General features: G+C 48.8%; 3 protein-coding genes across 5 annotated transcripts; all 3 read left to right on the top strand.

Annotated features, from left to right (window-relative positions):
• The first annotated feature begins 9,757 nt into the window (after nt 1–9,757).
• Nucleotides 9,758–27,837, top strand: SOX12 (SRY-box transcription factor 12). 2 transcript variants are annotated; one of them, XM_074317298.1, is made up of 2 exons: nt 9,758–11,265; nt 27,744–27,837. In XM_074317298.1, exon 1 carries the CDS (start codon nt 10,260–10,262, stop codon nt 11,205–11,207), a length of 948 nt encoding a protein of 315 aa, XP_074173399.1. In that variant the 5' UTR covers nt 9,758–10,259; the 3' UTR covers nt 11,208–11,265; nt 27,744–27,837. The 2 variants fall into 2 exon arrangements, with proteins under 2 accessions (XP_074173399.1, XP_074173400.1); XM_074317299.1 differs by lacking the exon at nt 27,744–27,837 and adding an exon at nt 25,032–25,051.
• On the top strand, nt 24,429–31,278 carry NRSN2 (neurensin 2). The gene is made up of 4 exons (XM_074317300.1): nt 24,429–24,472; nt 25,032–25,068; nt 27,744–27,938; nt 29,638–31,278. The coding sequence occupies exons 1-4, from the start codon at nt 24,453–24,455 to the stop codon at nt 30,061–30,063; spliced, it is 678 nt and encodes a 225-aa protein (XP_074173401.1). The 5' UTR covers nt 24,429–24,452; the 3' UTR covers nt 30,064–31,278.
• Nucleotides 31,279–49,170: 17,892 nt separating this feature from the next.
• TRIB3 (tribbles pseudokinase 3) lies at nt 49,171–60,004 on the top strand. 2 transcript variants are annotated; one of them, XM_019718698.2, is made up of 4 exons: nt 49,171–49,453; nt 52,768–53,055; nt 55,207–55,499; nt 58,742–60,004. In XM_019718698.2, exons 2-4 carry the CDS (start codon nt 52,768–52,770, stop codon nt 59,232–59,234), a joined length of 1,074 nt encoding a protein of 357 aa, XP_019574257.2. In that variant the 5' UTR covers nt 49,171–49,453; the 3' UTR covers nt 59,235–60,004. The 2 variants fall into 2 exon arrangements, with proteins under 2 accessions (XP_019574257.2, XP_019574256.2); XM_019718697.2 differs by having other exon boundaries at nt 49,379–49,482.
• The last annotated feature ends 944 nt before the right edge of the window (nt 60,005–60,948 follow it).

The raw sequence follows: 60,948 nt of genomic DNA on the forward strand, positions 1-60,948 counted from the left end.
CCGGCCTCCTTCGGTGCACCAGGCGACCCCGCTCTCCTTCAAGCCCCCATAGCCAAGGCTGTCATACTGGGCCAGCTGTAGGGTTCTCTCCGTGGACTTTCCGCCCAACAGGGCGGGCACTTTGTCTCACGCCACGTTGCCCACATCCTGGATCCTCCTCCCTCTCCGACTCTTCCTTCCTCCCTTCCTTTCTTTCTCCCTCCCATTAGGTATTCAGTTCCTACTCTGTGCCAGGCTTTGTGTTCGTTCACATGCGATGTTACCAGTGGGGAGGTCAGGGGAGGATGGAATTATATATCGTTTTTCTCTTTCTTCTTTATGCCTTTCTGTTTGGCTGATTTTTTCCAGTGAGCACGCAGGTCAGGTTCCTCCAACCCAGTTCAAACATTGCTTTGCTAGGTTGGTTGGTTGGTAGGAAGAAGGACCTGTCCCCTTAACTCCCAGCCCCCACGCCTCCTGCACCGGCCCTCAAATCCAGGCCACCCTGCCCCCTCCGGAAGGGGGAGTTGGGGGCGAACACCGAAATCTGAGTGGCTCTTTCAAGCCTCCGTTGCCGTAGAAACCGGCTGCACAGGCCTTGGCGGTCCATTACACCATCCTTCAGCGACGCAACCAATGGGCTCCGAGCTCCATCCCAGGCGCCTTACCCCCACAGCTGCCAGGAAGCCCACCAATGAATGGTGAGGTCCCTTGGCTTAGAGCCTGCCCTCGGCCGTAGGACACCACCAATGAGGTACGACCCTGCTCTCCCTTTAGCTTCAGTGTAGCAACAGACTTGATTTTTCAAAAAAAGGAATTCTCCAAATTAGAAGGAAGTAGCAGTAACGCCTCTGTCAGTTGGAGCTTGAATAATCTTTGGCTGGTATTTTATTTAAGGAGAACAAAACTGTCCCAATTACACAGTATGTGTCATTCTTTACTGAAACAATTTCAGGCAATAAAAATTTAGGCAATGGGGTTGATATCTGCTCTACGTGGATTTCTTTTATCAAGGATCTAGTCATCTTTCCTTGTTTGTATTTCAAATACATGCAAATTAAAGACGCTGAGTTTTTTATGCTGAGTTCATGAGACATTGACCTAAGTAATTGGTAGCCAACTTTTATTAGACAATTTAATTCCTGGATTCAAAACATAACAAAACTGTAAGATAAATGAATATTCCTCTTAATCCATTGAAGACATTTTTAAGGCAGGTTGTGTAATGGCTTTGATTGTCTAAAGACTAAATAAACTAAATGTGTTTTTTTTAAAAAAACAACCTTGTGCCATTTTTTTAAAAACAACTTTATTTTTTAAAACATTTTTGGATTTACAGAAACATTGCAAAGATAATACAAATTTATCTCCCATCCAGCCTTGTTTCCTTTGTTATTAACATATTACATTTATATGGCACATATGTTACAATTAGTAAACCAATATTGATACATTGTTCATAGTTTATTCAGATTTCCTTAGTTTTTACTCAATGTCCTTTTTCTATCCTGGGATCCCACCCAGATGCCACACTGCACTTATCTCATGTCTCGTTAGATTCCTCCTTGCTGTGGCAGTTTCTCAAATATCAACATGACATCCCTGTTGGTGCTGACCTTGATCAACTGGCTGAGGTCGTGTTTGTCAGCTTTCTCTTCTGTAGAGTTACCCTTCATTTACCCCTTTTCATGCTGTCCTCTTTGGATTATGTTTAGCCCACACTTAAGGTGTGGGGAGTTATGTTCCACCCCTTTGAGGGTAAAGTATCTAAATAAGTTATTTGGAATTTTTCTGCACTGAAGATTTGTCTCTTTTCCTCTATTTATTTAGTCTTTTATTTATATCACTATGGACTCACAGATATTTATTTCCTACTTTAGGTTATAATCCAATGCTACTTAATTGTTCCAGCTTTGGCCTTTGCGAGTTCTCTTACTTGGCTCCTTTGGGTCCCTTTGACATGCCGCCATTTTTGTGTGTCTTTTCTTTTTGTTGTTGTTCTTAAGCACTTCTTACTTTCTGGCACTATAGGATGCCCCGGGCTCATCTTGTATATTTCCTGCCCCAGTCCTAAAATCAGCCATTTCTCAATGGCATTCAACCTTGATTCCTCCAATTGGAGAATGATATTAGAAAACAAGATCTGGGCACTTAGTGTGCTCATTGTTGGGGTGTTGTTTTTTTTGAAGCCTTCTCAACTAACAGAACAAAGAAATATATGTGTATATACTAACCTGTGTTTATCGTATACCTATACATATTTCTGTATGTAACCATCTGTATTTATATTAAGCTAAACATGAGTTCATATTTATATTTCCAACTCTCATCCATTACTACATGAATCCTTCTAGCCTCCTTCTCTAGGTGTAAATTCTCACTCTGACAGTGAGTGAGCGGGTGGTGGTGCATCCCACTACCCACTATCTGTCTGCTGAATTGTTCAATTCCGTTATACATATATGGCACTATCAGAATTGCTAACCCATACCCCCATGGGAAACTTTATCAACTAGACTGCAGTACTTCTGTACACTGTCTTATGCTTTTAGTTTTACAGACTCCAGTCATTTCTAAAGTTACTTAAGTCAGCACCCTTTCCCCCACCACCTTCCGTGACATTGTTTCACACATCTGTAATACAGTTGATTGTTTTGTCACATGCTGCAGTCCATCTTGGGATTCTTCACATGTCCTAAATGACTTGTAAAAATGTTTCATGCATTAAGCTTCACTCTTCGTGTTGTACAGTTCTGTGGTTTTTGACAAATGCATAAAGTCCTGTACCCACCATTACACTATCATACAGAAGAGTTTCACTGTCCTATGCTTCACCTATTCAATCCTTTCCCCAACGAACCCCGACAACCATAGCTCTTTTTATCTCTATAATTTTGCCTTTTTGTGCTTTTTTTAAAAAAATAGAAGACACACAATAGAGTATTTTTGTTGTTGCTCTTGGTATAGTTACCACTCACTGAACTTTTACCATGTCCCATGTCCTGAACTATTATGCTCTTCCAATTTTGCAGATGAGGAAACTGAAGCAAATGAGTTAAAGTAATTCCCTAAAAACTTATAACATTGAACAAAGTTTGACTTAATATCCTGGATGCTTTGAATGTTTAAAGCCCCAGCACTTCTATGCTTGACTTCTGAGCATTATGGGAATCCACTATAATTAAGCCAATAAGATGAGGATGATTTACTTCTCTGTTTAGCCAGGCAGTCTCCGTTTATTTCTGTTGTTAACAGCATAATTATTAATAGTGCACCTTTTCATGATAAATTATATAGTCACCCCCAAAGGGAAAAGTCTAATGAATTTCAGAGTCAGATTTGGGGAGGGAAAGGATTATAATCCAGGAGATGTAAAGATGGACCAATGGGTGTGATTTCAGAGTCACCAGATGGGACCCACTATCCAGATAAAATCCTCTCTCCCATCTAGTCACCTTCCCCTTCGTTTTCCCAATCTGGTTATTCCTCAATTCCATCAGTTGTGCGGATGCTGCTAACATGACTTTGATGCTGTCCTCTTCTCACTGTGAACACGCCCCCACTTCTGGTCTCTCCTCTCTACCTTGTGCTTCTTTGAGTCTCAACCTACATCTCATGGATTGGCAACCCAGCATTCCATGTGGGATTTTAAGACTTTGGGATTTCACAGAGATGTTAAAAAAAGAATCCTCTCCACCCCAAAGAGAACACGTTTTAAAACTTAGGAACGAGTAAAAAGATTGCCAAGTTTTTATTTTGCCAAATAAAGACAAGAAAAACCTCCATCTTCTACGAGTAGTACTATCTACTAGAAATATAATGCAAGCCATAAATGCAATTTAAAAATTTCCAGAAGCCACATTTAAAAAGGTAAAAAAGAAAAGAAACAAATGAAATTAAAAATTTTTTTTGAGACTGTGAAGAAACAGGCATTCTTTTTTTTGGGGGGGGGACAGTGTGTTTTTCCAGGGCCCATCAGCTCCAAGTCAAGTTGTTGTTTCAATCTAGTTGTGGAGGGTGCAGCTCACAGTGGCCCATGTGGGGATGGAACTGGCAACCTTGTTGTGAAGAGCACCGCACTCTAACCAACTGAGCTAACCAGCCGCCCCCAAATGAAATTAATTTTAACACATTTTATTTAATCCAATATATCCAAAATATTATAATCTCAACATATAATCAATAGAAAAATATTAATGTGATATTTTACATTTTTTATGCTGTCTTTGAAAGTGGTGAGAATTTAGCACTACAGCACATTTCAATTTGTACTAACCATATTTAAGTGCTCAAGAGCTGCATGGGCAGTTCTAGGCTTATTCAGTAAAAAAGCCCTGTAGCACACACACAAATGCATGCACGTGTGCGTACACACGATCATAATCTGTATTTTTTTAAAGAAGACATTTAAATACATCAAAAAACGAATTACCAAAAAAACAAAAACGAATTACCTTATTCTTATTGTTCTAGCTCTTCATTGTGGATGTCTTTGAGGACTATGCCAGTCTGCAGACTGTTGTTTTGGAGCTAGACACAGTTGGGGTGGGTAGAGCTGCATGCTGGTGCCTGGGACAGCTACGTCCACACCTGAGTTGGATCCTTCCTTCCTTCATTGAACAGATATTCTGAGTCTACGTTGTGCCAAGCTCTGCTGGGTGCTGGGATACAATGATGAGAGTGGCAATCGGGTGGATCCTCTGATCTCATGGAGCTTCTATTCTGCTGTGATATAGCAATTGGAGCTGTGCTGGCGGTGAGAGGGTGTATTGTCTGCAGAGAATTTAAAAACAATAATAAAACTGATTGACAGTCAGTCTGCATTTTATTATCACCATGTGCCCACAATTCTCAACCATGTCACTGATAAAATCCCCTCCCCAAAGATCAAGTTGTTGGTTTAATTTGAGTCTTAATATTTGTAAGCTTCAAGTCAGCATGTTTTAAATAAGTATACACTAATAAACATTATATTCTACAAGGAAGTTAATTCAGAGCACTCCCAGTTGTGCAGTCAGCCCCTAACACATGCCAACTCAGACGCAGCTACACGCATTGATTTTGAGAATAAGTCCGTAACAGTCTGGAAATGTTCAAGCTCATTTCCTGAGCACTTGTGTCTCCAGTCGCTTTGGTACAACATATGTCTGTGCTGAAACAATAGATTCAAAATAAACAACGATAGCACAGTGATTATGAAGCCAAAGAACCAGAACTTGAGTTGCTTCAATTGTGTCATTCCTTGGGACGACTTAAAACTTTTGTATTTAAAATTTAGAACAGTGAAACAAAGAGCAAACTACAGTGTGGCAACTTCAAATTTTATTATTTAGTAAAATTGTTTTACTGAATTTAAATAATATATTTAATATTGAAATTGATTCTTATTTTTAAAGTGTTTTCTTGTTTGTTTTTAAACTATAATTAATGTAATCTAAAGTAATTATTTTTGCAACAGACCACTATATAGGTATGTTTTTATTTTCTTTTTTTCAAAGAAATATATAAATGTAATTGAAAATGATTAAGCTAATACTCTTTTCCTTTCTTGTATTTTAATATTTACTTTTACTGACATGATTGCATATATAAAGTTAAATAAAAGAATATTTTCACCATCTCCATTTCTTTTCTGGCCATTATTATTAGAATTATTCATTGTATTTCATGACCGTTATTGAAAATAATGTCATTTAGAGGAGGTGGGTGTTAAAAAATGATCTGTTCCAAGTGTCGAATGAACTAGGTAGGCTGCTGGTGCACTGAAGAAAAGAAACATGGAGGCAGGAGACCTATAAGGAGGCAGATAGCGGTGGGAGTCCTTAAAAGGGTGAGGCAATGTGTGGGGACGCAGCAGTGCTCACTCCACAAACTGAAAAGAGGCCCGTGTCACTGGAAGCTGGCTCAAGACAGAGGAAGTGGGAGAGGAGGTCAGATGGGTGAGCAGGTGCCAGACCAAGCTTGGCCTGTTAGGCCAGGGGAGAGTCTGCTATTTATCTTGAGAATAATGGAGAAACCATTGAAGGGTTTGTTTTTTTGTTTGTTTTGATGGGGTTCTTTTTCCACTGAAGGGTTTTAAGAAAGTAAGAGACCCACACAGTCAGATCTGTGTCTGGAAAATCCCATCACACTGGCTTCAGGGAGGAAAATGGAATGGAAAGAGACCTGGTGGGTGCAGAGAACAGACAGGAGGCTGGGCAATTGCCCAGATGAGAGATGATGGTGGCCTGGACTGGTGGGGTAGTGATGGTCAGCATCTCTCCCAGAACCTCACTGCCTGCCTGCTGCAGCGTGGATTGAACAGCTCAGTGGCAAGCCCAGCCTTGAACTCCTGTGGTCTGAAAGGTTTAGACTCTTGGGCACCAATTTGAAAGGACCCAGGGTCGTCTGTGTGCACTTATAACCACCACATCTCATTGGCAGACTGGAGTTTTGGGTTTTGTTTTCCAAAATTTTACTTCTTTCTCTGGGCTTCCATAGGAATGTGAGTGCACTCATCATAGAGCACTGACTTTGATGCATTCAGTATACTTATTGAGCACCTACTGTGTGCCAGGCACTTTCGTAGGGATTAAGCAGTAAACAAAACAGACAAAAATCTCTGCCCTCTTGGAGATGACATTCTAATGTAAAGGAAATGAGAGAAAAACAAGTGAACAAATAAAATAATTGCAGCTGTGGAAGGTGCTATGAATAGAAAGGGTGAGGAAAGAGAATAATGCAACCAAACTTGAGATATCTTACAGTACCAAACTTTGGACAGGATGTGGATGAAAAGGATCTTTTCTATGTTGCTGGTGGGAAAGTAAATAGGTACAACTTGAAAGTTTGGCCTTACCTCATAAAAGTCAGCAGTCACATGTCCTCAGAGGTGCCATCACACTTTGCACGAGATACTGGGGAGACTTTCCTACACTTGAGCCCCAGAAACACCTCTAGGATTGTTAATAGTTAACACGCTTCGTAAGAGCTAAAACCTGGCAATAATCCAAATGTTTGTGGACAGGCGAATGGGTAGGAAAGTTGTGGTAACCACAGTGGAAAATTAACATACCTCACACGGGTGCAATAATTTAGATGAATCTTAGCACTGTAATATTGAGTGAGAAAGTAAATACCAGAATATTATCTACAGCATGATACCCTTTTGATAAAGCTAAAGGCAAGAGAATACATTTTTAAGAAAATACATTTTAAAAAGGAAAAGGAAAAAATGGAACCTTCATACACTGCTGGTAGGAATGTAAAATGATGCAGCAAATCCATCAAGACAGAAATGTCTTGATTATGAAAAGTCTCGATTAATGATTGCGTCGAGCTGGGGGTTAGAGCAGAGGTAGAGGAGATAGAGAAGTGACTGTTAATGAGCACAGTTTCTTTTGGGGATGATGAAAATATTCTAAACTTGATTACGGTGATTGTTGCCTAACTCTGAATATACCATTGAATTGTACATTTTAAATAAGTGAATAGTATGGTATGTGAATTATATTTCAATAAAGCTGTTAAGATTTTTTTTAATGTAAGGGAAGATTCAGAATAGACATTACTTCAGGTGAGGGAAGGCAGGGGATGGGATGGAAAAGAAGTTCACAGGGGAAGGTAGGTTATTATCAATGTTCCAGTTCTTGTGCTGGGTTGCTGATTTCACTGGTTTTTATTATATTACTTATAAATAAATTCAAACATAAAATGAGCCAGTCATGGACAATGACAAAAATGTGTTGCAAGCAAGCAATTCTGTGCACCTCAAATGTAGGGTGACAGGCGAGGGTGAGCAACAGCAAAGTGGTCAGGGCAAGCAAGCCCCTCTGGACAGTCTGAGCTGAGGCTAGAATGAGATGGGCCAGCCATGTGGGGATGGGAGTGAAGAGCTTTCCAGGCAGAGGAGACAGCATGTACAAAGGTCTTGAGGTAGGACCAAGCCTTCTGTGTTTCAGGAACATCCAGGAGGCCAGTGTGTAAATCATCATAATAATAACAACAGCAGCAGCAGCAGCAGTTAGCTGGCCAGAATTAAGACCTTTGAGAGGCCCCAGCACTGAAAAGATGGCGGTGCTCATGTCATTTAAAATAAAACGAATATTAAATGGAAAAAGTGGAATAGTGTTAGCAAATAACTCAAAAAAGCATTTATTTTTCTCATGATCACTACTTGGATACGTTTTTGAAATATTAAATCCATTCCCGCCAATGTTATGTTAGTGTCTATGTTGTTGGTGCCCTAAGTACCAGATAACTAACATTTATTATTTACTAGACGTCTGGGATGTTTACATCCAAATCCCATTGAATTTGTAAAATAACCATATGAGGGAGGAACTGTTCTTTCCGCATTTTAAGATAAGCAAAGGCGGTATCGGGATATGAATACAGTAATTCTGACTCCAACGAGCACTGAACCGGCCAGACTGCCATTGTGAACGTTCAAACGTGGGTATCGCCAGATTTCAGCGAACTATTTGGTCAGGAGCAGGGCCTTCTCCTTCCGAGTGCCCTGTGCCTTTAAGAGTCGTCCACTCCCGCCGGCGATGCTCCAATTTCTCTCCCGGGGACTCAAGACCATCACCCCGCCCCCCGCATCTTCGGAGCCGCACCTCCACCCTTCTTCCCCGCCCTTCACCCTCCGGCTGGGCTTTCAGCTCCCTACTGCCGAATGGTGGGTGAAGAGGTCTGTGTACCGCCAGAGACACATACCCCTCCTGTCTGAACGGTGCCCACAACGCCCCAGTAGAATGCCACTTTAGCTCCCCTAATGCCGATCTCTCCCAGCTCCTGATTCCGAGGGGCGAGGCCTCAGCGCCCCCTCTCATCGCCTAGGGCCTAGGCGCCGTGAAGGTGACCTCCCCCGGGGGCAGCACACGCCCAGCGGTGCCGAAGCTGGCTCACACGTGGTGAGCGGGTAGTGCGCAGCCCCTCCCCGCCACGCGCCTAGAGCGTGCGTCGCGAACACGCCCCCTGGCCTGGCTCCGCCCCCGTGCCCGCGCACAAGTCACCAGACCCAGGAGGGGCGTCGAGCCCTAGTCCCGCACCCGGCTCGCCGCGGTATAGGGTAGGACTTAAGCTTGGGGCACCCACTCATCCTCGAACCTCGCCCAGGGACTGTGAAAAGCGGACGTCCGCCCTGTTCAGGACCCTCGGCAGGCAGGCGAATGTGCTCCTTGCGCTGAACAGGGAACAGAGCTGGGAGCCTAGCATTCGAGCCCTATTTTGCATTCCCTCGGTGTTTCCTATCAGAAAAGTGAACATCATACTCCCTTCTTTTTCAGGATCCAACTGCGCCTCGAACGAGATAAAAAAATATGAAAGGGTGCATCGGATCCAAAAGCATTTCTTGAGCCCCTATGTGGCTGGACCCCCTGTGTGTACTAGGCAAAGGCTACATCTATGACAGGATGACTCTGTCCCCTTAAGGAGCTCTCCTGCGCCTGAGTCCCCCCACATTCTGAGGCGGTCCAAAAAGACGCCCTCGAAACAGGATGGGTGGACGTCCTACCTGGCGGCAGGTGTCATTGAATAAGCTAAAATTTCAAAGGCAATACAGGGCGGAGACAAGCTTTCGGAGCCAGATGGGAAGTACGCTCGGCGTTCCCCCACCCTCCCTTCAGTCCCTAGCCTAAGAAAAGAAACCGACCTCATCCGACACCCCCAATCCCAGCCGCGAGACCGCCCAGCCCCGCAGCCCGAGCCCCGCCCGTCCCCGGCAGCCAGCGATTGGGAGATGCAAATACCAGGTTCTCTGCCCAGCAACGGGTGACGCGTCTCCCGAACGCGAGGCGTGGCCCGGCCGCAGCCCAAGCAGGCACCTCGGTGTTTACACGGGGCGGCCCCGCGCGCGCCGCAGCGCCCCGCAGACGGCGAGGGGGAGGAGTGGCGCGCGCGCCGGCGGGACCGCGCGGGGAAAAAAGACACTGGAAGGCGGCGGGGCGGGGAGCGGCGCGCGCGGGCCGCGGCAGAGCAGGAGGCTGCAAGGAGAGCCCGCGGGAGCATTGGGGGTGCGATTCCTCAGCCCCTGCAAAACAATGTGTGGCGTGCAGTGGGGCGCAACTTGCCGGAGGCGGCGGGGGCGCGCGGAGCCTGCCTGAGACCGCGCCACTGACCTTCTCCCCCCGCCGTCCGTTGGGCGAGAGCGCCCAGCTCCTCGCTCCCCAGCTCGCGGGGGCCGGGCCGAGCTGCGGGGCGGGGCCGCCCCTCCGTCGCTGCTGCCTCCTCCCCCACCCCCAGCCGCGGAGGATGCGGACGGCCCCCGGCGGCGTCTAGCGGCCCCGGGCCCAGGCGCGATGGTGCAGCAGCGGGGCGCGCGGGCCAAGCGGGACGGCGGGCCGCCGCCCCCGGGGCCCGGGACGGCCGAGGAGGGGGCGCGTGAGCCCGGCTGGTGCAAGACCCCGAGCGGCCACATCAAGAGGCCAATGAACGCGTTCATGGTGTGGTCTCAGCACGAACGGCGGAAGATCATGGACCAGTGGCCCGACATGCACAACGCCGAGATCTCCAAGCGCCTGGGCCGCCGCTGGCAGCTGCTGCAGGACTCGGAGAAGATCCCGTTCGTGCGGGAGGCGGAGCGGCTGCGCCTCAAGCACATGGCGGATTACCCGGACTACAAGTACCGGCCGCGCAAAAAGAGCAAGGGGGCGCCCGCCAAGGCGCGGCCCCGCCCCCCCGGCGGTGGCGGCAGTGGTGGCAGCCGGCTCAAGCCGGGGCCGCAGCTGCCTGGCCGCGGCGGCCGCCGAGCGGCGGGTGGGCCTTTGGGGGGCGGCGCGGCGGCGCCCGAAGACGACGACGAGGACGACGACGAGGAGCTGCTGGAAGTGCGCCTGGTCGAGACCCCCGGGCGGGAGCTGTGGAGGATGGTCCCGGCGGGGCGGGCGGCCCGGGGACCAGCGGAGCGCACCCAGGGGCCGTCGGGCGAGGGGGCAGCTGTCACCACCGCCTCCCCGACTCCGTCGGAGGACGAAGAGCCAGAGGAAGAGGAGGAGGAGGTGGCGGCGGCGGAGGAAGGCGAAGAGGAGACGGTGGCGTCGGGGGAGGAGCCGCTGGGCTTTCTGTCCAGACTGCCCCCCGGCCCCGCCGGCCTGGACTGCAGCGCCCTGGACCGCGACCCGGACCTGCCGCCTCCCTCGGGCACGTCGCACTTCGAGTTCCCGGACTACTGCACCCCCGAGGTTACCGAGATGATCGCGGGGGACTGGCGCCCGTCTAGCATCGCCGACCTGGTTTTCACCTACTGAGCCCACCGTCAGCGGGGCGCGCACGCCCCCAAACCAGCTGTTTACATACAGGAATCAGGTATTGGGGCCCCTCGGAGGCCGAGGCTGGCACCCCATCTTCCGCGCAGCCTCCCCCCTCCCAGACGTGCCCATCCCCCTTGAATCCAGTCATGCCCCTCCCCCGCAGACACACCCCAAAGGCAGCCCAACCCCCACCCTTCCCTGACATCCAAGCCCCTCCCCGTCTTGCCCTCTCCTGCACAGCCACCAGCAGCCAGCCCCCTCCGATACACCTCCCGTCCTCCTACAGACCTGTGCGTCCCTCCCCCCACTATGCACAAGCCCCTCCTCTTGGCCGGAGGACACGCCCCTGCCTTTGCTCCCGAATCCCTCTGCCTTCGCCTAGCTCGCCTCCTTTCTCGTCTAGGGGGGCGCTGCAGCAGGCGGCCCCACGCACTCCTTCCATGCCCCTCCCCTCCCAGGGCGGGGGAGGGGCGCGCTCCTTTCACCCCGGGAGCGCTGGAACCCGCCTCCTTCTCGCGCATGCTTAATTCTTCTTGGGAGGAGAGGGCTGGTCCCTGTCGAACCGCTCGCCTCCGTGGCCCGCTCCTGGGAGAAGCGGAGCGGGTATAGAGCGATCCTGAGAAATCTTTTGATCCGGGAGCCGCGGCTTCCTTTCAACCCGACGGGGCGTCGCTGCCTTAATGGGAGGAGCACTAGGAAGGGGGAGAAAGGGATTAGCTGGCCCGGAAGGGTTGGTTTGGAGCTTGGAACTCTTCCCAAGTCGCATAGCCCCCTTTTGCTTACGGGGTCGCTCAGATCCACGTGGACCCCCCCACACACCGACTGCTTGAATGCCCCTACAGCCTATCTTGGTCCTCAGAAACCTACCTTTCATTCCCCCATCTGGGAATTGGGAATAGGGGTCTTTCTCTGGAAATCCACCACGAGAGGAAGGGGCTGCCCGAGAAAACTCAGAGAGACGACAGATACCAGTCTGTTTGGAGACAAGGTCCCTGCTTGCCCCCCACCCCGGGGGAAGTGCGTTGTCACCTCAGGGCACTCTCCCAACCTGAGCTCCTCCCAAAGCCCACAGCCCCTTCCTATCACCCAAGTCCCTCTGTGCCCACAGTGACAGTATTCAATGGGAGAAACTGAGGCACGTTGCTACTAGCTGGTTGAGACTGAGGCGTGATAGCAGATGGAGTGGCGAGAAGAGCCCCACCTTTAAAGCAGCTGGCTTGAGAGAAACCCATCGACTGGACCAGTGAGACTGAAGGACGGTCAGAGCAGTGAAGGTGTGCCCTGTGCGCCTCAGTTTTTCCATGCGAAAAATAGGGATAGCGCTGCTGTAGGAGGAAGTTGTGTCCAGTTCGGGGTGCCTTCTGGACCCTGCCCCTGATGTTACCCCTCTTACTCCAACTCCCCGCTCAAGTCCCGCCCCTCCGGCCTCCCCCACTCTTGCCCTCACTACCTGTATCTCACCGGCGTGTGTTCACCCTCCCAGGTGTGCACACACTCTCATTCACACACACAAATCTCAGGAACAAACGGTCCCAGAGTCCTCCGGGACCCCTGCCCAGGGTCTCTGCAGGTCTCTGCCCCACGCGTTCCCGTCGCTGACAAAGCCACCAGCTGCCTCCTTTAAGCTTGGTGCTCCGGCTCTGGGCCTTTCTCGCGCGTTCTCTTCTTCTCTTCTCTTCTCTTCTCTTCTCTTCTCTTCTCTTCTCTTCTCTTCTCTTCTCTTCTCTTCTCTTCTCTTCTCTCTCTCTCTCTTTTTTAAGAAAAAAACAACCACAAAAAAAAAAAAAAAAAAGACAATGAAAAAAACCCAGAAAATGTCATGTGAGTGAAGAGATGTCACTGTCTGTGGTCTTGGAGAACTAGTCTCATAGCTGAGGGGAGGGATCCCTCCCATCTGGGGCACTGGCACCCGCCGCAGGATTTCTGCCAGTCTGATGCGAGGACTGAATAAAGTGTATTTGCCCCGACCTTGCCCTGTGGTTCTACATGTCTGTGCCTTTCCTCAACCCTCCCTATTTTGACAAATTCAAGTCCATTGATTTAGCACCATGCAGGAAGAGCTGGAGATCCTAGGCCAAGGCACCTGACCCCTCCAGGCCTCTGTCTCCCTCTATCTCAGGACTCCCTGGTCTACATTACGGATGGTAAACTCATTCCTGCAGTGGCCAGACAGGTAACAAATGAATGAAAGCATCTGGGTGGACACTGGCTTCATGACCCACTTTCAAGGGGGCCACCTGCTTACCTCCTGCCAGTTGTGAATCAGGGAATGCAGTCCACAGTGGCCAGGTGGCTAGATTTTTCAAGAGAAGGTGGAAATTTGGATGTTTCTATGAACATCTCAATTTCAAAATGAAATCTGACTGAAATATTTTTAAATCCTTATGGACCAAACGTAACATGCAGGCCAAGGTGCACGTTAACTCCTGGTCCAAGGTGGCCAATTTGACTGGTCTTAATGGGGATTAAGAAGCAGGGTTGGGCCACATTGGGCTCAAAGCCCAGCCATACCACTGAGAACCCGTGTGACCTTGAGCAAGTTCACTTAACCCTGACTCTGTATGTGTAACTTGGGGATGATAGTACCCCTGCTGCATAGGGTGAAATGAAGTTTGAGGTGAGACCCATTTAACGTGGTGCTCCATAAGTTGTTTTACTCCCTTCTCCAGAGGAGGAAACAGGGTCAGAGTGATGAGCAGCTTGCAGGAGGGCCTGCAAGCAGCCAGAGTCAGGTATGGGGCTCCAAATCTTGGTTTTTGTCTCCTGGTGAAGTATTACTTGAGGGTGCTGCGTCTCCCTTCCTGTTTGAATCTACAGATGGTGTGTTAGGCTGTCAGCTCAGAGCCTGGAGTGGTCCCAGTGCCTGGCACGCAATTGGCCCGAAGTATAGATTTATTGAATGAGTAAAGGAAAGCAACAAGCCACGGTTCCTCTCCTTGAGATTTTTACCAGTGTCTTTGGAAACAGACCAAAGCTGATTTTCAAAACTCTTTTGCCCCCTGACACCCCTCCCCCTAATTCTTCCTCTAACCAGATCCGGTGAATTCCTAAGGTTGGACAAAGCATAGTTCTCCAATAAGAACCAAGGCTCAGTGTGCAGACCTCATTCAGAGAGGGTATTTGGGGACTGGGATACCCATAGATGCTTTAAAGGGGAACTATAGCAGGTTTGGGAGGATTGGGCACTTACAGAAAGGTGACCTGGGGATGGGGGGCAGTGCAGGAATTACAGTGACTGCTTTCTCTCAGCCTGTGCAATTGGAAGCAAGATGGCAAAAAGTGAAAAATATCCTATAAGAAAGAATTGAGGTGTGGAAGACAGATAAGTGTTTGTCACTCAGAACCCCCTTCGAGGAAGGACTTCCCGGCTGTGGAAAATGTGGTCAGCTCTTTGAGGGTCTGCTCCAGCTGCAGAGAGCCACTGCACTCAGGGCAGCCTGCATCTGGTGTCTGTGAGATCAGGTATAACTAACCGCCTGGCCATTTCAGTTCAGTGTGAGACACACTGGCAGGCAGTACTTGAACCTTCCCCCGCCCCATACTCACACCAGGGCCACTCCAGGTTTGTGGAGGTTTTGCCAGGCCTGCAGGGCAGTTTGACTTCCTGTACCCAATCCCGCTTCCTCCCTCTTCTTTTCACAGGTGTTTATCCCTAATAAATATCTTACACTCCAAACTCAGTCTCAGTGTCTGCTTCTGGAGAACCCAGTCTGCAATGGAGAGTACAGAGGTTGGGCAGAGGGCACTGGGTCACTGGCACAGCAACCACAGCAGGCACCTCTGATGTCCCCACCCTCAGGAGTGGGTGTCAGGAGACTTCCTGTCTTTGCCACCAACACCACCAGCCCCAACCTCGGGTCAGCATCACAAAGAGTCTCCAGCCTCAGCCCACAATTCACTCCAGAACCCTCTGCTGATGTCGTTCTCATTCGCAGGCCCTTCCCTGCTCAAAGCTGGAGAGGGAGATTATCAGTCTGCCCTTCAGAAAGCCCTGGGAGGGTGCAGGGCAGGGGGAGGATAAAATGGCCCAAGACAGTGCTAGAGCACTGTGGGACCTTGGGCCCCACTCTTCCCCTTTGCAGGCCTTAGTTTCCCCATATGTAAGGTGGGGGAGGGGAAATGGGAATAGAAAAGAGACCCTTTATTGTTACTTTGGTTCCTTCCATTTCAGGAGGAAATGGATTCTGATCTGTGAAAGGTGGGGGAGACCTGTGTCTGTGGACTCTGGGGACACCTAGTGGCTGAAAGGAGTAGAAAGCTGGGGTTGGGGGTGAGGGTTTGTCCCACTACTATCTCACTCCATTCATGAAGTCATTGACTCATCTGTCAGGTGCCTTGCTTGGGCTATTTGAGCCATTTTGGTTCCAAGACTTTAAAGACACTTACTGTATACACTGATGTGTTGGGTATTGCTGCATAACAAATTGCCAGAAACTTGAAACAGGTATTTATTACTTCATAGTCTCTGTGGGTCAGGAGTCCCGGTGTGCCTTAGCTGGGTTCTCTGCTCAGGGTTTCACAAGGCTGCAGTCAAGCTGTTGGCCAGGTTGTGTTCCTTTCTGGAGCTCAGCGTCCTCTTCCAAATTCACAGGGTGGTGAGCAGAATTCAGTTCCTCGTGGTTAAAAGCCTGAGGTCTCTGTTTTCTTCCTGGTTGTCAGCCGGTGCCATTCTTGATTCCTAAGAGCCACTCACAGTTTCTTTCTTCACAGACCCTCAGTGTGGCAGCTTATTTTGTCAAGGCCAGTGCGTGATCTTTCCCAGCCTCATGTCCCTTGACTTGGAAGTCTCTTTTTAAATTTTTTCTTTTTAAATATGTTGTGTGGATTTTATTTATTTATTTATTTATTTATTTATTTATTTATTTATTTATTTTAGGGACGACGCAGCTCACAGTGGCCCATGCGGGGATCGAACCATCAACCTTGGTATTATTACCACCACGCTCTAACAAACTGAGCTAACCGGCCGCCCCGGAAAGGCTCTTTTTTAAAGAACTTGCTTGATTCGATCAGGCCCACCCAGGAAAACTTCTCTTGATTAAAAATCACCTAATTTGGGACCTACGTCACATCTGCAAAATCCCTTGGCCTTTGCCATATAATGTAACCTAATCACCAGGGTGATACCCATCACACTCGCTGGTCTTGCCCACACTGGGGAAGGGGCTTATGTTAGGCGTGCACACCAAAGAGTGGGAGTCTTGGGAGCCGTCTTAGAATTCTGCTTATCTTAGCTGTGGATTCTTAGGTCTGTGTCTCCATCACATTACCAGACTTCTGTGTCTAGCTGTTTTCTTGTCATCTCCATTGGGATATCTACCATGTTACCTGAAAATAAGACCTAGCCAGACCATCTGCTCTAATGCGACATTTGGAACAAAACTTAAGACCCAGTCTTATTTTACTATAATATAAGACCAGGTCTTTAATATAATAACAATATAATGTAATATAATAATACCAGGTCTTATATTAATTTTTGCTCCAAAAGACGCATTAGAGCTGATTGTCAGGCTAGGTCTTATTTTCAGGGAAAGAGGGTAATTGGCACCTTGAACTTGACATGTCTAAAAAGGAATTCTTGTTTCCACAGTGCTCCCAAGCTTCCTCCCCAACCCCACACCTTCACATCTCATATTTGTAAAAGGCCAGAACCCTCTCCATTGACTTCTGTCTTCCTCATAGATTCATATCCTTTGGCTCTACCTTCCCGTCACTTCTCACCTCTTCCATTACTACCCCCTGGTCCTGGCAACATCTTTTGCCTGGGAGCTCGTACCAACCTCCTCACTGGACTCGTTGCTTTCTCCTTTGCCCTGCTTACAGTCTTATTGTCCGTACAGCAGCCAGAGGGATCTGGTTAAACTATAAATCAGACCATGTCTTGCCTCTGCTCAAAACTCTCCACTGGTCCCCATCTCATTCAGAATAAATGCCAACGTCTTCAGCGTATCCTCCAAAGCCCTGTGTGATCTGCTCTGTCTGGGGCCCACCTTGGGACTCCTCTCTACTACTTTTTCCTTCTCGCACCACACTCCAGCTATACTGGCTTCTTGCTGTTCCTCAAAACTGCCAAGCACACACCCACCTCAAGCCCTTTGCACATGCTGTTCACACTGCTTGAATTGCTCTTCTCTCAGGTACTCACATGACTTACTCCCTCACTTCCTTCAAGTCTCAGCTACAATGTCACTACCTTAAAAAGGTCTTCCCAAACATTCACAGAAAGTATCACCATTCCTCTTATGCTAGCCCCTTACTTTGCTTTATTTTTCTTAATAGCATTTATCACTATCTGGTATTTATCACAGGTAGTTTTTATTTTGCATCTATCTTCCCAGTTAGTATGGCGGCTTCATAAGGAAGGAATGACGTCTACATTGGACTCCATGCCTTGGTTCAGTTAGTTGCTCATTCACTCACCCATTCAACAAACGTTTATTAAGGGTCTGCTTTTGTTAGACTCTGGGCATACAAAGGTGCAAAAGACAGGTGTGGTCCATCCTAGAAAGACATACAAACATGAGGATAGAAATGCACTGATGGAGATGGACAGTGGGGCTAGGGGAACACAAGAGGCACTTAATCCAGACATACAGCAGGGTGTGGTCAGATCACTTCCTGGAGGAGGTAATGTTTAAGCTGTGAGACCTCAGTAAGATGTGGTTTTAGAACATGGCTATAAATTCTTTGACATTCCTTCCATAAACGTCCTTCCCCTTGAATCTGGGCTGGCCTTCGTGATTCACTCGTAACCAACCGGATACAGCAGAATGCTGCTGTAGAGTTCCAAGGCTAGGTACACTGAACCATCATGTAAGAAGCCCAACAACCCTAAAACCATCATGTGGTGAAGAAGCCCAAGATACGTGGCGAGGCCACAGGTAGGTGTTCCAGGAATGTAGACACCTGACCAGGGGCCAAACACATGGGCGAAGAAGCCTCCAAGTGATTCCAGCCCCCAGTCATTCAAGGCATTCCCAGGTGTTGCAGTGTCTTTCCATCTGAGGCTCAGCCATCATGGAGCAGAAACAAGCCATCCCTTCTTGCCTTGTCTGAATTCCTGACCCACAGTGTCTATGAGCATAATGAAATGGCGGTTATTCACACTACTGAGTTTGGGGGCTGCAATTGTAACTAGAACAGTAGGATGAGGTAGATTCAGGGGAAGGAAACACTTTCCAGACGCTAGTTACAGCAACTGGGAAGACTTGGCAAGAGAGGCTGACATGGAAAGAAGTTGGTTATGGCTGGAGATGGTGGTGGGGAGAGAGGAGATAGATTGGCAAGAGCATGAGGGGCTTGAAGGCATTTGGTCTTTCTCCGGAGTCTCCACACTGTGGCCTGAAGAGTCTTGATAACACAAATCTGACCACCGCTGAAAACCTTTTGGTAGCTCATTACCTTCAGGATAAAGTCTAAAGTTCTTGGCCTGGCATTCAAGGCCTTTTGCAATTGACTTCTTTACTGTTTTATAGATTCTTCTTCAGCTACCAGCTCTACCCTACAACTCTGCCTCAGCCATGCCAGACCACTCTCCATGGCAATGCCCTCCCATGTCATTTGTTTTTGCTCTTGTTGAAAAATTGGAGGGACTTGGGGCTAATCACCTCACCTTTTGAGGCCTCAGTTTCCCCATCTGTACAGTTAGGTGGTTGGACTAGAAGTCTTTAAGAGTGTACCCAGCCTGGTATTGTAGGAGCCTGTGAAAAGGTGGGAGAAAAGTGCTTATGGCTCAAACCTGCCTGTCTAGCTTTTTCTAGGTTGCCTGGCAATAGATGTCAACCCTCTCCCAATCCTCAGAGGTTTCTTAGCAACCCAGTTTCTCTGCCTGAGTTGTTTTCAGGATTTCCTGATAGCTAAATGAATGTCAAGTTCTGCTTTTTCTCTTCCCAAAAAGTCTTAGACCAAGAATGTCTTTGGAGACCTGGATATCAACCCAGAATGGAAGGAATCCTGGGTTTGAGGTCAGTGGAAGATTTGCTGTGTGACTTAAAGAAGTTTCCTGGCCTCTCTGGCTTTTATTGCAGATTATGAATACCTGTCAGGCACTCAATAGAGCTTTACTTCTTTTCGGGTGTGTTTGATTCAACAGCTAAATTTGTTGATTCTTTCAACAAATCTTTACTGAGAGTGCCCACTCTGTGCCAGGTACTGCCTCGAGGATTGGGGATTCTTCCGTGAGCAAAACAGACATAGTCCCTTCCTTCATGGAGCTTATACTCTAGTGGATGGAAACATGCATACAACAAATAAACAAACACATATATAATAATGTCGTGGTGAAGGGGATAAAGTGTGAGGAGGGGCCACGACTTCAGATGAGGTGGTTTTATCAGTCAGGATAGGCTAGAGGAGCAGAAGTGGAAGGGCAGAAAAACTGCAGCTTCTCTCTTTCCCCTGCCAACCTCCTGTCTTGCCTTTTCCCCTCGGCAGAGCTCAGCTGGAGGCCAGTTGACCAGGCTGGCTGGGAAATGCAGCCTCCAGGTGTCTGCTCTGCAGAGCAGGGAACAAGCAAGGAATGGACTGGAAGGCAAAAAGGCCCAGAGCTGCCTCATGATCCTTGGGAGGCCCACAGCTTTTTTGGTCCACTTCCTGCCTATAAACTGTTGGGGACCCTAGGATCTTTTTTTTTTTTTTTTTTTAAACATTTTAATACTTAAAAAAAAATGTGGTAAATACACATAACATAAACTATACACTCAACCATTTTTAGGTGTACAGCTCAATAGCATTGAGTATTCTTATTGTTGTATAACCACCACCACCATCCATCTCCAGAACTCTTTTCATCTTGCAAAACTGAAACTCTGTACCCATTGAATAATAACGCCTCATTCCCCACTCTCCCTACCCCCTGGCAAACACCATTCTACTTTGTTTCTATGATTTTGACTACTCTAGGTACCTCATATAAGTGGAATTTACAACATTTGTCTTTTTGTCTTATTTCACTTAACATAATGTCTTCAAGTTTCATTCATGTTACAGCATGTGTCAGAATTTTCTTCCTTTTTAAGGCTAAGTAATATTCCATTGAATGTCTGTACCACATTTTGCTAATCCATTCATCCATCGATGGATACTCGGGCTGCTTCCACATCAGCTATTGTGAGTAATGCTGCAATAAACATAGTGTACAAATACCTCTTCCAGATACCCTGCTTTCAGTTCTTTTAAGTATATACCCAGAAGTGGAATTGCTGGATCATATGGTAATTCTATTTTTAATTTTTCAAGGAATTGCCAGCAGCTGCACCATTTTATTTTCTTACCAACATTGCACAAGGGTTCCAATTGCTCCACATCCTCACCAACACTTGTTGTTCTCTGGTTTTGCTTTTTCTTTTTTTTTTTTAATAGTAGCTATGACAGCGGATATAGGTACCTAGGATCATTTCAAAATTCAAACAATCATGGGCTTTTTATCCCAGACTTGTGATTTCTTTGGCAGAACAGCTGTCTTAAAAACGTAGGCTTCTTATCCATTTGACTCCAGCCAGGTCCATGTACTGAAACCACACCCGCAATATATTTCAATACATAGTGCTTAGTTTGCTTTATTTCTTCGCTTTCCTACCCCCAAAGAGCTCTCTGAATTTAAAGGCAGCTATCAGGAATAATAAAGGGTGAAGCCACACCCCTAATATGATCTTAGCCCTGAATCATTCTATCCGAGAGTATTTTTCATCCAAAGCCTTTTAAAATTCAATCTCTTACTTTAATAGACTTTTGCCTGAGATACTTTAATCAAAGGAGAAGTTTTTAAAACGGGTGTGAAGGCCATACCCTTAATGTAATCTTTGCCCTGGAACATTTTAATGAATTAATTGATTTTACTGTGCTCAGCACATTTAAAAAGCTCATTTCTTTCTATTTGGGGTCTAGAGGCATTGGACTTACCCACTTCTGCAAGGATCTAAATTTCTGAATTCTATTTCCTTTTATTTCTGTTTGCAAACCAGCCAGTTCTTTTCTGAGTCCATCTGTCTCTTGAATATTTGGACAAATGCAGTCAAAGACATCCATATAGTCTGCTTCTCAAGTTATTACAATGAAAGTTTTACCAAATGTTTTCCTTTTGTATGACAAGGACTGTCAACTTTCCTGCCTGCTGTCCCAACCACTAAGGTACTGCCACGTATTTTGGTTTTGATTACATAGGTAACCGAAAAAAACCTACTACTGGTACCAATTTCTTTATCAGTCAAGGTAGGCTAGATTGTGACATAGTAACAAAATAACTCTGAAATATCAGCAAATTGACAGGTTTATTTCTTACTGAAACATATTCTGATATTGTGACTCTCCAGAGCAGCTGTCTAGCTGTCCTCCCCTCAGCAAGTCAGCAATCTAGTCTACTTCCATCTTCTGACACTACCATGTGAATATGTCGTCTCCACAATTGTCATGGCAGGAGAAAAGATACCTGTAGGGTCATGTACCAGCTCCTAAATGCTCTGGCAGTTCTAAAACATGGCCCCCAAATTATTTGATATTTCTCCTACTGAAAGTAGGGGATTAAGTCTCTTCCTCTTGAATCTGACCTCTGTGACCAACAGAATAGAGTAGAAGTGACACTGTACCAGTTTCTAGACTCTGGCCTTGAGAAACTTGCAGCTCTCACCTCCTCTTTCCTGGGGTACTTATTCTTGAAATCCAGCCAGCCACTAGGCTGTGAGGAAGCTTGAGAAACTATGGAGTGCCACGTGAAGAAGTAAGACCCCTGGCCCTCAGCCCCAGCTGAGCTCCCACCTAACAGCCATTACCAACTTGCCTGCCATATGAGCAAGACATCTTGGCAGACGACCTTTCCAATCTACAGTCAACCCACCTGAGCTGATGCTAAGTGGGGCAGACGTGAGCCGGCCCAAATTGCAGATTTGTGAGCAAAATAATGATTGTTGGTGTTTTAAGTAATTACATTTTGGGTTTGTTTGTTATGCAGCAATAGCAACCAGAACAAATACTTTGGCCCAGAAGTGACATGCGTCATTCTACTCGTAGCTCATTGGTCAGAACTGTATTAAAATTACACTGATGGTAACCACTTTGAGCACCTCTTGTAATTGCAGAAGTCACACGTGACTTGTGTTCATCTTTTGTTATCAGTGTATATTATTATAATACAATTTTAATACAGTTTTTTCCTTTCTTAAAATGTGTATACATTTTTTTGGCTTTCTCTCTCTCTCTGCGTATACACACACATATGTATATACACACATGAATATATATATGTATGTATACATATGGAATCATACAATACTTGGCCTTTTGTGTCTCCTTCACCACACTTTTTAAGCCTCCTGTTGAACTAAAGTCTTCCTCTTTCTTTATAGATAATGTCTCTTGTTTTTCTCAAGCGCATTCAATTAATCAGGTGTTTGTCACTGTTTCCTACTCTCCTCACCTATAAATTAATGTAACAAAAATAGTAGTAACAACAACAATACTTTATTGAGTTCTGACTCCATTCCAGGTGCTTTGCTCAATGTCTTATAATCCCTCTGAGAGACAACTACTAATATCTCTATTTTACAGTTAGGGAAACTGAGGCTCAGAACACTTAAATCATGTAATCAATGAGTGGCAGAACCAAGACTCAAACCTGGGTCTGTTTGACTCCAGAGCTCACCTCACAACCACCACACTTTATCTCTTCTTAGTGGCCACCCTCCCCTCCCACTCCAGGATGGGGCTGGTTTGTTATGCAGCAGAGGACACTGGTTTCTTTCAGTGCTGGCTCAAGGCCAGCCCACCCTCTCATGCATTTGACCTCATCCCTTCCCATGGCCTCCAGAACCTTATCCATCCCCTTTCCAACATCATCGGAGCTGAAGCTGATTCTAGCGGCAGTGGGCTGGAATCATCTGGTTGCTTCTTTACTCGATCATCTGATGACTGACCTGGAATGACTCAAAGGCCAAGTTCATCTGGGCCTGTGGTGCCTTCACGTGGGCTCTCCATGATATTGGTTTCCCCACAGCATGGCAGCCTCAAGGGAGACAGACTTCTTGCGTGGCACCTCAGATCTCCAAGCACCAGAGCTCCCAGGGAAGTGCATGTCCCTTTAAGTCCTAGCCTTGGAAGTCAGGGCATCACCACCATTCTCTATGGGTTGGAGCAGTGAGCTGCCAAGAAACACAGAGAGTGTACAGAGAGCCCACCTGATTTATAGCATTTGTAGCCATGTTTAAAACTGCCACAGGTTGTCTCCAATCTTTTGTTATCCTGGTAGTTCGTTTTAGCCCCTAACATCTCTTTAACCCCTCCATTTCTTGGTCAGCCCACTAGGCAAGACATTGTCATCTCTGATCTGGAGCCTGCTCACTGGCCTCTCTGGGGCCACTGGAGTTTTCTATCCTGTTCTCCTGAGTGATTAGCAGCCAAAGGGATCTTTTCAGAGTGCAAATCAGATCACACGCCTCCCCTCTGTACAGCCCTTCCATGGCTCCCCGCTTCTCTTGGGTGGAAGTCCAAACTCCTTACTTTGGCTTCTGAGGCCCTGAAGCGGCTCACATATGCTTTCCTCTCCAGCTGGTCTCCTGTCACCACTAGAGGCCTATAGTTTTGAGCTCCAGGACTTCCTCCCATTCCCCCACTCCCATCCCTCTCTCTCTCACACACACACAGTTAAATGAGTAAGTAGTAAATATAAAGCACTTAGACAAGCCTTTGCACATAATGAGTACCATCTGTTTGCTATTATTATTAGTCTGTGTTCATGAAACATTTATTGAGCTGCCTACTCAATGTCAAGCTCTATGTGCGGCTCAGGGATACAATAGTGAATGAAAAAATGTGGCCCCATCTCACAGTACATTCATCCCTGTGTCCCAGACCCTAGCACAAGGAGAGACAGAATGGATGCATGTTTGTGAAGTGGTGCCTGATGAAGCTCAGAGAGGTGTGGAAACTTTCTCAAGACCACACAGCAAATGTGGGACAAAACCAAGTCTGTGAGCACATGACAAGGAAAGAAACAGATGCAGCTGCCTGGCAAGGCTGGCTTTCCAGGTAGATGGGTCACAGGCACACACTGCCCAAGGCAGAAGTAGTGGTAGGTTGGGAGCGAGAACAAGATAGGCTGTCTCATTGGCTTCTTCCAAGGGAGGAGGAAGCTTCTCTCTCAACACCTCCTGCCCAACCCCAACTCCCTTCTCTAGATGGGGGGGGGGGGGGCAGATCCTTAGCAAGGGAGTAAGAGGAGCTCAAAGAGGAAAAGAGAATGGAGAGAGGATGGGGGACTCGGTGAGAAGGTGAAGTCTTCCGGTGCGAGACAAGGGGCCATGATATAATAAGGAAGGGACTTCCTGCTAGGGACCCATTGAGAGAAAGGTCAGGCTCAACGACGGGTGGGGGCTCAGAGGAGAGGTGAGAGATGGGAGTCTGTGAAGAGGGTTGGGGCTTGGCGAGGAGATGAGCCTTTTTATACTGGGGTCGGGGCTACATGAGGGAAATGCAAACCCGATCGGGGAATGAGGATACAGTGAGGAAACGAAGGCTTCAGCGAGGGCGAGGTCTTCAATAAGAGAGGTGGGACATTGAGGGGGCTATGGGAGGACCCGGATGAGGATTTTGAAGGACTGCGTGAGGCGGGTGGGGTCCAGGGAGGTGGTGGGGTCTCCGCCAGGGGCCTGCAGTCTCAGAAACAGGAAGGAACTCTGGAAGGGAACAGGGGCTCCCGATCTTGCAGGGGTCCGCAATCTGCAGAGCCAGCCCTTGGGGCGGGGGGGCCCCCTCCCACCCGGTATCACCCCCGCCCCCGACTGCGGCGCAGGCGCGACCCAACCTGCTTTTGCTCTGCTCGCTCTCCAGCTCCTGCTCCGGCTCGGCAGAGACAGCAGGCAGAGAGGTGAGCTCAACCCTGCTCCACAGGCGGCCCGACACCCATCCCGTCCCTTCCGGGGTTCCGGAGAGTCCCCATCCTTGCCTGCATCCCCAGTCCCAGCCGTGTCCCGCCTCAGGCGAGACGGCGGTGCCCAAGCCCTGGTGTGCCTCGGGTTTGGGGAGTTGGGGTCCCAGGGAAGTAGCAAGGGGCAGAGATCGCACCAGCCCCATCGCCCCAAGACACCTCAGGGGTGATAGGCTGGGCGGAATCTTCAAAGGACAAGACTCCCACCCACCTCTACCAAAACCCCATTCCTCCCCCTCTGCCTCAGTTTCCCTCGAGGGGAAAGGATGTAGTTAATGGCGACGAGGGAACTGGTGGTCGGGGCAGAAATAGTGGTGTGGTCGGGGGTGGGGGAATTGGCCTGATTTTCCTGTCCTCGCCCTCCAGGAGGTCGCCCCTTCTCCCGGCCTGGGCAGCGCGGGACACTGGAGTGGGCGGGTCTGGGGGTCTGGGAAGGAGAACGGAGTGAGGCTGCTCAAAGGCGAGAGATGCTTTTCATCTTCAGGCCCGCGCGCCTGTCACCTGCCCGCGCGCCTCCTCCACCGCAGTCTTCCCGCTTGGACCCTGGAGCCCCCTCCTCTTCCCGCTCGCTTCCTACCGAGCTCCTCCCCCCTCTCGCCTAGGGACAACTCCCCAGAGGTTCCTATGGCAACCTTCATCCCGGGTACGCGCTCGGCTCCTTAGCATCACCTCCTCCCTCCTCCAGACAGCCATACCTTCTGACCGCCTCCCTGCAACACTAGCATGGGAGGGGGAGGGGCCAGGCCGAAGGGGAGGCAGCGTCAAGGTCACCTTCCTTCACCAGGGCCAGCAGGAGTGAGCGATTCTGTGTTTGGGGGAGGACGACAGAGAGTTGCATGGGAGGAGCTAACTCAGGCCAACCAACCCTGAACCCCCTCCCCCAGGGTCTTTAATGAATGGTCGCTGCACTAACTCAGCCCCACCGGCCCCACCCATTCTCCCACCCGGGCTCCCGAGCTCCTCAGCCTAGGGCGGTTCCTGTACTGGCCACTTCTCCTCACAGCCGCGCCCTGCCCTCCCTCTCCGGACTTCTTGCCCTCTTCTTTCTGCCTTCGCTTTTTTTCTCTGCCTTTTCTCATTCTCTGTCAATTTTTTTTTTCTTTTTTTCCCCCTGAGTTGTGGGTGAGGGCTGTGGAGAGCTACGATTTATGGACAGGCTTCAACTACAGCCCTCCTGTGGCTTGTGTGGGTCCGTGGGGGTACCAGGAATCACCCCCAACACACTGTGGCTATCTGTGTGTGTCTGCGTGTGTCTATGGGTGTGTGTCTGTGCTGTGTGCGTATCTATCTGTGTGTGTCTCTGTGTAGCAGATGTGTATCTGTCGGTATGACTGGTGTTTGTGTGTCTGTGTTGTGTGTTTCACAGGTGTGTGTGTAGGTGCATCTGTGTCTTCTGTTTGGGGTATGTGTGTGTGCTGGTGAGTTTCTCAGTTGAGGGCTATGTCTGATTGGAAATGAGAGGGGGCTGGAAGTTTGTCTTACCCTTCAGTGTAAGCGCATTGCTTTATTTTGTTTGCAGCTGCTCGGAGGGGTTGAGGGTCATCATGGGGTTGAGGAGGGCAGACACCAGTCCTTCCCCAGCACTGCTCCCGTCCCCTGACTGGTTCTAGTCCTACCTGTGTGTGGATACACACGTACCTTCCATTCGCAAGGCCTCAGTGCCTCCATTTGTGAAGAGAGGGGTTCTTAGACAGGTTTTTCTAGAAACCTAACCGCCTTTGAGCCTAAGAGTCCCTAATCCTGAGGGCCCCTGACTTTCACCTCCTGTGGAGTCAGGATTCCTTGGTACTTGGAAGTTGTTGCCTCCTAAGGAGCAGCTCTAAGGAGGAATATTTTAGGGTCTTGCAGCTTGGGGAGCTCTGCCTGATTGGACGAATGTCAGCCAGGGCAGTTACCCCCAAGAATACCCTGAAAGGGGGGAAATTTTTGAGAGAAGATGGGGATGAGGACCTCTCACTCCAGACCTGGGGCTCGAAAAATTCCGGATAAAAAATAATAATGAAAAAATTACAGTAATAATCATAACAGCTACCATTTCTTGGTACCAGACACCATAACTGTACAAAGCAGTTATAACCCTTAACCCTGTGTTACAGGTGATGCAACTGAGGCTTAGAAAGGCGAGAGCACTTGTCTAAGTCACACAGCCAGGAAGTGGTAGCACCAGGATTCCAGTCCAGACAGTGAGGTTCACAGTCCCTGACACCAGTTGGCCTCCCGAGTAAACACGCACATTTATTGACACCTACAATTGCCAGGTGCTGGGCTAAGCACTTCAGTGCGTTGACATTCACAATGTACTAGAGAAAGCCAGGTGGGGTTCCAGAAGGCTAGACTGTGCTGAGTGTGAGGTACCATGTTTTCCCGAAAATAAGACTGGGTCTTGTATTAATTTTTGCTCCAAAAGATGCATTAGGGCTTATGTTCATGGGATGTCCTCCTGAAAAATCATGCTAGGGCTTAATTTCTGGTTAGGTCTTATTTTCAGGGAAACATGGTATCTTAAATCAGAGGAGAAATGTATGGGGCACAAAGATTCAGGGGCCTGGGAGGGTCACCATGGACAGCTCTCACTGACCCCTCCCTCTGTTCATTGCACCTTGCCTACCCCACAGGGATCCACGATGCCGAGCTGTGACCGTTCCTGTGGCTGTAGCCGCGGCCCCAATGTGGAAGATGGCAAGTGGTATGGGGTCCGCTCCTATCTGCACCTCTTCTACGAGGACTGTGCAAGTACCACCCTCAGTGATGACCCTGAGGGGCCCCCAGTTCTGTGCCCCCGCCGGCCCTGGCCCTCACTATGCTGGAAGGTAAGGCCAGAAGAGGAGCAACTCAGGTGATTTCCTGTGGCTTCAGGTAGAAGATGGATCAGCGGATAGAAAGAAAAGGGAGGGTGTCGCAGTTAGGAGTCTTGCACATTCAAGCAACAGAAAATGCAACTCAGATGGGCTCCAACAATAAAGGGAAAATATTGCTCATGTTATAGAAGAGACCAGAGGTTGTGTGCCTTCAGGCAAAGTTCAGTCTAGCAGTTCAAACCATCACACTGAGGACTCAAGATTTCTCTTGGTCTTCAGGCTTCCCATGGTACCCAACCCTTCCAGCTTCTGTAAGCTCAGGTTTTCCCCACATGTTCCCCAAATGGCTGTTACTATGCTGACCGTCAGTCTTCCACTCCACACCATCCAAGGGAAATCAGAATTTCCTCTAGCATTTCATTCAGAAAAGAAACAATGCTTTTTCTTTCTAGAAGTCCTAGAAAGTATTGCTTTGGCTCTGATTGGGTCACTTGCCCAGCCCTGAACTAATTATTGTGGCCAAAAGGACGGTATATGCTGACTGGCAGGAAGCGGGGTTCATCCCGTTTTAATCTTATTGTGCTTCACAATGATATGTTGGGGTACTATTGCCAGGGCAGTGGAAGACGTGAGACAAACAGCTGATGCTCCTACCAGGGAGAGTGGTCAGTTGGGGCACATTGTGTGGGTAAAGGGATGGAGGTGGCAGTGAACGGAGTCCCTACAATGGGCATAGCTCGGATAAACACTGTAGGAAGACTGAGGCAGAGACTCCCTCCCCTCTGCTTTCAAAGGGCTTGACTCTGGTGGGAAGGAGAGGTGACAATCTGCAAAATGAATGTACAATATCAGGCCAGGTGTGTAGAGGATGCTGGGAAAAGAAATGTACTCTGTGCCTAGGGTGACTTCCAGAAAAAAGTCAGTATGTATTTAAACTTTTAAGCATCTTCCTATTGCCAGGCATAGTGCCAGGCTCTTGGGGACACAGAATTGAATTGAAGAACACATGGTCCCTGTCCTAGAGGAGCTTCTAGCTGTGGTTCATTTAGTCATTCTGCAAACATTCACTCAGCTACTACTCTGTACCAGCACCATGCTAGTCATGGAAGACACCTAGTCAGCCAAAACAGACAGTGTCTGCTCTCATGGCTCTCTCGGCTCTCCATCTAGTGGGGCAGGCAGACATCACTTACATAGTAACCAAAGTACATGTCCCAGTGTGCACCAACGTGAGTGCACAGAATGAACGGGCACAGCATTTGCGTGAGTGTAGAGCAGGGGATTTGACCAAGTTCAGGGACATCCTGGAAAGCTTCCCTGAGGAGGTGAGGTCTGAGATGAGATCTGAGGGACGTATAGGAGTTAACCCAACAGTTAACCCAACAGAGAGATAAAGATAGAGGGTAGATGGCACAGGGGGATAAGATGGGACCCATATAATGATGGAGGGGTGACTCAAAGTTGGCAGCAGAAACTCACTGCTAGGTGGGAGCTGGGAGGAAAATTAATCAAGAGGTCTCAAGATTACAAATAGAACATGACAGTGTGTGCCCTTTGTCAGTTAGAGCCTAGCAGGTGTGTGCTATGATTCACATCTCTTAAAGTTGAATGAAGAGGTTACCTTTGAGTCCAGTTTGGATCCAAGGTGACCCCTTGGCTTGGGGCCTCCGGCTAACCCTGACTGCCTCCCAATCTATCTGTCCCTCTCCAGATCAGCCTGTCCTCAGGGACCCTGCTTCTGCTGCTGGGTGTGGCAGCCCTGACCACTGGCTATGCGGTGCCCCCCAAGCTGGAGGGTATTGGAGAGGGCGAGTTCCTCGTTTTGGATCAGCGGGCAGCTGACTACAACCAGGCCCTAGGCACCTGCCGCCTGGCAGGCACAGCACTCTGTGTGGCAGCCGGGGTCTTGCTGACCATCTGCCTGTTCTGGGCCATGACTGGCTGGCTGAGTCAGGACATCAAGGCAGAACCCTTGGACACTGAAGCTGACAGTCATGTGGAGGTCTTCGGGGATGAGTCAGAGCAGCAGCTGTCCCCCATCTTCCACGATATCAGCGGCCAGTCTTGGTTCTCACCGCCTGCCAGCCCCTTTGGGCAATCTTCTGTGCAGACCATCCAGCCCAAGCGGGACTCTTGAGCTGTCCACATGGCCAGAGGAGGCACCAGCCCTGGAGTCTGGAGGCTTCTTCCTCCCCACCACACCCCACCCTCCCACTGTCTCCTTAACTTCGCCCTTTCAACAGGGACCCTTGTGTCACTTCGCCCTTTCAACAGTGACCCCCAGAAGGCTCAACTCCAGGTCAGAAAGTCGGGCTCACATCTGTGTGCTCATTCTCAGGGGGTAAGGCCTCAACTCACCCAAGATGCCAACCTTCCTCAAGTCCACCCAACACTTCCCACCCACCCCTCCATCCCCAGACTCTCCAGGGACAGAAAGCATTTCCCTCAACCTGTCCCCACTCTTTCCAGTGTGTGACCATGGCCAAGCCCCTTACCCTTTTAGATCACCAGTTTCTGCCTCTGTACTATAAAGGACTTGGACCAGATTCTCGAGTTCCATGAGTTTTTTGATTCTCCCTAGGATGTATTATGCTCTATAGGCAAAGATGAAGGCAGTGGGGTAGTGGGGTCATTCTCATCCACTGACCCCTCCCCCTGTCAGCTGTACCAGGATGCGTCAGGATGGGTCAAAGATACTGGAATTTCTGTCCAGGATGGTATGAAAACATTTACCCTCTAGAGTATGTTTTCTGCATGCATTTCGACATCAGAGCTGCTCTGTCCACCCCATCCTGGGCTATTACTAGCCCCAGGGTACAGATGAGGTGGCTGAGGGAGGCTGGCAGTCTACAGGAACTCTGACACATATCCTCAGACTCCTGGGCCAGCTCTTGTTCTACAGCTGGAGCAGGGTCCCCGCACCTTCCTGGCTTCCAGGGGACTTTCAGGTGTTGGGGACAGGCTGCGTCCAGAGAGATTTGCTGGAGTCCTAATGGTTCCAGGTGGCTCAGAAAATACTTTGGACACGCATTTAAATGGTCTCTAAGAGCCAGGGGGCAGGAGAACTGGGATGTCTTTGTTCCTCAAAGTCCCTCCACCTAGAAACCATTACCCACAGGTAACGCATCATTTCCGTTCTCTGCCACTAGGGGGAGTTCCAAGACAGCTGGAGAGAGACGCTTATGGCCCCGCCCCTAACCTCCCTATTCAATCTCACCGCCAGCCTTGAGGGGCCTCCTGGGGGGAGTCCTCGGTCCTCCCCAGGCCCTACTGCCCTTGTGCCCCAGGCCACCTCCCCACCCTGCACCCCTTCCATCCCACCTTCCCTTTCAATAAACAGCTGGGATGGATACCGACTTTGCTTCTTTTCTTCCTGACCCCTGGGGATGAGGAGGGAGGAAAGAGACTGCTACCGGAATGAGTACCTACGGTGTGCTGGGCACTTGAATCCATAAGTTTTCATATGCTTCTCAAAAGAAAGGAGGTTATTATCTTCATTTTACAGAAGAGATAACTAATGGTCAGAGAACTGAAGCTACTTGCCTAGGCTTCCTAGGGGAAGTTAAATGCTAGCCTGACGGGAAGGAAATTTCTCAGCCATCTTGACAATCTGCTGCCCTCATCCCTGAGAAGGAAAGGGGAGGGGGATGGGGGGGGGAGGTTGGGGAGGGAACTGGAGCCAAAGCTGGGATCTTTTCCAGGACAATAAGAACAGTTAAGTCCTATTGGTACTTACCAGGGCCCAGGCCCTGTTCTCAAGGCTTTACAGACCCCATGTTCTGTCCACACGGTAGAGAATGGCAGCTCCACCCTCCTGGCTGGTCTAGCCAAAACCTTGGAATTATCCTTGACTCCTCTCTTTCCTCACAGCCTGAATCCATCAGCAAGTCCTGTCAAAACCTTGGAAATACATCCTGTACCCAACCACTTCTTGCCAACCTCACAGCTAGCTACCAGGCCTGAGCCACTGTCACATCTCATCTGGATAATTGCACCAGCTTCTCCCTGGTCTCCCTGCTTTCCGCTTTTCTACCCCCACCCCCCACCCCCAAGCCTGATCTTTACAGGGCAGTCAGATAGATCCTGTTAAAACATGTTAGCTCGTGTCCCTCTTCTGCTCGGAACCCCTCCCATGGCGTCCACCTCACTCAGAGTAAAAGCCCAAATCCTCCCGACTTCTAGCCTCCAGAACTATGAGAGAAGGAATTGTTGTCGGAAGCCATGTGTTGATGGTGTTTAGTACAGCAGCCTTAGGAAACAGGCTGTAAATTGGTGCCACCCATGAGAGAGGCAATGTGGCAATATCAAAATGGAAAACACACATGCCCTTTGATCCCTTCCTCTTGTGCGGGTATATCTGTAGGTTCAGTTCTGCATGTTGGAACACAGCAGCATTGTTTGTGACAGAAAATATTTGGGAACCTAAATGTTCTCTGATAGGGGACTAGTTAATAAATCATGCATGGTACAGTTACACACTGGAACACTATGTAAATGAATGAGAAAGCTCTTTATGTACTGATTTAGACAGATCTCCAAGTTACATTGTTAGGTGAAAAAGTGCAAGGTGCAGAACACTATGAATACTTTGAAACCATTTGTATGAAAAGAAGATTTCTGCACCTTGCTTGTATGTGTGTAAAACCTCTATTGCTTTTAGTTGCTTTGGGGAGGAGACTGGGGACAGGGTGGCTGGGGACAGGGGTGGGAAGGAGACTTGTACCAAATGTTCTTTCATCCATTTTGAATTGCAAACGGTGTGACTGTATTATATTTGAACATAGACTTAATTTTAAATTTAAAAAATAATACAATTTTAAATTTAAAAAATTTAAATTAATTTTAAATTTAAAAAATAATACAACATTTAATGAATGGGGGAGAAGGGGCAGACCTTCCTTAAAGAGGAATTTCAATTAATACATACTGAAGGATTGAGACAAATAGAAAAATTGCCCTTAGCACACTACAGTAATAATTGCTGCAAGCAAAACGCACCTGTGAACACTAAAATAATTGAGGAAACTTTCAGGTGAAAGAGTGTATTTGCATAGTCTCAAATTATTTCCCCTCCAAATATTTATTAATTTCACTGGTGGCCTTAACATGTGTCCACAATTTCTTTGATGTTCCGCCCTCCGGGAAGTGAGGCTTAGTTCCTGTTTCCTTCATGGTGAGCTAGACTTAGCAACTGGCTCCCAACAAATAGTGTGGAGAGGTCATGTGGAGGTTTTCACAGTGGAGAAATCTGTCAGGTGCTACCTTACCCAATGACCACGGTCAGCGTCACCAGTAGCAAGTCTGGTTGGTAGTGTGGACCCCTGCAATGATATGATGAGAAGCACACTTCACCTGCATGGTGTCTCCCCAACGTCAAATCCATAACTTCAGCCTAACCATGGGACAACCCAATGTGAAAAACACGCTACAAAATATCTGCCCACCACTCTTCAAAAGTGTCAAGGTCATGAAAGACAAGAAAATGCCCAGAAACTGTCACTGATTAAAGGAGACTAAAGAGACAAAGCTGAAGGGTATATAGGAATTCTGTATTTTTGCAACTCTTCCATAAATCTAAATTATTAAAAAAAAAAAACACAAAAAACATTTTTCCTAGAGTAACAGTGTGGGGACAGAGTCCCAGAGAGCAGTTTCCAGGCTCTCGGCCTCATGTGGAAAGGTGCTGGCTCGGTTATTAGATGGCCATCAGCTGTAATCAGATGGCCATCCTCTGTGGCTGGGTGGCCATCAGCTGTTACCGGTTAGGGGTTTGGTTGGTTGGTTGGTTGGCAGAGAAGCGGATGGCATATTGCGCATCGTGTGGCTCCTGCTTCCTGGGTCTCCAACCCAGCCGCCAGCGAGACTATAGTGGTATGAACCCCCTATCTATGGCTCTATGGGTGTTAGTTTTTTGGCCTCACCATATCCTGCGTTCTTGTGTGGGGAACGGGAGCTGGGACCCTGCATGACAAACAGGAATCAGGTTTACTCTCCCATCTGAAAGAACCAAAGAATGGATCAGGAAATCATTGAATGAGAAGAGCCCTACAATTGCCCCAGCTGACTTCCCCCGAGTCTCCAGGCCATGGAATAGACTTCAATACTCTTTCTCAAAAAAAGTAGACAGAAAATCAGTAAAGGCAGGGAAGAGTTGAACAACACTACCAACCAACTTGACCTAATTGACATTAATAGGGTGCTGCACCCAACAACAGCAGAATGCACACCACCTTGGGCCTTGGTAGCTCCTGGAGACCCAAGGCAGGCGTGGTGGCACTAAACATAGAGCCCATAGCTGCCTTAGGGCGCCCTCTAGTGGTCCTTCAAAGTTGTGGCAGCTCAGCAGTTGGACAGTTTCGCCCTACCTCGGAGGGAAGCTGTTTTTCCTCCCGCCAGCATTTCCTCTCCTCTCTGAGGTGGGCAGAACTGGGAGAGGGAGGGAAGCTGAGGAGGGGTGGGTTTCCACCTTCTGTCCACACTTTTTTATCCCAGAGCCTGAGCACCCCACCCCACAATACCCAGAGGCTGCCCCTCCCTCCTGCTGAGTCTTGTATATTTCCCCTCATCCCTGCTGACCCAGGGGCTTAAGTTATTTCTCAAACCCAGCCTCAGAGGAGCGACTCTACCTCGCCCCCAACTGGACCAAAGAAAGGGTGATCTGGGGACACTTCCTGGCCTCTGGAGGTGCTGTGCCTGGGCAGGGAGCTGAGATGCCCCAGGATGAGATGGGGCACGTGTTAGTGGGAAGTGGAGAGAAAGCCAGCTGTGGGGAGTCCAAGAGACAGATGTTCTGGAACATTCGTGCCCCAAGATCTTTGTTCTAAATCTTATGTCCAGAGCAGGCTGAGAATGAGGCAGTCTGTCAGTGTGTGAACCTGAGCAATTTCTTAACCTCTCTGAGTCTCAGTTTCTTTGTCTCTAAAATAGGACCAGGAGGATACCAATCTCTTGGGATTGTTTGAAGATCTAAGGAGCTTAACACAGTACCTGGCACATAGAAGTACCCAATAAATGCCAGCTATTGTTATGAAGGAGGAGAAAGCAGAATTAGCAGGCAATGTGCAGGTTATAATTAAGAATGACTCAGACATAGTCCTGCCCTCTAGGGACTTACAGTCTAGTGGATGGGACAGTTTTATAGACAGACAATGGCGATATGATAGAGTGAGTGCTATAATAGGGCAAGGTAATGTCATATCACAGAAGACAGACACAAGGAGATTCAGAGAGTGATACATGTAGCACTTGTCTGTGCCAGGCCCTGTACTCGGTACTTTACATAAACTAATCCTCATACCACCATAATGTGGTTACCATTATCTCCAATTTATAGAAAAGGAAATTGAGCAGTGTTTAAGCATCCTGCACAAGATTGTACAGGTGAGATGTGAACCGAAATAGTCCAGGTCCAGAATGCCCTATACTTGTGGCATCCATAGCTGCAGAAGTAGCCCCAATCCCCACAGATTCTACCACCTAACCAACCTGATCAAGAATGGGGTCGTATTAATAACCTCTCACCCAGGACCATGCAGACACAGGCAAGTGTGTGCATGTCTACCCAGACAAACACCAATTCGTGCCCAAGAAAAGTGTTCAGAAAACCCTCTGGAAGACAATCCTAAAAATGGTATGCATTATCAGAAAAATAATCAGCCCAAATGACCTCACAGATACATGCATCCATATTAATTCATGGACCCATACACAAGTCCTTGAATAAGCGTGTCACGTGCATGGGTGCACATCAACATATGTCCATGTGCACACCAATAGGAATGTAAATTATTATGAGGATGTATGTCTATAAACATACTGACTCAGTGTGTATTTGTACTTACTCTGATCTTGATTTTTTTAGAAGCAACATCTCTTGAGCATCTACTAGGTATAAGTAAGTAAAGACAGGCTAACAGAAGTGAAGTGGCTTGCCCAAGGTCATACAGCTAGTAAATAGCTGGGCTTCAAATGTTGGTCCTGTGATATTAGGAAGTCGAGCCTGTCTCCACTGCTGTGCACTTGTGGTCATGAGCTAGGCCACGGTTGGATTCCCACATTGACATTCCCTGTGACTTTGGACATATCACGTCCTGTTTCAAACCACATCCTCACATGTCTGTTCACAGGTGTGCCCCACAGATGTGTGGTGATGGGATCAGTGACTGGCCCCACTCCAAGTCAGCCTGGGTTGGCACCACCGAGGGCTGTGAGCTTCCTGTCTCAGGCTCACTGAGCCCGAGCACAGGACTCAAAGCCACGCCCTGGGCACCAGGCCATCAGGAGCCCGGTGACGGAAGAACTCATAGGATTTCCTAAGCATCTGGCCCAGGACACGTGGGCAGGACGGGAGAAGGAGGGAGGAAAGCAGGATGTCCACTGGGGTGTGTACCTGGGAAGGGTCCGTGGACTGGGTTTGGCAGGGAAAGTGCTGCCAAGACTTGGCATCTAATGGGCACCCAGCAGGTGCATGCTTGTGAGGGGGGTTGGGGGGGTGGGGAGGAGGAGAGGGAGGGAGTAGGATTGTCAGCAGCACCGGCCCATCCTGACCCTGGAGGCCCTGAGTGAGTAAGCGAATGAGGGAAAGGGTAATATATTAATGATGAAAAGAGGAAGGGTGTGAATTTATCTTCTCCACAGTTCTTAAGTGCCTGCTGTGGGATGGCACGTGCACGCGCGCACGCACACACACACACACACACACACACACGCACACGCACGCGCGCGCTTGTCCAAACGGCTGGTTGTTCTCGTGAGCACAAACACAGCCTCCTTCTTTCCTTTCCCAGGACTGCTCTATGGCAAAGCTGCTTCTTGCAGTCACAGCACAAAGCCTCCTCAGCCCAGACCTGGACTCCAGCAAAAGTACAGGCAGGTACAGAGGTTTTACTCGCACGGGTAAAAACCTCCCAGCAGAGAGAGCCCGGGTGCCCCTGGGCATAAACCTCTCCACCAGGATCCCCAGACTTATGAGGAACGCATGCAGCCCAAAGCTATGTCCCTAGTGCCCAGGTGTGTGGGGTGTATCCAGACACACACCTTGTATTCCAAGCACCAGAAGTGCCCCAGGGAAGTCCAGACAGATATGCAAATGACACTTTGGCCACTAAGACCCCACGCTGGCGCAGGCACTGTGCTTTGGAGCCACACTGACCAGCTGGGTGACCTTAGGCATGTCAGCCTCTCTGAGTCCCAGTTTCTAATGTAAAAATTGGGGCGATAATACCCACCTTAAGTCTTGTTGTGAGAATAACTCAATGCCTCATGATGTCAATATATCATGATTATTCTGCCATGGTCCTTGTCTTCCCAGCTGGATCGTCTATTTCTCAACAGAATCCACTAAGTCTCATAGCCCTGTTTCTCCCACGACACTTCATCACACAGGACTCAAATATTTGCCGTAAGAATTGCCGAGTAAAGTTGTTCATTTCTTATAAACAACGATGGTCACTAGCATTTATGTCATAATAATAACCAGCAGTTGTGAGCTTTAGTACATGTCAGGCACTGTGCTGAGCACTTTCATTCATTCATTCAACAATTAATCCAACGCCTAGTAGGTGCTGGGCTCCGTGCTGGACCTAGGCATACAGCAACGTAAGAACCCTCAGGGTTCTCACTTTCTAGGTTGGGCAGGAGGGACAGACAATAAGCAATCTAGTCCATAAATGAGATCATTTCAAACCTTGACAAGTGCTGTGAATAAAATAAGAGGGTTATGGATTAGAGACAGACTGCAGGGACGGGGGTGGGGGCATGACTCTTCAGGGAGGGCCTTCGGAGGAGGTGCCATTTGACCTGAGAGCTGGAAGAGGAGAAGGCGTTTGGAAAGATGTGAGAAAAGTTCCAGGCAGATGGAACTGAAAGGGCCACGGCTTGTTCAAGGACTACAGACAGGGGAGTGTGGCCGGAAGGGAGGGAGCGAGTGGGAGTGGAAGGGGAGGACTCAGTTCCTTGATGATCGTTCCAACTTTATAGACAAGAGACCTGACGCTCACAGAAGGTGGCTGACTGGCCCAAGGTCACACTGCTGATTGGAGGCTGGGCAAGGGTTCAAGCCCAGGTCTGTCCTGGCTCCAGAACAGGCCATTTATTCCTTTACTCCAGGCTGCCACCGAGACACATATCCGAGCGTTTACACACCAATATAGCCTTTCCAGGCGGGAATTCTCGCCCGTTCTCAGGAATTTTTTTTGCTTTCCGGTTCCCGAGATATAAACTGTTTTCTGTTCTTCGCGATGAATGGATGAATCGTTTCCACAAAGTGACAGCCGATACTACCAACCACCTGGATTCAAGCAGCCGATTTTTCCGATTTTCCCTACTTCCCGACCAACGTTTCTCGGGATTCCGGAAAAGCGAAAAAAATCTCTGAGAACCGGAGGGAATTCCCTCCTGGAAACCCTACACCAATATATGCACGTAGGCATCCACACTCCGTATATTGACCCAAATGAGGGGGTGTGGCTTCACGATCACTAAGCGCCAGACTAGAGGAAACAGCCGAAGATTCAAACATTTTCCTTGGTGTATTGAGAGGCCAAATAGGAGGCCAGGATGTCACCTTAGCCCAGCCTTGCTGAAGCTCGGGGCCAGGGAAGCTTTAAAAGGCAGGAAGAGAGAAATGGAACGGAAGGGGCGGGAACTCCGGGGTAGTCTATGGGGGTGCAGAAATGGTGGGGTGACAGCCCATGGGCATATCTGAGAGGAGGGGGGAGCCTAGAACAGAGGAAGCAGGGGGAGTTGAGACTGTTCTCAGATGCATAGCCCCTGCCAGGCCCGCACCTGGCCTCCTCTTACCTCCGCTGAATCACCTCCCAAGATGGCACACTCACTGCCCAGCAAGGCAGCCTGGGCGGCGCTGACCTTGAGAAGTTCCTCTTCCTGATATCAGCCTTTGTGGCTGTAAAATAGGAAAAGATTCATCAGTCAGAACAAGAAAAACATATAAAAGCTGCCTGAAGACACTGTCGCTTTTCTGAATCAGATCGATGAAGATCAAAAACCTTGATAACGCGCTGCTGTGGAAGTTGTGGCCCTCATATGCTCTGCTAGCAGGAGGTAGATTGGCACAATATGAACGGAGGACCAGCCAGAAATTTCCATCGAAAGTGCAAATGCACAAATTTTTGACTTAGTAACTCTGTTTCTAGGAAATGAGCTTAAGGTTTCTCTCTACTTCCCATGTATAAACACTGCAGCATTGTTTGTTACAGCAAAAGACTGGAAATAATGAAACGTTCATGGACAAGGGATAGTTTCAACAAACCAGTACATCCTTACAATGGAGTACTACAAAGCTGTAAAAAAAAAAAAAAAAAAAATCAGGACGGTCTTTCTGAATTGATGTGGAATAATCCCCAGAACAAATTATTAAATAGGAAGGGGAGGGCGGAAATCTGAAGAACTGTGTGTATCCTCCCCTCTGTGTGTGAAAAGGGGAAAATAAAGTCATAACATGTCTTAAAGAAAACACAAGAAAATTGGTTGCCCCCAGAAAGATGAATTCGGGGGTTGAAGACAGGTTTGGGAGGGAGATTTTTCAAGTTCCACCCCTGTACCTTTTGAATTTTGAGCCAAAATATAAACAAATAAAAATAGTTTAAAAACCTGTCCTCTTAAAAGTACTATATTCCTACATAGTCCCTATTCCCAGCTAAATTCTGTCCCCCTGGACAGAACATCCTGGAAGAGAAAAAACCTGTCTACCAACACTGAGGCCCAGGTAGGCTTCCTGGCTTCATTGCTAACCTATTGTGTGGCCTCAGGCAAGACACTTCCCTTCTATGGTTAGTACTAGATGACACCCAGACAATGCCCTTAGCTCTGGTATTCTGTGTCCTACTGCTAGACCAAGCACCTGGAGGGCAGATGAGTGTGTTCTTGCTCTTTTATTCATTCAATCCACTTACATTGGGTATCTACTATATTCCAGAATCTTGGTTCTCCATTTCTTGTTCTCCACCCCGACCCCAGTACCTGGTATGGGAATTGGTAAGCTGTAGGAGTTCAGGGCAGATTTCTTAGCTTACAGATGGGGATTAGATATTCAGGTAGATGAATGGTGAATGGTGAACGATGGATGGACAGGTGGATGGTGACTGAATTAATTCATGGATAAATGGTAGATGGATAGCTCTTAAGATAACAGCCTTCGTTTGATGCTACCGCCCTCCCCACAGCTACCACCCATTTATTTTGCTCCCCTTTGCCGCAAAGGTCTTTGCAAAATTGTCTGTACTCACTATCTTTAATTCCTCTTCTCTCTTAAATCCATTCCAATCACAATTCTACCTGCTCACCCAACCCCAGGGAAACTGCTCTTGTCAAAGTCACTGTGTGTCTAAGTCCAATGCTCAGTTCTCAGTCTTCATCTTTGGGACTGGTCAACAGCTTTGACACTGTTGACCACTTCTTGCTTCTTAATCCACCTTCTCTCTTCACTTGGCGTCCAGGCCGCCACACTCTCCTGGCTCTCCTACCTCATGGCCACTCCTTTGCTTCTCCCAACCCTTCCTGTCGGAATGGCCCAGAACTCAGTCCCTGGTGCTGGCATCAGTCTCATGCCCATGACTTCAGATCGATATCTTCAGCCCAGACCTCTCCCCTGAACTCCAGCACATACCACAACTGCCTACCCAGTGTCTCCCCTAGCATGTCTAAAAGTCACCTCAAACTCAGCACCACCAACGCTGAACCTCTGGTCTTCCCCCAAATGCTTTGCTCATCTCATTTGATGGCAGCTTCCTGCCTGGAGTTGTTCAGGCTAAGACACGTTGGAGGCACCCTTGACACCTCCCATTCCCTCACACTCCACATCTGAAACATCAGCAATCCTGTTATTTCCACATTTTAACTGTACCCAGAACCCAGCCCTATCTCACCACCTGCACAACCACTGCCCTGCTCTGAGCCACTGGAATTTCTCAACAGAATTATTGCAACACTTTCTCCCTTCTCCCTAGAGTCCTTTCAAAGGCCTCCAAAGCTGCCGATGGCGAGGACCCCCCCTTACCTCTTTGTCCTCATCTACCACCAACCCCCCTTACTTGCTCCACTCCAGCCACGCTGACCTGCTTGGCCAGCACACCAGTCAAGTTTCCCCTTGGCCTTTGCATAGTCCATTCCCCTTGTCTGAACATGTTGCCCTCCAGAGAATCCCATGGTATCCACCGAAACACCCTACTTGCTATGGCCTCTGCCTGACTCCCCCTGCCCCCCTCCCAGTCTCTTTACTCACCCTTCTACTTTTTTTTACTTTTCCCTCTAGCACCTATCACCCTCTAACATGCTCTATAATTTAAATATTTATTATGTTATTTCCTGCATATTTCCTTTGTAGTGGGATGTAAGCACTGTTTTTGTCTGTTATTTTCACTGCAGTATCCTCAGCCTTTAGAACTGTGCCTGGCAAGTAGCAGGTACCCAATAAATATTTGTTGAATGAGTGAATGAATGAAACATAAATGGTTTGATTGATGCTGGAAAGATATATAGGCGGTGGATGGATGATGGCTGAGTGGAGGGTCGATAAAGAGTGGGGAGATGGTAGGAGGAAACTGAATGGGTAGAAAGTGGGAAATAGGTTTTGGGTGAGTGGTAAATGGATGGATGAGGGGTGAATTAATAGGTGGAGGGATTTAATCCATTCAAGTACTATTTGCTGAGCACTTACACAATGCCCGGAACTATATGAGAAGCTGGAGATATAATGGTGAGCCAAACCGGCAGGCACCTGCCCTAAGGGAGCTTACAGTTTAGTGGGGGAGACAGACATATATATGTATAATATATGTAATTATTACATGTTAGTTAATATATAATAATTACATATAATTAAATACATATATAATTCTAGATTATAGTATGTACTTTGAAGGGAAAGAACAGGATGCTCTGAAAGAGAACATGGATGAATGACGGAAAATGGGTAATAGGTGGGTCGATGCAAGTGGATAGGACTTGGGCTGGGCTGCTTTAGCTTCATGGTCCCGGCTGGCCACAGGCAGCGTCATTTGCCGACCTGTGGCCTCCCCACATCCCACCTGCAGCTCTAACCTCAGAGAGACTGTCCTCTCTTCTCTCTGCCCTGACTCAGCACTGCCTGGTCCATCCCCAGTGGGCCTGCCTGACTCCACATCCAGCCCTCATCTGGCTAAGTCACAGTGTTGGGCTGGTTAGAAGACAGCTCCCAGGGGCCCCCAGTTCAATCTAGCCCCTTAGCCATCCTCAATCTGGGTGAGGGGAAAACGGCCAGAAGGGAGACTAGCAGGCACTAAGCTCTTGATGCCTGTGCCTAAGCACAGCTCTCCTGACTCTTCAGAGAGTATTTCTGACCAGGCTGGAGGCCAGGGTTTACCTGGGGACTGGGGTCAAGGGCAATGGATTAGAGCTAAATCTGTCTGCAGGAGTGTAATTCAGTCAGAAGCTGGACTTTAGGTCAGGGATCAGCATGGGAAAAAGTGGGTGCCCAGTCATGACCAAGACAGTGCTCCGTTTGGGGCCAAGGTCAGGATTTAGCCATGGCTAGGGGCAGTTATCAGGCCTTGATCAGGCTATGTCCAAGGTCTCAGGTCAGAGTTCAGTTGGAGTCCAAAGCCAGGGGATAGGGCTCACTCTATGACCAGAGTCAAGGATCAGGGCTCAGTCAGTGTCCAGGGCACTGACCTAGTCTCTTCAGTCTCCAGGGAAGGACTGAGTGGGTGGGTTGGCTCTGGACTCCTCAAGGACACCTTCCAGTCTAAAGTTCCAACCCCAGGAAGATGAGCAACACTTGCCCCCAAAGCTCCCCTCCATCCCCTGGCCAGGCCTGGGTCGGTGTCCCCAAGACCTAACAGTCCTCACTCTGGCACCCCAGGAGAGCAGTGTGGGGGTGGGGGGATGGGGCAGGGCTCTGTGCCTGACCCAGGAGGGCAGCTTGCGCAAGTCTTCTGATGTAACTGGCTGCTGGCTGAACACCTCGGCACCCCCCTCCTAGTTGCCACCCCACCCTCAAGCTTTTCTCAGAAAAGGAAGGGTTGGGAAGTGGCTTGGGTTGAACACACACAATTCCTTTCCTTCTCTGGCCTCAGTGGCTTCAGGACCTGCAGGAGGCAGGAAGGAAGGCCCGCAGGGATCAGATGACAGCAATTGAGCGCTAACTCCAATATTAGGAAGGGTGGATCTGGGGCCCCCTCCTTCTCCCAGCTGGAAGGTAGTGGAGACAATCAGGAACCCTGGAAATTCAGAAAGCCCCACCCCTGACACACATAGCAATAACCTTGTGGCTGAGGCCAGAGGGCCTGGCGGCTGCCCAACCGTCACAGGCAAGTTCAGAACCAGAAATGAGCTTTCCTCCCATGGTCTCTCTTCCTCTCACCACAGGTTGGGGAGAGGACCCCTCCCTCACCCTTGAGGAGGGCATGGAACCTCTCCAGGAACTTGCAATCAATCTCATGGAGGCTCCTGAAGTAGTGGACTGACATGGGCTTTGGAATCACGCTGACCTGGGTTCACACCCCACTGGCTTGCTGTGTGATCCTGGGCAGGTTACTTTTCCTCTCTGACCCCTGGTTTTCTCACTTGTAAAAAGGGCATAAATTCAGCTCACAGGGATGTGGTCAGGATTACATAAGAAAGCAGATGAAGGACACAGCCCAGACCTGCCACAAGGGGGATCCCTTCACCCTCAGCTCTCAAACAGGTGTGTGTTTGGGGGCCTGGGGGAGAGGTGGCAGCCTGGGCTTCAAGGAAATAATATTAACCACTTAGCATCAAGTGCTTACCATGTGCCAAGAACTCTTTTAAACACTTTACCTGTATTAACTCATTTAACCTCCATTTAACCCAACAACAGCTCCCAATAACAATAAGCAGGTCAATAACCCTATCAAGAGGAGACTATTATCAATTCCATTTTATAGATGAGGGCTCTGGGTCTCAGAGTAGCTAAGTGACTCACTTGGTGTCATACAACTAGTACAGGCCAAGGAGGTGGCATAAAGCAGTGGACAAAGACCACCCGGACTTTGAGCCAGACCAACGGCTTCTAATCCCACTTCCTCCTCATTCCTTAGGCCAGTGATGTCATCTCTCTGAGCCCCAGTTTCCTCAGCTGTCTCTAGGGATAAAAACAGCAACTTGATGGGGAGGATGGAGGATGCAGTGAGATGACGTAAGGGAAGCAGCCGCACGGGGCCAAGCTCCATCCATGGGCACAAGAATCACATTCTTTGTGAAGAAAACCCAGGCTCACAGGGCAGAGCACATCACCCAGCCAGGGCTGTGGCTGCCACTGGGCCACAGCTGGGCTGATGCTACGCAGGGACTGGCCTGCCTACTCTCCTGGGGCCCAGTCTGCACCAGATTCAGACGACAAAGGATTTCTGCAAAGCCCCTGGGAGACCCCAGAGAAGGGGGAGGTGCCCAGACTCCTATTAAGGGCTCCCCAAGAGGAGCACAGGCTGGAGCTGCAACTCTTGAATCACCCACTGTCTTTCCCAAATCAATTGGCCCAAATCCATTTACTCAACTATATTACTAGTTCCATAATGTTTTACTTTCTATTAGCTCATTAAAAAAAAATCTTAGGCAAATTTATTTTAAATGGAAATTTTAAATTTAAATCACTCACCTCAAATGGAAAGTCACTACCATTTGCCATAAAAGGGAAGTAACATTAAATGCCAGGAAAGCAAAAACACTGTTCTTGAATTCTAGTTAGAGCCTATTTCTTGCTGACGGCTCTGAGCTGAGCCCTGCTCTCTCTTCCTTAACAAGTGAAGTGTTAAAGACACAGAAGCTGTTAAATGAGATTTTCTTCCCCAGTAATTGGAGGAACAGAAAGAAAACAAAAAAGAAATACATGTATCATGATGTGATTCAATGTTATGGAATAGAGTCTAGAGACCTAAAACTATCTGGCATCTACCACTGCTGTACATATCATATTTTGGAAAACACTGAGCTAATCCAAATCTCTCTTCCTGTTTTACAGATAAGAAAACTAAGGCTCCAAAAGAGGAGGTGACTTGCCCACGATCTCACAAAGTCTGTGGCTTCAGCCAGACCTAGAATCTAACCGGAAATCTTTCCAAGGCATTGTTTCGCTTTCGTGGGGAGAACATATAGAGATGAAAGTTTTAAGGGCACCAATCGTAGAATTTCAGGCATGTAGCAATCACTAGTGACACCTGCGTGGAATGGCAGGAGGCAGGTGTGGCTCCTGTTGTGGCTCCCATCATAGCAGTCCACAGATTCCCACCTCCTCTCCTCTGTTGGGGCACAGCCCTCTGACTTCCTCCCATCAGCCCTGAGGGCCAGAGACTGGGCTCATCAGAACTACAGCAAATAGTAATGCAGCCTGCTTGGCTCAGACACCTGGTAGAGGATGTTCTGAGCCTGGAGAGAAGGGAATTCATAAAAATAACTCTCTCCAGGAAAGTGCACATTTTTGCATTTAATTTTTGGGGTCTGGTAACCATTTATTTTCTCACTTTTAAAAAATGCTTATATAGCATTTAGATTCCAGGCACCTCACAAATATTGTCATTTAATCCTCACGACAAACCAATGAAATAGGTACTATTATTATCCCCATTTTGCAGGTAAGCAAACTGAGACAGAGAGAGCTTAAATAACTTACCCAAAATTTCACCTTGGAATTGGTAAGATTTGAACCCAGGAAATGTGGTTTGACCATGACACTAGGCTGCCTCAATGCATTTAACCCTTAAGTCTGCAATGCAAGAAAAGTATGATTAATCCCATTTTATAGATGCAGAAAATAGATGCAGAAACTGAGGCTCAAGGCTATTTGGCATCTACGTTGTAGACCGGACAGACTCTTCACTTCTTTGCTGTACTCCCTGGACCATGTGTCAGGAATTCTTGGTCTAGGGTTGTGCTATTCAATATGGCCACATGTGTGTCTACTGAGCATTTATTTAAGATTTTATTGGGGAAGGGGAACAGGACTTTATTGGGGAACAGTGTGTGCTTCCAGGATTTTTTCCAAGTCAAGTTGTTTTCCTTTCAGTTGTAGTTGTGGAGGGTGCAGCTTGGGTTCCAGGTCCAGTTGCCGTTGTTAGTTGCAGGGGGCACAGCCCACCATCCCTCGCGGGAGCCGAACCAGCAACCTTGTGATTGAGAGGACGGGCTCCAACCAACTGAGCCATCCGGGAGCTCAGCGGCAGCTCAGCTCAAGGTGCCATGTTCAATCTTAGTTGCAGGGGGTGGAGCCCACCATCCATGTGGGAGTCGAGGAGTCTAACGGGCAACCTTGTAGTTGAGAACCCACTGGCCCATGTGGTAATTGAACCGGCAGCTTTCGGCATTAAGAGCACGGAGCTCCAACCACCTGGGCCACCGGGCCGGCTTGCTACTGAGCATTTAAAATGTGGTTACTGTGACCAAGGAACTGAATTTTTCATTTTATTGAATATTAATTTTAAAACAGGTCAGGTAACATATTTTTTCCATTAAATACAGCTTAATTTTTTTAGTAGGACTACATTTTACTTTAACCATTGACAATTTAGCTTCCATGCTGATTTGTGTCCAAATTAAGTGTAATATATACACACCAGATTTTGAAGACATTAGTATGAAAATATTTTAGATGAACTCATTAATAATTTTTATTATCTGTTGAAATGATAATATGTTAGATACATTGGATTAAATAGAATATATTATCAAAATTAATTCCACCTGTTTCTTTTTATTCTTTTTTTAGTGCATGACTAGAAAATTTGAAACTACCTATGTGGCTTACGTTATATTCTATTGGAAAGTGCTGGTCTAGAGAATTGGGATGTGACACCCCCAACTGTGACAAGGGCCTCAAACTTGGGGCCGAGGCCCAGGGTGTTGTTCCAGAGAACATACCTACAAGTGCGGGTGGAGGCTGCTGGTTTGCAAAGATTGTGAAATGTCCCTGGCCAGTGTGGGCACTGGGGTCAGCAGCCCTAAGTTCAAATCCAAATCTACCTCATACAATGAGCTGGGTGGTCTTGGGTAAGTCCCTCACCTTGACTCATCTATAGAATGTAGGTGACAGTGCCCATCTCACAGTTCCTTAAGTGCCCCAGAATCTCTGTGCTTACTTTTTCCTGTTTCCCCCTCACATCTTTGCACTAGTCACCCCTATTCTTCCTTAAGATCCTACTTTAAGCATCACCGTCCTGATGAGCCTTACTGAAAACAGCCACCCCTCAGTCATCTCTGACAGAGAACAAATCTACCCTATTTTATTCAAGAAAATAAATGACACTTATAATCTATTTTAAATGATCTTGGTTTATTGACTTTATTTTATTGCTAATGGCCTGTCTCCCCATTGATTTATACAATCCATGAGGACATCGATGGGTCAGTCTTGTCCCCGATGAGTCGTGACAGGCTTGGGTCTGACACCCGAAACAAAGTTAGGAATGTGTGAGCCAACCCAGCGCAGTGCCAGCTTCATAAAGGTGCTCAGAAGACAACCATCCCTACCTTTCTTTACCCCTTACAGCTCTGGGAACTTCTGACCTGAGTCTAGATGTCCTGGTGTAGAAAATGAGTTCATTTATCCCTCCCAGGCAGGGGAGTCTCCAGGGTTAAATGAAATCCCAGAATCCTCTAGTGTGCTCTGAAGGCTCTGAGACACTAGTGAGCTGGTCCCTCTGGTTCTGGAACTAGGGAAACAAAGGTGACTCCAACCGCCTTCCATCCAACCTCTGCCTGAGCAGTTATTTTTTTGACATTTTTTTAAACATTTGTTTTTATTAGTTTCAGGTGCACAAAACAACGTAATAGTTAGACATTTATCATTTATATCCCTCACACAGTGACAACCCCCTACCCCCCATCCACTACCCCTCTGACATCGCACACAGCCATTACATTTCCACTGTCTCTATTCCTAATGCTGTACTCTGCTTCTTGTAACCATATATGTATATAAAATTGTAGTTGACATTCATTATTGTTCAGCTTCGGCTTCAGGTGTACAGTGCAGTGATCAGGCATCTACGTCACCCCTGAGGTGGTCTCCCTAATGAGACAAGCGTCCATTGAAATGCCCATCGGTAGACGACTGGATTAAGAAACTGTGGTACATTTATACAATGGAGTATTACGCAGCCATAAAGAAGAATGAAATCTTACCATTTGCAACAATATGGATGAACCTAGAGAACATTATGTTAAGTGAAATAAGTCAGACAGAGAAAGACAAATACCACATGATCTCACTTTATGTGGAATCTAAAGAAAAGAATAAATAAATGGACTAATCAGAAACAGTCTCAGAGACAGCAGAAAAACTGAGGGTTGACATCATTTTTTTCCAGACATCAAGACCTAGAAAGGATTTCCACTGAAAAGTGTAGATCCCTGGGGCTGCACAGGGAGGCTTTACCAAACAGCAAGTGCCACCAGGGCCTGCCAGGCCTGGGATGCAAGTCCCGTGATAGGAACCTTCCCCTCTCTGAGCCTCCATTTTGTATACTCTTTTTATTGAGCACCTACGATGTGCCACACACTGTTCTAAGCATTTTACTAACTTCTTTTATCCAAACAACAACTCTATAAAGTGAATGCTGTGCTATTATAAGCCCATCTTATAGTGGAGGACACTGAAGCAGGGTTTTAGGTAGCATTCCTGAGGTAGCACAGTGGCCTGGGCAGAGATGGGGTGCACTCTTAGGCAGGCTGTTTCTAGGGTGCCTGCTCTTAACCACTACTAATGGCTGCACTACCTTTATCAAATGAATGCTGTGAAGCTCACCTTACCTCAGGCCTCCCCAGGGCACCACACTGGCTCTTTTGAGCCAGGAATCAGCTCCTATAAGTCTGTGGTTTTTGTAAAGCTCCTGGGCTGCTTTCCCATAGCTGGCCCTCATGCAGTTCCTTAGTAGAATGGGGAGACTAGAACTTCCTGCCTGCCAAAGCTTCTCTAAAGGTTTAAAAAGCAATGGTGGAAAGGTAGCCAGGAGGCTGTAATGGTTTGCTTTTTGTTTCTCCTCAGCACCATCCTGAGAAGCAAGGACGTTTTTCCCATTTCACAGATGGGGAAACCAAGGCTCAGAAAAGCAAAATGCTTTTTCCAAGATGATAGGGAGAGTCAGTGGCTGGTGTCTACACTCAAACTTCGGGCGCGGGGCGGAAGGGGAATGGGGTGGAGACGAGCCACCCTTAGAAGGCGGGAGAGGCGAGGGGTGCCCCGGCCCCGCCCGGGAACCTAACAGGAGAGACGGGGCGGAGCGCGTTGGGAGGGGCGGAGCGCAGGGGATGGTGCAATCCCCGGCCGGAGCGCATCAGGCGGCCGCTGGTTAGCTCAGGTTTACATCACCCGGGCCAGAACCGTAGCCTGGCGCCAGGCGTCCAAGAGACACTCGCCGCGGAAGCCGCGGCGGCTCCGCACGCTTCGGGCTGCGGGGGGTCGAGGCCAGAGCTCCGCCAGATCCCAAGCTCAGCAGCAGCGGAGCAGGCCCCAGTCCACCAGGGGTGCCCAGGCGACTCTGAACTTAGGAGTCCACAGGACACCGCCGCACCAGGGCAAGGTACTCGGCTGGGAGCCAGGGGCAGGAAGGTTGGAGGGGCGGGTAGGTTGGAGGGGCGACCGGTGGAGGGTGGCCGGCGAGCTTCGGGATGGCTCCGGGCTGTCGCGTGTTACACACCCCCCTTTTAACAAACCTGGCCGTCCGGGGGCGATCTGGGCCGAATGCTCCTGCCGGGTCTCAGGTGACGCAGCCCCTCAGGCCTTGGGGTCGCCCAAGTGAGGCCGACTCCCGCTAGGGCGAGGGTGCACACCCCGGGGGGGTTAGCTGTGTCCTGGGAGCGGAGGGTGCCGAGAACGGAGGTGTCCGTGTGTGGGCCCCGAGAGAGCTGTGCGGTTGTCTGTGTTTTGGGTGTGTGGGGGTCAGGGGAGTGTGTGGTTTGGTGGGTGAGGGGTGTGTGCGAGGGACTGCATTGGAGGACTGTATGTACAGTCTCTGTCACTGTGTGTGGGGGGGTGTCCGCGGGAGTCCGCGGGAGCCTGTGGGGTCTGGGTGGGGATGTGTTTCGGGACTCTGTGTTTCCGCGGACTGTGAGAGTTGCGGGGAGGGCAGAGCACCTGGTGGCAGGTGTTGGCTGTGTTGGGGGTACGGGCGGGGTAGGGCAGGGGTTCCCTGGAGGCGGAGGACCCGTGCAGGTCAAGTGGGAGCACGGAGGCAGCGGGCGGATGCGGGACCCTGCTGCGCGCCGGTCCTGGGCCGCAGGTGTGTACCTACCGGTTTGCACGTTGCACTGTGCGCACGTGTGTTTCGATCCAGCAGACGGTGTGTGTTGTACCTGCAAACTTGGGGAGGGGAGGCGAGGGCCCAGCCCCGCCCCTTCCCCTTGGGCCCAGCCTCCATCTCTTTGTCTCACCCCCTCCTGATTCCCCACCGCACCTCGGTTTCCGCTGAACCTTCTGCCCCAGACACCCGCTTGCCGCCTCTTCCGCTCCCAAGGGAGGAGCCTGGCTGCGGGCGGCCGGGCAAGGCAGCCGACTTGCCTTAGGCCCAGCGAATGTGTGTGTATTGGTCGGGGGCGGGGAGGGGGCGTGTCAGACTGTGCGTGTGACCCTGTTGCTATCAGTCCTGCTATCGTGAGTGTGATGGTTGGGAGAGCTGTGTGTGTGTGCATGCACGCTTGCCCGTGGAGGGAGAGGTAAGTGTGTATCACTTGATGTGTGTGCCTCTCTCTACACTGGATGTGTGGCTCTGCTGGCTGGCTTGGACAAAGTGTGTTTTTGAGGGGGGTGTGTAGACCTGTCTCCCCTGTTGTGTGAGTGTGTATTTAGTACGACTTGCCCTTTTTCCCATGGGGTTGTCAGGGACCAGCAAGAGGTAGTTATTAGGGGCTGCCTCCATCCTACAGTGGAGATCTTGCAGTGTGGCCTGCAAAGTCCCATGTTCATCTATAGATTCAGATACCCCTGTTCAGTGGTATGGGGTATCCCAGGCCCCACCAGGATCTGAGGTACAGATAGGGCCAAAGCAGCCTGGAGTGCTGTACAACCACTAGAAAGCCACCCCAGGGAGTCTCTGCTTCACAGGGCACAAAGCATCTACACAGCCAGGGGTCATTTTGCTTTACTCAGAACAGCCAGTGAAGTCATCCTAGCTTCATCCCTGGGGAGATTTCTGAGACTCCCAATGGTAGCTCTTGAGCATCTTCAGCTAATAATAATAATAATAATAATAATAATAATAATAATAATGGAACAGCAGTAGTGACCATTTCCTGACTCCTATCCTGTAACAAGGCCATGCTACTTTATTTCTGTTTTAATTTCTTCACCACAAAAATCCTATGGGCTTTACTAGACATATGAAAAGATGCTGAAAGTCACTAATCATCAGAGAAATGCAAATTAAAACCACAGTGAGATATCACCTCACACCTGTCAGAATGGCCATCATCAATAAATCAACAAAAACAGGTGTTGGCAAGGATATGGAGAAAAGGGAACCCTCATGAACTGTTGGTGAGATTGCAACTTGGTGCAGCCACTATGGAAAATAGTATGGAGGTTCCTCAAAAAATTAAAAACAGAATTACCTTATAACCCAGCAATTCAGCTACTGGGTATCTATCTGAAGAAATCCAAAACACTACTTCAAAAAGATATATGTACCCCTATGTTCTTTGCAGCATTATTTACAATAACCAAGATATGGAGGCAACCTAAGTGTCCATCAATAGACGACTGGATAAAGAAGATGTGGTACATATATATAATACTTGTACAATGGAGTATTACTTGGCTATAAAAAAAATGAAATTTTACCATTTGCAATAACATGGATGGACCTAGAGGATATTATGCTAAGTGAAATTAGTCAGATAGAGAAGACAAATATATGATTTCACTTTTATGTGGAATTTAAAAAAACAAAACAACAGACATACAAAATAGAAAGCAACTCCTAGATACAGAGAACACACTGATGGTTGCCAGATGGGAGTGGGTTTGAGGGGCTGAGTTACATGTATGGATGAAATATAATTTATGTAACCAGACCCCTAATGATGGATGCTCAATTGTTTCTATCACATGGGCTGCAAGAATAACCTTGTACTGGTATTATTACATCAGTATGTAGAGAGCTTCCTGGTCCTTTTTCAGAACTGTATAGTATTCTACTGCATGGCTGTACCATAATGTTTTAACCAGCCTCCAACTTGCTGGACATTGAGGGTGTTTCTTGCCTCTTGCTATTTAGACACAAGGTTCTGATAAACAGCTCTTCACATATCTAATTTTTTGGTGAGCATTATTTTTTTTTTTTTTAATTTTATTGGGGAAGGGGAACAGGACTGTATTGGGGAACAGTGTGTACTTCTGGAACTTTTCCAAGTCAAGTTGTTATCCTTTCAATCTTAGTTGTGGAGGGCGCAGGTCAGCTCCAGGTCCAGTTGCCAGCTGTTAGTTGCAGGGGGCGCAGACCACCATCCATTGCAGGAGTCGAACCGGCAACCTTGTGGTTGAGAGCCGGTGCTCCAACCAGCTGAGCCATCTGGCCACCCCGGAGCTGAGCAGCAGCTCTTCCTTCTAGTTGCGGAGGGCGCAGCTCATTGGCCCATGTGGGAATCGAACCGGCAGCCCCGTTGTCCAGAGCTCTCGCTCTAACCAACTGAGCCACCCATCTGCCCCTGGTGAGCATTTTAATTGAAGGATAAATTCCTAGAAGTGGAACACCCAGTCAAGGGTGTGTACAGTTGTCAGTTTAATGCACACTGCCAAATCACCCCTGGTAAAGGCTGTGCAATGTACCCTCACACCAGTAGGGGTAGAGAGGGGCCACCAAACAGCCTCGCTTTAGCGCCTTTCTCCCTTTCTTTCTAGATGCGAGCCACCCCTCTGGCAGCTCCTATGGGTGCCCCTTCCAGGAAAAAGTTGAAGTTGGACGATGACCTAGAAACCGAGTGTCCCACCCGGAAACAAGCTGGAAGTGAATCCCAGCCCAGGCTTCCGCCCTGCCCACTGCCCCTGAGCCCACCCCCTGCTCCAGGCCATGCCCCTGCTGTGACCGCTGCCTCCCGTCTTGGGCCCTATGTCCTCCTGGAGCCTGAGGAAGGCGGCCGGGCCTACCGGGCCCTGCACTGCCCCACAGGCACCGAGTATACCTGCAAGGTATGTGCCCCGGAAGCCATTCTCCCCCAGCATCACAGGGTTCCTGGAAAGGGCCTAGGCTCCAGACGATGGCCAGGGCTGAAGGGTCCTTATATTCATTTAGTCCTGTGTTTATTGGGGAAACAGCCAATGAGCCCCCAACTCTGTCAAGCCCCGGCCTGGGCTGAGACCCGAGAGGTCAACCAGGTGGTCCCAGCCAGGGGAATTTACAGCTTAGTCCCCTATGGTGTGATGCATGTTGCAGGGATGGAGCTTAGGGGCTATGCAAGCACAGAGAAGCCTCTAATGTGTGCAAGGGGGTGTCAGAAAAGGCTGAGTAGAAGTTAGCCAGGGAGAAGTGGGAGCAGGGAGGTCCAGATAAGGAAAAGCTGTGTAGAGGCCTAGAGGAGTACAGGACTTCACTATGCCCGAGTGGAGGAGGTGTACAGTCAGCCAGGGGCCAGAGATGAGAGCTGGCAGCCACTGGGTGTCAAAGCGTTAGGAAGGAGCTCCCACTAGGCTGTGGGGAGCCATGGAAGAGAATGGCTCAAGAGAAGGATGAGATATGGCCAGCATCAGAACTCCTGGGAGCCCCGGAGCTCACTGGGCCCCAATTATTTAGAAACATTTAGGGGAGTGTACTTGGATGTGCTTGTCCCCGCACCAGCATGAACTGTGGGAGCTGACCTGCCATTCCCACATTGCCTAGGATTTTCTGGTCCATGTGTAGAGAGACCAACATCCTGTCTTTGCAGATTATCACCTTATGCATGAATTCAACAAACATCAGCAAGCAACTGCACATGCCATGTACCACGCTGTGGTTCAAATATAAACAAAGTTCTGCTCTCATCGAGCTGATTCCTAGTGGGGGATGTGGACAATACACAAGTGAATAAAATATATGGCAGGTGATCATATATGCTATGGAGGGAAAGCTAGGTGCTGGATGAGAGGGGTGTGGGGAGGGTAGGAGGTGATTTTAGCTGGGAAGCTTGGGGAAGACCTCTCTGAGGAGGTGACATTTGAACAATGACTTACATGAATTGGGGGAGCCAGCCCTGTGAGCGTGTAGGGAAGAGCATCCGGGGAGCAGGAAAGGCACAGAGGCAGGGATACGCTTGCCCTAACTTTACAAAAAGTCTCTGTTTTGGGATTATTTCCTCTATGGCCCCCAACTTTGTTGTTGAAGACATACATGTGTCTACATTTTTTTCCCCAATGAATTAAATATGTATATGCTTTATTTATTTATTCTTGTTTTCTGTGTGACGTAGCTAAAATGACATGCAAAAAGTTTCAAGTCAGGTGAATGGAAGTGAGTATATCAGTGTGGCTGCTGATTAGCTGTGTGGCTTCCAACACATCACCTTCCTTCTTTGCACATTCTTTCAGGGCCATCGCGAGGCTTCCACCTAATGTCCATAAAGGTCCTATTTCCTGACAACCTCAGCCACTCTCACCACATGCCCCTTTATCTCCCCTACCCCGTGCCAGCCACGCTGATTTTTCTAGACCTGATCAAGCTCTTTCTTGCTTCAGGGCCTTTGCACTGTCTATGCCCCCCACGTGGAAAGCTTATTCCATGGGCATTTCTGAATCATTCAAGCCTAAACTAGGTGTCCTCTTCCAAAATATTCTGTATGCCAGCACCCTTCTTGGTTCCTTTGCAACACTTGTCAGAATTGTAAATATTTAGTTTTTTTGGCATATTAACTGTCCCCTGTATTGGACTGCGGGTACCAGGAGAGCAGGGACCGTAGCTGTCAGTCGAGTGAGATCCCCAGTGGCTGGCACAGGTAGGAATGCATGAAAGGGTGGGCAGGCAGTAAATTCTAGAGAATGGTAGCGAAGATGACGATGATGCTGGTGATGGGCTTAAAGGTGTTTCTGCGTCACCTGCTCTTCTGGATTTCCCCTGCTTTGGGGTTTATTTTTGTTTGGGTTACCTGTTATTTTTCCAATTTAAGGTCATATAAGGTAGCACTTAAGAGCACTTGCAGGCTGTGTGGCCTTTCAGCTTTGTCAGCGTTGAGTGGCTTGCTGCTGAAGCCTTTGGCATAGTGCCTCATAGCAGCCGGAAGTGTCTAAAGGGTTGGCTGTGACTGTTTCCAAGGTCAGCTCAGGCTCCACGCGGTCCCCACCTGTGCTCACGCCATGCTCCGCCCACAGGTGTACCCCATCTGCGAGGCCCTGGCTGTGCTGGAGCCCTACTCCCGGCTGCCCCCCCACAGGCACGTGGCACGGCCAGCGGAGGTCCTGGAGGGCACACACAACCTCTACACCTTTTTCCCGCGGTCCCATGGGGACATGCACAGCCTGGTGCGCCGCCGTCGTGGCCTCCCTGAGCCCGAGGCCACGGCGCTATTCCGCCAGATGGCCGCCGCTGTGGCGTACTGTCACCAACACGGTCTAGTCCTGCGAGATCTCAAGCTGCGTCGCTTTGTCTTCACCAACTGCGAGAGGTGAGTGTGGCCCTAGAGAACCCACCCACAGACACACCCAAGAGGGGGGCCATAGTGGGGAAACGGAAGCTCAGAAAAGCAAAGAAACCTACATCGAAAGTGGAGGGGCCTGGGCTAGCGCCGCTGCCTGGTTCTCGGGGAAAAGTTGACTCGGTCCTTTTGGAAGCCCCTAGGGGTGGAGCATTGTCCTGTGATCAGAGCGGACAGTGAGGAACAGCATAGCTGCACTGTCCCACTTGGAACTGTACAAATAAAAAGTAGACACTATTATTGTCCCTCTATGGTAGGTGAGGGAACAGAGGCCCAGAGGGTGAGTAATGCCTAAGATCCCACAGCTAAATAAATGGTAGAGCTGGTATTTGAACCCAGATGTGACTCCAGAGCCAGGGTCCCAATACCCTCAGAGCTTGAGAGGTGGGAGGCCTGGCTAGGCTCACTTGCTGACTCTGGGTGACCCCGTGTTTCTGAACCTCAGTTTCCCCATTGGTAGAGGAAAGGGATGGATTGTCAAGACATTTCTAGGATTTCAAGGCTACAGACAATAGCCAAAATGGGTCCTGAATTCCCCACACAGGAACATCTCCTGTGAAACTGGAGACCAGTGATTTTTGGAGTGGGGGACAGAAAGGGACCCAGCATTCTGTCTGCTGCACAGACTTCTGGGAGGATGAAGGGTGTGCCTCAGAGTTCACCAAGCCATCAGGTCCACATGAAGATCCATCGAGAACGTCGATTTCATTTCAAGATTTTTTTTTTGTGAACGTCAATTTTATTTCAAGATTTTTTTTGTAAGGGGAGGAAGGTGACCTCATTGAATTTTTTTTAACTTTTTATTTTGAAATACGTTTAGACTTTCAGAAAAGTTGCATAAATAGTCCAAAGAGTTCCTTTATTTCCTTCACCCAGTTTCCCCTAAGGTTAACATCTTAAATGACCATAGTACCACGACCAAAAACAAGGCATTAACCCTGGTCTAGTACTATTAACTAAACCACAGATTGGTTCCGATTTTACTAGTTTTCCACTATGTCCTTTTTCTGTCTGGGATCCCATCCAGGTCCCCAGGCTGCATCCAGTAGTCATCTCCTTAGACCCCTCCAGTCTGAGACGGGTCCTCAGTCTTTCCTGTCTTTCTTGACCTTGATACGTTTGAAGAGTTTTAGTCAGTTCTTTTGTAGAATGCCCCTCAATTTGGATTTGACTCATGTTTTTCTCACGGTTAGGCTGAGGTTATGCATCGTGGGCAAGAATACCACAGAAGTGATAGGCCCTTCTTAGCACACGAGGGTGATGTGTATTACTGTGATGTTAAAACCTCGATCATTGGATAGGATGCTGCCTGACACGCATCTACACTGAAAGGTTCCCGATGTAATTAACCTTTGTAATTAATAAATACCTTGGGTCATACCTTGTATTAATAAGTACCTTGAAGCACTTTGAGGCTATGCATGTACTCTGTTTCTCCTCAAACTTTCGCCCATGAATTTTAGCAGCCATACCTCTTCCCTGTAGTAGTTATTACTGTGATGTTTGCCTTAGGGTGATTTTCTATTTCTTTCTTTCCTTCTACGTTTCATACTAAAATGAACATGCCTTCAGTAAAAAGTGGAATGTAAAAGTATAATGATTTTTAGGCTAATGCACAACTTCAAATCATTTTGAGATTAGGGTGGGTACAACACTCCCAGACCTCGCAGAAATAAGAAAGCGCTTCCCTCTCTTTGCAAGGCAATAATTTGAGAAGCGCTGTTGGTAGCAAAGGGATGGTGGAGTCAGTCAGAGCTGGGTTCACATCCTGATTCTACTTTTTACCTGCTCTTTGACCTTGAGCAATGGCTTTACCTGCCTCAGCCTTCATTTCTGCATCTGTAAAATGGGCTGATAATGCACGTATGCACACACATGTGTGTACACACACACATACACCTGTTCTATGATTCACTGAGTTGGTCAATGTTTGTGAAATGCTGGCAGGTACCCAAGAAGTGGTGCTATAGGAATAAGATGAATAGCAGTGGAATAGAATGACTATTATTATAGTAATCTAGAATGCTCCTTGGGAGCTATTTAAAGCAGAAGTTGCAAATGACCAGCTACACACACATTTTTGTTTTTTAGGGGGGGACCTGCATACATATTCATTTGTTTTCAATTGAAATTGGTTGCCAACATTTCAAAAGCTGAGAACTTTTCATTAGAATATGATTTCTGGTTTCTCTTGGGGAAAAATGGGAATGTGAGCCCCCATTGGGAACTACATGAATGGTTCATAGCGCTGGCTCTGGTGTGTGAGAGCCACAACCCCAAGCCTTGTGGCTATAAAATGGTGTCTTCCTCACAGGTTGTATGAGGATGAAATGAGATACACCAGGTACCAAGCTTAGCTCAGGGGCCAGGTACACAGTGGACAATCCGTAAACTGTAATGTTGTTAGTGGTGCCTTTTTTTAGGCAGGGTTTGTGCTGAGATGTTTGGTACAGTCTCCATTTCCTAGTTCTCTCTCTCTCTCTCTCTCTCTCTCTCTCTCTCTTTTTTACCTGCCTGGACCCTAAGTTTGCATCTGCTTAACAAGAGACTAAATGCCTTCAGTCAATCTCAGCCCCCTCCCTGAGGGACTGTGGGAAATATGTTCCTCTCAGAGTCCTAGTTCAAATTTAATTGTTCTGTGACCTTGAGCAATGACTTTACCTCCCTGATCCTGGGCTTCCTTATCTGTAAAATAGGCTCAATCATCTAGCGCCACAAGTCTGGCTCATGTTTGCCAAATGCCAGGAGTCACTTGGGAAGTGGGTGTCATTCAGGGTGATAGCATGGAGTGCTGGGTTGGGTATCTGTCATGCAGGGTCTCTGGTCCCGTTCCCGCTCTTGGCGGGTGGACACAGAACATGGTGAGGCCAAAAAGGAACACCCATGGAGCCATAGATAGGGGAGTCACACCACTATATTCTCACTGCTGGCTGGGTTGGAGACACAGGAAGCAGGAGCCACACGATTTGCAATCCGCCATCCATTTCTCCGCCAACCAAAAACCAACCTGCCCGTGTAGCCATGGCAGTTATATTAGTGGCTAGTGGCTAACCGGTAACAGCTGATGGCCAACTAGCCACAGCTGATGGCTGTTTACTACCTGAGCCAGCACCTTTCCACGTGAGACCGAGAGCCTGGAAACTGCTCTCTGGGACTCTGTCCCCACAGTGTCCCATTAGGAGCTGACCCCTCTCTCTCTCCCCCTGCCACAGGACCAAGCTGGTGCTGGAGAACCTGGAGGATGCCTGTGTGTTGACTGGGCTGGATGACTCCCTGTGGGATAAGCACGCGTGCCCTGCGTATGTGGGACCTGAGATCCTCAGCTCACAGGCATCCTACTCGGGCAAGGCCGCAGATGTCTGGAGCCTGGGTGTGGCACTCTTCACCATGCTGGCTGGCCATTACCCCTTCCAGGACTCAGAGCCTGCCCTGCTCTTTGGCAAGATCCGCCGTGGGGCCTTTGCCCTGCCTCCGGGCCTCTCAGCCCCTGCCCGCTGCCTGGTCCGCTGCCTCCTTCGTCGGGAGCCGGCTGAGCGGCTCACAGCCTCGGGCATCCTGCTGCACCCCTGGCTGCGGGAGAACTCAATCCCCTCAGCCCCATCCCGATCCCACCTCTGGGAGGCTGACCAGGTGGTCCCTGAAGGGCCAGGACTGGAAGAGGCTGAGGAAGAGGAGGGGGGAAGGGAAGTGGGTCTATATGGATAGGGCTACCCTCCCAGACTCAGCTGCAAACAGGGGGTTGAGTTTGGGGTGTCTCCAAGCTCTCTCCTGCCTCTCTGAACCGAAAAAACCTTAAGTGCCTTCTAGGAGGCAAGTCCTTCTTTGGAGTGGCCTGTGTGCCGCACCCTGTTCTTGGTGCTGGGAACACAGTCGTGAACAAAAGAGACAAAACTCCTGCTCACAGCACTGACAGTACTTTTCCACACCCACAGGCCAGTGTCTGCACTGGGCAGGGCACACTTAGTGCAGGTGTTGCTGTCTACTCGTGCTGGCACCCCAGCACCTCTGTCATGGGACAGTCCCTTTGACAAACCACCCAGCTGCCTTTGTAGCTTGCACCTTTCAGAGAAAGGGAAGCATCCTGTGCCAAAGGCTCCAGGCCTCTCCCCTGTAACTTAAGACTCCAGAGCCCAGGCCGTGCCAGGAATTCTGCTCCAGCAGCTCTGTCCTCTTGGTCAGGCCTGAGCCAAGGATTTGGGCTGGAAAATCAAGAGAGCAACCTGTGAGGCAGGTCCTCACCTGACTCAAGGAGTCATTTGGAGTGAGGGTCCAGGCCTGGCCACCTCAGCGGCCCTTGACCTGAGAACCAGAGTTGGGGGACAGGATTAGGCAGGTCGGCCCCCTGGCCTCCTGGAAAGTCCTAAGCCCAGTTCTGGAGACACTTGGGGTCCAGAACCCCACATAATCACTATAGGTTTTGGATACCCTGAGTATATACTTTTCAACCTTGTGCCTAATAAAGGGGTTATGAAATACTTTCATTTCTCCTGGACATTTTATACTCTCGTGTCAGTTTTCCCTGCATCCCAAACCAGTCCCATGGTGAAAGGCCAGAGGGCTTGTGTTTCAACCTCATCGGAGTAATTTGTGAGAACAGATTTCTTGCAGTCCAGCGGGCCTTCAGCACTCCCTCTCTTCCTTCTGGAGGCAATGGTGTCTCAGCTGGACTAAATTTTTGGCTGCAAGTAACTGAAACCCTGAGTCAAAGTGGCTTAAGAAAGAAGGAAATGTATTTCACACAAAGCAAGAAGTCAGCAGGTGGGGTGGGCTTCAGGGATGGTTGCATCAGCTCTCAGAGCTGTTAGCAAGAACCAGGCTTCCCCAGCTCATTCTATCTCTGCTCTGTTGTCCCTGGGGGTCACATTAGAGGGATCCATGACCTGAGGAAGAATAAGGGTGGCCTTGTAGTATTTGAGAACTCAGTGCTCTGGAGTCAGGCGGCTTGGTGTCTCTGGGCCTCATCCTGTTCCCCTCCTCTGTGTGGCTAAGTCCTGCCCATCCCTTGAGGCTGGACCAGGAGCCACTTCTGACACTGTCACAGTCCTGCCCTCCCCTGCACCTCTGAAGTCGGCACAACAGGGGTTTTCAGCTGTGGTTGGGCAGTCCCCTGGGGGGCATGTTTAAAATGCAGATCCCTGGACTCTCCCCAGACTTAGTGAGTCACAACGCCCCCTGAAGTTCTGACTTCCAACAAGCCTCCTGGTCATGTTGCTGGACGCTAAGTTGGAGAACCCCTGCACTGGGAGAAAGACCCTGACTCCCTGGGGACTCAGAACTCATTTCAGCTCACCTCTGTGCCTGTTTGACTCCAGCCCAGGTGTAACATGGGTATAAATTCTACCTGTCTGTGAGGCTCAGAAGAGCTCACAGGTGTGGGAGGGCTTCATCAGAGGTCAAAATCCGAGCCACCACTACGTTG

The sequence above is a fragment of the Rhinolophus sinicus genome, linkage group LG13, assembly GCF_036562045.2.
Source record: "Rhinolophus sinicus isolate RSC01 linkage group LG13, ASM3656204v1, whole genome shotgun sequence".
In the NCBI taxonomy this organism is placed as follows: Eukaryota; Metazoa; Chordata; class Mammalia; order Chiroptera; family Rhinolophidae; genus Rhinolophus; species Rhinolophus sinicus.

What these genes read in the sequence shown, in the direction of transcription:
- TRIB3 (XM_019718698.2), top strand. Translation starts at nt 52,768, where the DNA reads ATGCGAGCCACCCCTCTGGCAGCTCCTATGGGTGCCCCTTCCAGGAAA. An exon ending in GCACCGAGTATACCTGCAAG is followed by an intron (nt 53,056 to 55,206) that starts GTATGTGCCCCG and finishes CTCCGCCCACAG; the next exon opens with GTGTACCCCATCTGCGAGGC. An exon ending in GTCTTCACCAACTGCGAGAG is followed by an intron (nt 55,500 to 58,741) that starts GTGAGTGTGGCC and finishes CCCCTGCCACAG; the next exon opens with GACCAAGCTGGTGCTGGAGA.
- NRSN2 (XM_074317300.1), top strand. Translation starts at nt 24,453, where the DNA reads ATGGGGGACTCGGTGAGAAG. An exon ending in ATGGGGGACTCGGTGAGAAG is followed by an intron (nt 24,473 to 25,031) that starts GTGAAGTCTTCC and finishes CTCGCTCTCCAG; the next exon opens with CTCCTGCTCCGGCTCGGCAG. An exon ending in CAGAGACAGCAGGCAGAGAG is followed by an intron (nt 25,069 to 27,743) that starts GTGAGCTCAACC and finishes CCTACCCCACAG; the next exon opens with GGATCCACGATGCCGAGCTG.
- SOX12 (XM_074317298.1), top strand. Translation starts at nt 10,260, where the DNA reads ATGGTGCAGCAGCGGGGCGCGCGGGCCAAGCGGGACGGCGGGCCGCCG.